This window comes from Triticum urartu, chromosome 7A (assembly GCF_056163025.1).
Source record: "Triticum urartu cultivar PI428250 chromosome 7A, HENAU_Tu73, whole genome shotgun sequence".
Taxonomy (NCBI): domain Eukaryota; kingdom Viridiplantae; phylum Streptophyta; class Magnoliopsida; order Poales; family Poaceae; genus Triticum; species Triticum urartu.
The window spans coordinates 580,087,715-580,159,803 of NC_141879.1; the positions used below are offsets into that span (position 1 = coordinate 580,087,715).

The following is a 72,089-nucleotide window of genomic DNA, read 5'->3' on the forward strand; positions in this document are numbered from 1 at the left end:
GTCCTACTCCCGCCCGACCTCCGCCCAATTGATGTCGATGTCATCGCCTTCCTTGTCGATGGGCTCCTCCTTGATGGATTGCGCGGTGGAAGACAAGGGGGCTAGCGAAGCGTAGCGTCGAGGCTGCGCAGGCGGGCGAGCATGTGGCAGTGATGTGTCTCTGTGCTGGCAGCGAGCGTCGGGCTCCTTGGTCGTCTTCGACCGGTCCAGCACCCAGGCTACATGAGCACTGGGTCTGTGAGAATGTGCACCAGCGCCATCTGCGTCTTCGAGGGTCGTAGCGGCCGGTCCCCTTCCCGTTTGAGCTCCGTCCAGCCGACGTCAATGCCATCAATGAGCTCCTCCTTGAAGACCGATGGCGCAAGCGTGATATAAAGGCTCGTCAAGCGAGCACATGATGGCGATGTATTTCCATGATGGCGTGGATTGGGCTCGAGCTTCCATCGAATCTGCCGCCGCGGCGAGGCAATGGCACATTGGACCGGTAGCCGCCAAGATACCGCATTATCTGGTTGCGGGCACTACTCCTCTGCCATCTTCCTGCCCATCGTGGCGGGGCGACGACTAGGGGTTTGGGAGGGAAGTGGACTATAAGAGAGTGAGGAAGGATGATTAAAAAGCGAGGTGGGGCCAAGTTGTCGGGCCAACATGGCAGACGTCTCGAATCCCCTACTTTGTCCTTCAATTTGAGACCGGCTTGATTTGCACACATCGGGCTCATAGTGTGGTTCGCATTCGAGGCCTAAACGTGACTTTGTCCTCTCAACTTCTAGTAACACTATAAATGATGGAATATCCCTATTTTTAAGAAAAGACACCTGAAGTGCATATCATATGTGATCTATCAAGTAAAATATCAATGGACAACACAAACCAAAAATTGTCTTTGGCTTTTGTTTGTTCTCATCTGCCCAAGCTTAAAGGTACATTCAACAAGTAGTAAGGTCTATGGACATTTGCAGACGTCATCACCATACAAAGCCTTTGAAGACCGCAATACATTAGCAAACGTCGGTTCAGATAATGCGGGTTTGCAATCGTTCACCATCAATCCAGAGTGTTGTAGAAACCGAACTTTGCCGCAGAACAAAACAAATGAAGAGGCCAAAGTCGTCACTCACATCAATAGCCAACCAGCTGCATGATTGGAAGAAAACCTATAGATCGGACAACATGTACGCTCACAGGCTCTTACGTTCACACCAAATTGGAATATATTTACTTTTTAGAGCATCCGGAGAGCCCAGAAAGCCTGCCAGCCCCTCCCCCCCCCCCCCCGGGGTTTCGAAAGCGAAAGCAGAAAAAAGAAAATTTTGTCTATGTTTATTACAGACCAGGGATAAGTTTCCTGCCTTTTTAAGCTCCAATCAAGTACTGCTAAAATGAGAACATAAGTTACATTTCCTAAGCTAGGAGAAAAGGGGATGGGCCCCCCAATGCCACGCCTTGCTCTAGTGCAGCTTCAACACCTGTCATGGCCTTGATTTTGAGCTTCTTCATCAGGGATGGAGTAGGAGAGGGTGGCAGCTCTGGTGGCGTAGACGGGCTAAGGGAGACTGTTTTCTTGATCCAAGCACCAGGGGGCGCAAGTGGGGGGAAGGGGGGCTTTCCAGTGGCCTTGATTCAGGTTCAGCTAGGGAGAGCTTGGTGAGGACACCAACAAGGTCCGGGTAGCCTACCCCAGCGTCACTTGGATTGGTGCTCGAAGCAGGGATTTTACCATCACTAGCACAGTGCCCATGCATTGCTACGGAGCTATTAAAAAGGAGAGACGTTAGGCCACCGACTTATAAGATGATCAAAAGATGGTAGTATATATCTTGCACGATTCACGATTAAAGAGAGCAAAAATACAGTAAGAGGGATGAGGTAGGTGTCAAAAGAATTTGATGTGGCCGTAGTAGGTCCTTTGAAAGATATATAGTGAGACAACATTTTTAATTTAGGAATATGGAAGAATGGGCATTACAATTTGTTCAATCTCCTATGATATGATACAGAACTTGGAAATTTTGTTAGGAGAAACTAAAACTAAAATCATGATCTTGAGTTGGAAGTCATATTGTTTGCAATTGTTATTTTGTCTTCTACATGAGTGTTGATTTCCCATTAAAGTAGTGATTATTTGTTTGTTTGTGCTAGGTCCCACACATGAGTAAAATACAATTGTTTAGATCTCTTGGAAGTTTGCTACTTCCACATGCGAATAAAAAGAGGGGTGTATTTGTTTATTGCGAAGGTTGTTGATCCCACATGTGAACTCAACACCAACTCCAACCTTTATAAGTAGAAAAGGATATCAAAGGCATCTATCTGTTGCAACTTGTAAGTGATCTTCCTTGAACAAGATTCTCCGTTTCCTGAGGTGGAGAGAACCAACCTCCAATCTCAGGTGACATGTATCTTCAGAATTTCAACGATCTATTTGAAAAGAAAATGTTCGATTTTCTGGTGACAGAATTCGAGGCATGGATCTGTGACTGTTTTAGTTTCCTGCTCCGGGGTAGTAAACTGTGGAGGGGGCACTGTAATGCCCCAGACACACCCATCGGTGGTCGTTACTCCTGGCGGGATCTAGACCGGCCCCACAGATCAATACTAGTCTTTTCTGCGCACTTTGTCCTCACTCGTGCGCACCCGAGAGCAACTTCCCGGTCGGTCACCCATCCTGAAACTACTCCAAGCTGGGCACGCTTAACTTTGAAGTTTTCCGAATGGGCTCCCAGAAAATAAGAAATTCCTTATTGATATGAGCAGTCTATCATCCCTAATAAGTCAGGCTATCACATACACCCCCACTCAGAGGAATCGACGTCCTCGTCGGGCCACAGGAACGTTCCCTCTTGGCACATACGTATGTGCTTCCAGTCCGGCACATGCGCCATGTCGTGTGCCACGACGGGTCACAAACATCATGCACAACATGACCGCGCACCTATCCGCAAACATCCATGTAACCGCGAGGGTCGGCTCTGATACCAACTTGTAACGCCCAGGACACACCCGCTGGTGGTCGTTACTCCTGACTGGATCTAGACTGGCCCCACAGATCAATACTAGTCTTTTCTGCGCACTTTGTCCTTACTCGTGCGCACACGGGAGCAACTTCCCTATTGGTCACCCATCCTGAAACTACTCCAAGCTGAGCACACTTAACTTTGGAGTTTTGTCTGAATGGGCTCCCAGAAAAGAAGGAATTCCTTATTGATATGAGTAGTCTATCATCCCTAATAAGTCGGGCCATCACATACACCCTCACTCAGAGGAACCGACGTCCTCGTCGGGCCACATGAACGTTCCCTCTTGGCACATGCGTTTGTGCTTCCAGTCCGGCACATGTGCCATGCCGTGTGCCACAACGGGTCACAAACGTCATGCACAACATGACCGCGCACCTGTCCGCAAACATCCGTGTAACCGCGAGGGTCGGCTCTGATACCAACTTGTAACGCCCCGGACACACCCGCCAGTGGTCGTTACTCCTGGCGGGATCTTGCCCCGGACACACCCGCCGGTGGTCGTTACTCCTGGCGAGATCTAGACTGGCCCCACAGATCAATACTAGTCTTTTCTGCACACTTTGTCCTCACTCGTGCGCACCCGGGAGCAACTTCCCGGTCGGTCACCCATCCTGAAACTACTCCAAACTGAGCACGCTTAACTTTGGAGTTCTGTCCGAATGGGCTCCCGGAAAAGAAGGAATTCCTTATTGATATGAGTAGTCTATCATCCCTTATAAGCTAGGCTATCACAAGCACCGCACACGTATATAAAGTAGGGAGGGAGGAGGAGACCGGCCCAAGGGGGGCGCGCCATGGGGGGGAGTCCTACTAGGACTCCGTTCCTAGTAGGATTTGCCCCCCTTTACTTCCAACGAAGAGGGGGAAAGGGGAAGGGAGAGAGGGGGAGAAGGAAAGATGGGGGCCACGCCCCCTCCCCTTGTCCAATTCGGATTGGGGCAAGGGGGGCGCGCGCGCCTCCTACCGTGGCCTGCCTCCTCTCCTCCACTATGGCCCATTAGGCCCGTTAACTTTCCCGGGGGGTTCCGGTAGCCTTCCAGTACTCTGAAAAATCCCCGAACCTTATCGGAACCATTCCAGTGTCCGTATATAACCTTCCAATATATCAATCTTTACCTATCGACCATTTCGAGACTCCTCGTCATGTCCGTGATCTCATCCGGGACTCCGAACAAACTTCGGTCACCAAAACACATAACTCATAAATACAAATCGTCATCGAACGTTAAGCGTGCAGACCCTACGGGTTCGAGCACTATGTAGACATGACCGAGACACATCTCCGGTCAATAACCAATAGCGGAACTTGGATGCTCATATTGGCTCCTACATATTCTACGAAGATCTTTATTGGTCAAACCGCATAACAACATACGTCATTCCCTTTGTCATTGGTATGTTACTTGCCCGAGATTCGATCGTCAGTATCATCATACCTAGTTCAATCTCGTTACCGGCAAGTCTCTTTATCGTTTAATAATGCATCATCCTGCAACTAACTCATTAGTTACATTGATTGCAAGGCTTATCATGATGTGCATTATCAAGAGGGCCCAGAGATACCTCTCCGATACTCGGAGTTACAAATCCTAATCTCGATCTATGCCAACCCAACAAACACCTTCGCAGACACCTGTAGAGCATCTTTATAATCACCCAGTTACGTTGTGACGTTTGCTAGCACACAAGGTGTTCCTCCGGTATTCGGGAGTTGCATAATCTCATGGTCAAAGGAATATGTATAAGTCATGAAGAAAGCAATAGAAATAAAACTGAACAATCAACATGCTAAGCTAACGTATGGGTCTTATCCATCACATCATTCTCCTAATGATGTGATCCCGCTCATCAAATGACAACACATGTCTATGGTCAGGAAACTTACCCATCCTTGATTAACGAGCTAGTCAAGTAGAGTCATACTAGGGACACTTTGTTTTGTCTATGTATTCACACATGTATCAAGTTTCAGGTTAATACAATTCTAGCATGAATAATAAACATTTATCATGATATAAGGAAATATAAATAACATCATTATTATTACCTCTAGGGCATATTTCCTTCATTCTCATATCCACATATGTCCCAAACCAAAAGTCAAACTCGGCCCCACCGATTTGATCTATCCGGTGCCATCGAGTTCATTTGACATAGCCATAGCCTGAAATCCTAATCAGGTCGGTCTCACCGACAGGGATCTCGTTCTCACCGAGATGGGATTGCAAACTCTCTGTTTCTCTTCGTAACATTTCGGTCTAACCGAGATGAGTGATTGGTCCCACCGAGTTCGCAATGCAAATTCTGTGTTTTCTTTTCATAACGTTTCGGTCTCACTGAAATGAGCGATCGGTCCCACCGAGTTTGCCTGACCAACTCTCTGTTTGCCTATTACAGAAATCGGTCTCACTAAGTTCATGTGATCGGTCTCACCGAGATTACGTTATGACCTAACCCTAACACAATCGGTCCCACCGAGTTGACATGTCAGTCCCCCCAAAAAGCCTAACGTTCACATTTTGAACTAAATCGGTCTGACCGAGTTTCACTATTCGGTCCCACCAAGTTTGGTAAATTGTGTGTAACGGTTAGATTTTGTGTGGAGGCTATATATACCCCTCCACCCGTTAGTGGGGAGAGCCATCAGAACGTGCCTACACTTCCAGCATTCATTTTCTGAGAGAGAACCACCTACTCATGTGTTGAGACCAAGATATTCCAATCCAACCACAAGAATCTTGATCTCTAGCCTTCCCCAAGTTGCTTTCCACTCAAATCATCTTTCCACCATATGCAAATCTGTGTGAGAGAGTTGAGTGTTGGGGAGACTATCATTTGAAGCACAAGAGCAAGGAGTTCATCATCAACACACCATCTATTACCTTTTGGATACTGGTGTCTCCTAGATTGGTTAGGTGTCACTTGGGAGTCTCCGTCAAGATTGTGGAGTTGAACCAAGGAATTTGTCAGGGCAAGGAGATCGCCTACTTCGTGAAGATCTACCCTAGTGAGGCAAGTCCTTCATGGGCGATGGCCATGGTGGGATAGACAAGGTTGCTTCTTCGTGGACCCCTCGTGGGTGGAGCCCTCCGTGGACTCGCGTAGCCGTTACCCTTCGTGGGTTGAAGTCTCCATCAACGTGGTTGTACGATAGCACCACCTATCGGAACCACGCCAAAAATCTCCGTGTCTACATTGTGTTTGCTCCCTCCAAACTCCTCCCCTTACCTTCATATGCAATGATTTACATTTCGCTGCTATACTCTTAGAATTGCATGTGTAGGTTGATTGCTTGACTTGTGATAAGTTGCTAAAATCTTCCAAGACTTAAATTGGGAAAAGGCTAGATTTTTATTTGGTCAAGCAGTCTAATCCCCCTCTAGACATACTTTCGATGCTATAGTGTCTGATATGGATGAGGCTTGCTGCGGACCTTGGACGAGCACCGAGTTCTAAAGCGCTAGTCAGAGTTGTTGCTCGAACTTGGATTTCGTCATCGGGGCCCGTAGCGACGAGTCCTACTCCCGCCCAACCTCCGCCAAGTTGATGTCGATATCTTCATCTTCCTTCTCGGTGGGCTCCTCCTTGATGGATTGCGCGGTGGAAGACAAGGGGGCCAGCGAAGCACATCATCGAGGATCTGCGAGCAGGCGAGCATGTGGCGGCGAAGTATCTCCGTGCTAGCAGTAGGCGTCAGACTCCTTGGTTGTCTTCGACCGGTCAGCACTGGGTCTGTGAGAACATGCAGCGTCGCCACCTGCATCTTTGAGGGCGTAGCGATGGGTCCCCTTCCCGTTTGAGCTCCGCCCAGGCAACGTCAATGCCATCAACGAGCTCCTCCTTGAAGACGGATGGCGCAAGCGTGATATCAAGGCTTGTCAAGCAAGCACATGATGGCAATGTGTCTCCATGGTGGCGTGGATTGGGCTCGAGCTTCCGTCGATCTGCCGTCGCGGCGAGGCGAGGACACATCTGATGAGGACATGACTATCTTGGATACGACCAAAAATATTGCATACATGTATATTTTTTAGGTGATTTCTAATGCAAACTATGCAATAATTTATCTATGTCATCCAGAACAAAAATAAAACGACGTGTTGCCCACAAGGAGAACAAGCGCATGGTGCACATTCCAAGTGTTGATACAAATGTTTCTGTTGGGGAACGCAGTAGTTTCAAAAAAATCCTATGCACACGCAAGATCCATATAGGTGATGCATAGCAACGAGGGGGGAAGAGTGTTGTCCACGTACCCTCGTAGACTGTAAGCGGAAGCGTTATGACAACGCGGTTGATGTAGTCGAACGTCTTCACGATCCGACCGATCCTAGCAACGAAGGTACGGCACCTCCGCGATCTGCACACGTTCAGCTTGGTGACGTCCCGCGAACTCTAGATCCAGCTGAGTGTCGAAGGAGAGTTTCGTCAGCACGACGACGTGATGACGGTGATGATGAAGCTACCGGAACAGGGCTTCGCCTAAGCACTGCAACGATATGACCGAGGTGGATTATGGTGGAGGGGGGCACCGCACACGGCTAAGACAATTGTCAACTTGTGTGTGTATGGGGTGCCCCCCTCTCCCGTATATAAAGGAGTGGAGGAGGGGGAGGGGCCGGCCCTCTATGGCGCGCCCAAGGGAGTCCTACTCTCACCGGGAGTAGGATTCCCCCCTTTCCAAAGTTGGATTAGGAGAGGAAGGAGGGGGGAGAGAGGGGGGAAGGAAAAGGGGGGCCGGTCCCCCCATCCAATTCGGATTGGGCTTGGGGGGCGTACCCCCTCCTAGGCTCCCTTCTCCTCTCTCCCACTATGGCCCAATAAGGCCCATATACTTCCCGGGGGGTTCCGGTAACCTCCTGGTACTCCGGTATATTCCCGAACTCACCCGGAACCATTCCAATGTCCAAACATAGGCTTCCAATATATCAATCTTTATGTATCGACCAATTCGAGACTCCTCGTCATGCCCGTGATCACATTCGGGACTTCGAACAACCTTCGATATATAAAAACACATAAACTCAAAATACCGATCATCACCGAACGTTAAGCGTGCGGACCCTACGGGTTCGAGAACTATGTAGACATGACCAAGACTCGTCTCCGGTCAATAACCAATAGCGGAACCTGGAGCTCATATTGGTTCCTACATATTATACGAAGATCTTTATCGGTCAAACCGCATAACAACATACGTTGTTCCCTTTGTCATCGGTATGTTACTTGCCCGAGATTCGATCGTCGGTATTCAATACCTAGTTCAATCTCGTTACCGGCAAATCTCTTTACTCGTTCCGTAATGCAAAATCCCGTAACTAACTCATTAGTCACATTGCTTGCAAGGCTTATAGTGATGTGCATTACCGAGAGGGCCTAGAGATACCTCTCCGATACACGAAGTGACAAATCCTAATCTCGATCTATGCCAACTCAACAAAAACCATCGGAAACACCTGTAGAGCATCTTTATAGTTACCCAGTTACATTGTGACGTTTGATAGCACACTAAGTGTTCCTCCGGTATTCAGGAGTTGCATAATCTCATAGTCATAGGAACATGTATAAGTTATGGAGAAAGCAATAGCAGTAAACTAAACGGTCATCGTGCTAAGCTAACGGATGGGTCAAGTCAATCACATCATTCTCTAATGATGTGACCCTTTCATCAAATGACAACTCTTTGTCCATGGCTAGGAAACTTAACCATCTTTGATTAACGAGCTAGTCAAGTAGAGGCATACTAGTGACACTCTGTTTGTCTATGTATTCACACATGTACTAAGTTTCCGGTTAGTACAATTCTAGAATGAATAATAAACATTTATCATGATATAAGGAAATATAAATAACAACTTTATTATTGCCTCTAGGGCATATTTCCTTCAGTCTCCCACTTGCACTAGAGTCAATAATCTAGATAACATTGTGATGGTTCTAACACCCATGGAGTCTTGGTGCTGATCATGTTTTGCTCGTGAGAGAGGCTTAGTCAACGGGTCTGCAACATTCAGATCCGTATGTATCTTGCAAATCTCTATGTCTCCCTCCTTGACTTGATCGCGGATGGAATTGAAGCGTCTCTTGATGTGCTTGGTTCTCTTGTGAAATCTGGATTCCTTTGCCAAGGCAATTGCACCAGTATTGTCACAAAATATTTTCATTGGACTCGATGCACTAGGTATGACACCTAGATCGGATATGAACTCCTTCATCCAGACTCCTTCATTTGCTGCTTCCGAAGCAGCTATGTACTCCGCTTCACATGTAGATCCCGCCACAACGCTCTGCTTGGAACTGCACCAACTGACAGCTCCACCATTTAATAAAAATATGTATCCGGTTTGTGACTTCGAGTCATCCGGATCAGTGTCAAAGCTTGCATCGACATAACCGTTTATGACGAGCTCTTTGTCACCTCCATAAATGAGAAACATATCCTTAGTCCTTTTCAGGTATTTCAGGATGTTCTTGACCGCTGTCCAGTGATCCACTCCTGGATTACTTTGGTACCTCACTGCCAAACTAATAGCAAGGCACACATCAGGTCTGGTACACAGCATTGCATACATGATAGAACCTATGGCTGAAGCATAGGGAATGACTTTCATTTTCTCTCTATCTTCTGTAGTGGTCGGGCATTGAGTCTGACTCAACTTCACACCTTGTAACACAGGCAATAACCCTTTCTTTGCTTGATCCATTTTGAACTTCTTCAAAACTTTATCAAGGTATGTGCTTTGTGAAAGTCCAATTAAGCGTCTTGATCTATCTCTATAGATCTTGATGCCCAATATATAAGCAGCTTCACCGAGGTCTTTCATTGAAAAATTCTTATTCAAGTATCCTTTTATGCTATTCAGAAATTTTGTATCATTTCCGATCAGCAATATGTCATCCACATATAATATCAGAAATGCTACAGAGCTCCCACTCACTTTCTTGTAAATACAGGCTTCTCCAAAAGTCTGTATAAAACCATATGCTTTGATCACACTAACAAAGCGTATATTTCAACTCCGAGAGGCTTGCACCAGTCCATAAATGGATCGCTAGAGCTTGCACACTTTGTTAGCACCTTTTGGATCGACAAAACCTTCTGGTTGCATCATATACAACTCTTCTTTAAGATATCCATTAAGGAATGCAGTTTTGACATCCATTTGCCTAATTTCATAATCATAAAATGCGGCAATTGCTAACATGATTCGTACGGACTTAAGCATCACTACGGGTGAGAAAGTCTCATCGTAGTCAACTCCTTGAACTTGCCGAAAACCTTTTGCAACAAGTCAAGCTTTGTTGACAGTAACATTACCATTAGTGTCAGTCTTCTTCTTGAAGATCCATTTATTCTCTATGGCTTGCCGATCATCGGGAAAGTCAACCAAAGTCCACACTTTGTTCTCATACATGGATCCCATGTCAGATTTCATGGCTTCAAGCCATTTTGCGGAATCTGGGCTCATCATCGCTTCATCATAGTTTGTAGGTTCGTCATGGTCAATTAACATGACCCCCAGAACAGGATTACCGTACCACTCTGGTGCGGATCTTACTCTGGTTGACCTATGAGGTTCGGTAGTAACTTGATCAGAAGTTTCATGCTCGTCATCATTAGCTTCCTCACTTACTTGTGTAGGAATCACTGGGACTGATTTCAGTGATGAACTACTTTCCAATAAGGGAGTAGGTACAATTACCTCATCAAGTTCTACTTTCCTCCCACTCACTTCTTTCGAGAGAAACTCCTTCTCTAGAAAGGATCCATTCTTAGCAACGAATATCTTGCCTTCGGATCTATGATAGAAGATGTGCCCAACAGTCTCCTTTGGGTATCCTATGAAGACACATTTCTTCGATTTGGGTTCGAGCTTATCAGGTTGAAGCTTTTTCACATAAGCATTGCAGCCCCAAACTTTAAGAAATGACAACTTGGGTTTCTTGCCAAACCACAGTTCATAAGGTGTCGTCTCAATGGATTTTGATGGTGCCCTATTTAATGCGAATGCAGCTGTCTCTAAAGCATAACCCCAAAACGATAGCGGTAAATCAGTGAGAGACATCATAGATCGCACCATATCTAATAAGGTGCAGTTACGACGTTCGGACACACCATTATGCTGTGGTGTTCCAGGTGGCGTGAGTTGCGAAACTATTCTGCATTGTTTCAAATGAAGACCAAACTCATAACTCAAATATTCACCTCCACGATCAGATCGTAGAAACTTAATTTTCTTGTTACGATGATTTTCCACTTCACTCTGAAATTCTTTGAACTTTTCAAATGTTTCAAAGTTATGTTTCATCAAGTAGATATACCCATATCTGCTCAAATCATCCGTGAAGGTAAGAAAATAACGATACCCACCGCGAGCATCAACACTCATCAGACCGCATACATCAGTATGTATTATTTCCAACAAGTCTTTTGCTTGCTCCATAGTTCCGGAGAACGGAGTCTTAGTCATCTTGCCCATGAGACATGGTTTGCAAGCATCAAGTGATTCCAAAAGCCCATCAGCATGGAGTTTCTTCATGCGCTTTACACCGATATGACCTAAACGGCAGTGCCACAAATAAGTTGCACTATCATTATTAAACTTATATCTTTTGGCTTCAATACTATGAATATGTGTATCACTACTATCAAGATTTAGTAAAAACAGACCACTCATCAAGGGTGCATGACCATAAAAGATATTATTCATATAAATAGAACAACCATTATTCTCTGATTTAAATGAATAACTGTCTCGCATCAAACAAGATCCAGATATAATGTTCATGCTCAACGCTGGCACCGAATAACAATTATTTAGGTCTAAAAGTAATCCCGAAGGTAGATGTAGAGGTAGAATGCCGATGGCGATCACGTCGACTTTGGAACCATTTCCCACACGCATCGTCACCTCGTCCTTAGCCAATCTTCGCTTAATCCGTGGTCCCTGTTTCGAGTTGCAAATATTAGCAACAAAACCAGCATCAAATACCCAGGCGCTACTGCGAGCATTAGTAAGGTACACATCAATAACATGTATATCAAATATACCTCTCATTTTGCCATCCTTCTTCTCCGCCAAATACTTGGCGCAGTTCCGCTTCTAGTGACCAGTCCCTTTGTAGTAGAAGCATTCAGTCTCAGGCTTAGGTCCAGACTTGGGCTTCTTCACTTGAGCAGCAACTTGCTTGTTGTTCTTCTTGAAGTTCCCCTTCTTCCCTTTATCCTTTTTCTTGAAACTGGTGGTCTTTTTGACCATCAACACTTTATGCTCCTTCTTGATTTCTACCTCCGCAGCCTTTAGCATTGCGAAGAGCTCGAGAATCGTCTTATCCATCCCTTGCATATTATAGTTCATCATGAAGCTCTTGTAGCTTGGTGGTAGTGATTGAAGAACTCTGTCAATGACACTATCATCAGGAAGATTAACTCCCAGCTGAGTCAAGTGGTTGTGGTACCCAGACATTCTGAGTATATGTTCACTGACAGAACTATTCTCCTCCATTTTGCAGCTGTAGAACTTATTGGAGACTTCATATCTCTCAATCCGGGCATTTGCTTGAAATATTAACTTCAACCCGTGGAACATCTCATATGCTCCATGAAGGTTCCGGTTCTAAGCCGTAAAGCATGGCACACTGAACTATTGAGTAGTCATCACCTTTGCTCTGCCAGGTGTTCACAACATCTGGTGTTGCTCCTGCAGCGGGTTTGTCACCTAGCGGTGCTTCCAGGACGTAATTCTTCTGTGCAGCAATGAGGATAATCCTCAAGTTACGGACCCAGTCCATGTAGTTTCTACCATCATCTTTCAACTTAGCTTTCTCTAGGAACGCATTAAAATTCAATGGAACAACAACACGGGCCATCTATCTACAACAACATAGACATGCAAAAATACTATCAGGTACTAAGTTCATGATAAATTAAAGTTCAATTAATCAAATTACTTAAGAACTCCCACTTAGATAGACATCTCTCTAATCATCTAAGTGATCACGTGATCCATATCAACTAAACCATGTCCGATCATCACATGAGATGGAGTAGTTTATGTTCATCATATCTACTATATGATTCACGCTCGACCTTTGGTCTCAGTGTTCCGAGGCCATATCTGCATATGCTAGGCTTGTCAAGTTTAACCTGAGTATTCTGCGTGTCAAAATGGGAATGGGCCGGGTCGGCCCGCTGGGTCACTGACCCGACCCGAAATCTCGAGGCCAATGGGCCAGGTGGGTTGGCCTCGAATCATAGAACGGGTCAATGGAGCTGGCACCGTGTGACCCGATGGACCAGATGGGTCGACCCAGCCGTCTGATCGCGCTGCCCTAGTCCATCTCTGTCGCTGCCCACCACGATCTCTGTAAACCGCTCTCAACAATTTCTACGGCCGCCAGCCATCTCTACCGCCCTCGTCCTCCCCCGACCTTCTCTATCGACCACCTCCGACCATCTCTGCCGCCGTCGGCTGCCCCTGAACATCTCTGCTGGCCTGCCGCCGCCGGCGTTCCTCCCGCCTCTTGTTCGTCGTCTTGGTCGCCGTCGAGCTCGCTGACCTGCGGTCTCGTCCACTGTCTACCTCGCGATTCCGGTCGCCGTCCTCAACGTTATCATCTCGCAGGTGAGACTCTAGCCGGCTTCCTCCCTATCACAGCGCAGCTGCAATGCAAGCACCGGTCTTATTTTTGTTCTTGGTCAGTGTTGTCTGCAATTGTTTCAGTATTGATTCTGCTACTTTCAGTCAGTGTACTCTGTAGCCATGGGATCAGTCATTCAGTCAGTGTTGGTCCCTGTCATTCATTCAGTCAGTGTACTCCCAGGTCATGCCTTACTTTCAATGTTGGTTCTGTAGTAGTTCTACAATGTTGGTCCTTGTCATTCAGTCAGTGTACATGAACAAGTACATGAACAACTAGATGATATTTGATTGGAAATGTTTTATAGTGGATCATTTTGCCCAGGGCAAGCAACAGATTTGGGGATCATGATTGTACCTTTGTTTATTTTGCTTGTCAAGGTACATGCCTAAACCAGATTGGTTTGTGATAGTACTATTTATCAAATTTGGAACATGTTATGACTTCTGATAACTAATTCGTAGCAGTTTGTTTCTGTAGTTGTGATCAATAAATGCGCAGAATTTTCTCGCCGATGAGGCAGTTTAGTAGTGTATGGCTCTGTCGATGTATGTTCGTGCATGTGTTCAGATATTATCAGTGCTTTGTAAATTTCTTCCCCCGAATCCTATTAATTGTTTTGATTCTCAAACCAAATTTTGTTAAGTTCATATACAAAATTTCTTGGTTGTCCTACACTAGTACAAGTAAATGAAATTTGGGTATTACATCTGCTGTTGATTTTGAAAGTTAATGCTCTCTAATGTTCATATATTTCCCTCTAATCAGAAAAATGGAAGAGGAAGAAGGGGACCATGAGGCATATCAAAGTGGTGGTTCATCGTTGATATCCGGTGCGACAATGAGAAGGACTCAACCACCCCTAGGGGTGTCTCCTTCTTCGATAAACATTTGTAGAGCTTATCATGGTGAGTATTGTTAATCTTTCTTTTTCTAGGGATGCAAATTACTGGTTGCTAAAATAAAAAATACTCGTAATTGTAATGTTAACACTCGTGTCCTTTGCTCAGCAGGATGTTCACAAGACACTCATATGGTTGATTTTGAAGAAGATGATGCTGATGAAGAAGATGTTGACTATGAAGAAGAAGAGGAAGGAGAATAAGATGAGGATGAAGAAGATGATGATGATGATGAATAAGAAGAGGGAGATAATGTGGATGAAGAGGGAGAGGTTGAGATCATTGACATGGGATCATTCTCTAAACCGGGAAGAAAGTTTTTGTCTAAAGTGTGGAAAGAATACGAGCCTATCCGTGTTGATGGATAGTTGTAGCTGCTGAGTGCAAACACTGTGCAAGGAATATTTGTGTTGAGCGTAAACATGGAACAAGTTCATTGCACAAACATTTGAAAAGATGCAGGGAAAGGAAGAAGGTTCTTAGAGTTTCTAGACAACTGAGTGCTTCTATCGTGAGTCCTGATGGAGTTGCAATGGGGCTTTGGACCTTTAATTAGGCATTAGCACGCCGAGAGCTGATGAGGATGATAGTGTTGCATGAATTGGCATTCTCATTGGTGGAGTACGATGGATTTAGAAGATTTGTCTCTAGTCTAAATCCTAGCTTCAAGATGATATGTAGAAAAACAGTAAAGGAGGACTGCATGAAAGCATTTAAGGAAGAGAAGATAATTCTGCAAAGGATGTTCCAAAACTCCAAATCCAAGATTTATTTGACTATGGACATGTGGACATCAAATCGGACAATGGGGTACATATGCATCACAACTCATTTCATTGATGAGGAGCGGAAGCAGCAGAAGAGGATAGTGAAATTTGCCACTATGGAGACGCCACACACAGGAGCTGCAATGTTCAACATCATGGTGAATTTCGTAAGAGAGTGGAACATTGAAGATAATCTCTTTGCTGTGACGCTAGACAATGCATCGAACAATGGTGCAATGATGAAGCTATTGAAGGCACATCTCCTGCTTAAGAAGATGTTACCTGGTGGTGGAAAGTTGTTTCACCAACGTTGTGCCGCCCATGTCATAAATCTGATATGTCAAGCAGGATTGAACTTCCTTGGTCTAGTGATCAACATGATATGTGAAACTGTGAAATACATTCGAAGCTCACCAAGTCAAAAGGAAAAATTTCAAGAAATCGTTGAGCAACATGGTGTATCATGTGGGAGAACTCCTAGTCTTGATGTTCCAACTCGCTGGAACTCAACCTACATGATGATTGATATAGCAAAAGAGTATCGCGGAGTGTTTGACTCTTTGGCCATTCAAGATAAACAACATACCTTCAAGCCATCTTTTGAGGATTGGGAAAATGCCGAAGATGTTTGCAGGCTACCGAAGGTATTTTATGAAGCCACTAATGTGATATCCGGCACAAAATATCCAACTGCTAACTTGTATTTCCATGAAATGTGGAAAGTGAAGCTGACCTTAGAGCAACAACATTATGAAGAGGATTCTGAGATGGGCACAACGGTCCAATATATGAAGAGAAAAATCAGAAGGTATTGGAAGATAGCATGGTTGAGCCTTTGTATTCCAGTGATTTTGAACCCACAATTCAAGTTGAAATATATTGAGTTTCGATTTGGCCTAGAGTTTGGGAACGAAGCTGCAGCAATGATTGCTAAAATAAAAAATGTGTTCCAAGGGTTGTTCAAGGAATACCTCCAATTGAATGACAATGGATCAGATCCCATGTCACAAGGAGGTGATGATGACATGGGTGTAAGTGGTGAAGATCCTATGGCTGATTGGGACCAACATGTCACCCTCACTGCTCGATCAACAAATTTGGATTCTACCGAACTTGATTCCTACTTGTCAAAGGTACCCATCCGTCGAAGTGATCAATTTAATATCCTTGCATGGTGGTAGACGAACTCAGGTGAATACCCAACACTGAGTCACATGGCAGCAGATATCTTGGCGGCTCCTGCCTCTGCGGTGGCATCCGAGTCTGCCTTCAGCACAGGAAAGAGAGTTCTATCAGATTTTCGAAGTCGAATGACCGTAACGACACTTGAAGCTCTTGTTTGCTTACAAGATTTGATAAGGGCCAACAGTAAAGCCATAAGACACAAGTTTCTTCTTTGTTTCTTGTTAATGCTTCAAGTTTACAAGTTTCTTCTTTTTTCTGCAGCTAATACTCAATGTAGCTTGGCTTCAGTTCATGACATTATAATGGACTTACAAGGTATGATGAACCTTCTAATGTATATAGTGCCATGTATATGAAAGTACGCTTAAAGTATGAAGTCTGCTTTTTAATGAGGGATTTCGTATCTATAGTTTTTTCCAGGGAAGTATTTGCAAGATGCAGCCCAAACATGTAGATGAATATATAGAGTGTTTTACACACATAACTAGTGCTTTTATTTTTGGTTTCCCCAAGTTATAGTTGATCTCTAATATATATTTCTTTTTTCTCTCAGATATGAATGTGTAGTTCAGATTCATTTTTTTCATCGCCAAACTATATTAAAAATATGCATTTCTAACTACAGTAACTTGATTAGAATATGTTACGGAGTGGATGGCGGGTAGTGTATAATGGATATTTAGAAGTGTATTTTCTTGCAAATCTGATCATGAATTGGTTTTCTGGAACACGCCTTTGCTACAAAGAATATTCCTATGTTCATAAATATATTATTTAGTTTTTTGAGGGATAAATATACTATTTAGTTGATGTGCACAGAGTTACTCTTGTAACATTTCTTTGTAAATACATATATCGAGGACTGATGCTTGTTGGAGCAATCGATGTTAAACCTCAAGCAAATGGTGAAGCAAAGACATGTCAGCTTTCTTTATAAACTACTGGATGTGAAAAGTTTAGCATGTTGAACCTGTAATATTTTGATCTTGTCTGCGTCTGTTGGATTGAGGTCATTAGCCTGACGTTCTTTGAAACTTGCAATCTTTTGATCTTGTTTGAATCTGTTGGATTGAGGTCTTTAGCTTGATGCTCTTTGAAACATGTAATCTCATGATCTCGCCATTTTACTAAATGTGAAAAGGTTAGACCTTGTCATTTTACTGTACTGTGTACATGTTTGCTGACATATCTAATCTTTTGGGGACTTATTAGTAATTTGGCGAGGCCACAATTGTTGGACTGTGCAAACATTTGGTTCAAAAAAACCTGTAATCCCCTGGGCTGTGTAAACATTTGCTAAATTCTAGGACGGCCTCATGTACCCAATGGGTCAATGGGGCCACAAAATTCTGATGAAATGGGCCGGCCCGTGGCCTCACATATTGACCTTGGGGCCATGGGGCCGGGGCCAGGGCCAGGGCCGGGTCGGCCCATTCCCATTTTGATTTGCGTGTGCAAAACTGGCCTGCACCCATTGTATGTGAACGTAGAGCTTATCACACCCGATCATCACGTGGTGTCTCGGCACGACGAACTGTAGCAACGGTGCATACTTAGGGAGAACACTTATACCTTGAAATTTAGTGAGAGATCATCTTATAATGCTACCGCCAAACTAAGCAAAATAAGATGCATAAAGGATAAACATCACATGTAATCAATATAAGTGATATGATATGGCCATCATCATCGTGTGCCTTTGATGTCCATCTCCAAAGCACCGTCATGATCACCATCGTCACCGGCTTGACACCTTGATCTCCATCAAAGCATCATTGTCGTCTCGCCAACTATTGCTTCTACGACTATCGCTACCGCTTAGTGATAAAGTAAAGCAATTACATGGCGATTGCATTTCATACAATAAAGCGACAACCATATGGCTCCTGCCAGTTGCAGATACCTCTGTTACAAAACATGATCATCTCATACAACAAAATTTAGCATCATGTCTTGACCATATCACATCACAACATGCCCTGCAAAAACAAGTTAGACGTCCTCTACTTTGTTGTTGCAAGTTTTACGTGGCTGCTACGGGCTGCGCAAGAACCGTTCTTACCTACACATCAAAAACCACAATGCGGTATAGTGATTGTTTTTGATCTTCAGAAAGAACCCTGTTCATTGAATCCGATTCAACTAAAGTTGGAGAAACTAACACCCACCAGCCACCTGTGTGCGAAGCACGTCGGTAGAACCAGTCTCGCGTAAGCGTATGCGTAATGTCGGTCTGAGCCGCTTCATCCAACAATACCGTTGAATCAAGAATCAACTAGTGACGACAAGCAATATGTATATACCCACGCCCACAACTCCTTTGTGTTCTACTCGTGCATATAACATCTACGCATAGACCTGGCTCGGATGCCGCTGTTGGGGAACGTAGTAATTTCAAAAAAAATCCTACGCACATGCAAGATCCATCTAGGTGATGCATAGCAACGAGGGGGAAATAGTGTTGTCCACGTACCCTCGTAGACCATAAGCGGAAGCGTTATGACAACGCGGTTGATGTAGTCGAACGTCTTCACGACCCGACCGATCCTAGCACCGAAGGTACGCACCTCCGTGATCTACACATGTTCAGCTTGGTGACGTCCTGCGAACTCTAGATCCAGCTGAGTGTCAAGGGAGTGTTTCATCAACACGATGACGTGATCACGGTGATGATGAAGCTACCGGAACAGGGCTTCGCCTAAGCACTGCAACAATATGACCGAGGTGGATTATGGTGGAGGGGGGCACCGCGCACGGCTAAGACAATTGTCAACTTGTGTGTGTATGGGGTGCCCCCTCCCCCATATATAAAGGAGTGGAGGAGGGGGAGGGGCCGGCCCTCTATGGCGCGCCCAAGAGAGTCCTACTCCCACCGGGAGTAGGATTTGATACGTCTCCAGCGTATCTATAATTTATGAAGTATTCAAGCTATTATATTATCTGTTTTGTATGTTTATGGGCTTTACTAAACACTTTTATATTATTTTTGGGACTAACCTATTACCCGGAGGCCCAGCCCAAATTGCTGTTTTCTTGCCTATTTCAGTGCTTCGAAGAAAAGGAATATCAAACGGAGTCCAAACGGAATGAAACCTTCGGGAGAGTTATTTTTGGAATGGAAGCAATTCAAGAGACTTGGAGTAGACGTCAAGGAAGCTTCGGTGAAGCCACGAGGCAGGGAGGCGCGCCCCCCACCCTCGTGGGCCCCCCTTGGCTCCCCTGACCAACTTCTTTCGCCTATATATGTCCATATACCCTAAAAACATCAGAGAGCAGAATAGATCGGGAGTTCCGCCGCCAGAACCCTCCATAGCCACCGAAAACCAATCTAGACCCATTTCAGCACCTTGCCGGAGGGGGGAATCCCTTTCCGGTGGCCATCTTCATCATCCCGGTGCTCTCCATGACGAGGAGGGAGTAGTTCACCCTCGGGGCTGAGGGTATGTACTGGTAGCTATGTGTTTGATCTCTCTCTCTCTCTCTCTCTCGTGTTCTTGAGGTAGTCCGATCTTGATGTATCGCGAGCTTTGCTATTATAGTTGGATCTTATGATGTTTCTCCCCCTCTCCTCTGGATTGAGTTTTCCCTTTGAAGTTATCTTATCGGATTGAGTCTTTAAGGATTTGAGAACACTTGATGTATGTCTTGCATGTGCTTATCTATGGTGACAATGGGATATCACGTGATCCACTTGATGTATGTTTTGGTGATCAACTTGCGAGTTCCGTGAACTTATGCATAGGGGTTGGAACACGTTTTCGTCTTGACTCTCCGGTAGAAACTTTGGGGTACTCTTTGAAGTTCTTTGTGTTGGTTGAATAGATGAATCTGAGATTGTGTGATGCATATCGTATAATCATACCCACGGATACTTGAGGTGACATTGGAGTATCTAGGTGACATTAGGGTTTTGGTTGATTTGTGTCTTAAGGTGTTATTCTACTATGAACTCTAGGGCTGTTTGTGACACTTATAGGAATAGCCCAACGGATTGACCGGAAAGAAGAACTTTGAGGTGGTTTCGTACCCTACAATAATCTCTTCGTTTGTTCTCCGCTATTAGTGACTTTGGAGAGACTCTTTGTTGCATGTTGAGGGATAGTTATATGATCCAATTATGTTATTATTGTTGAGAGAACTTGCACTAGCGAAAGTATGAACCCTAGCCTTTGTTTCCTAGCATTGCAATACCGTTTACGCTCACTTTTATTACTTGTTACCTTGCTGTTTTTATAATTTCAGATTACAAAAACCTATATCTACCAGCCATATTGCACTTGTATCACCATCTCTTCGCCGAACTAGTGCACCTATACAATTTACCATTGTATTGGGTGTCTTGGGGACACAAGAGACTCTTTGTTATTTGGTTGCAGGGTTGTTTGAGAGAGACCATCTTCAACCTATGCCTTCCATGGATTGATAAACCTTAGGTCATCCACTTGAGGGAAATTTGCTACTGTCCTACAAACCTCTGCACTTGGAGGCCCAACAACGTCTACAAGAAGAAGGTTGCGTAGTAGACATCAAGCTCTTTTCTGGCGCCGTTGCCGGGGAGGTTAGGGCTTGAAGGTATATCTTTAGATCTTGTAATCGAATCTTTTTGTTTCTTGTTTTATCACTAGTTTAGTCTATAAAAGAAAATTACAAAAAAATGGAATTGAGGGTACCTCATATGCTTCATCTTTTTAATGTCTTTCATGAAAATAAGGATTCCGATAATTGTGCCAAAGTGTTAGAAGAAGAATGCATTAGAATGTTTGGCACTAAATATTTGAATGATGAGCATGATTGCAATGTTGTTAGTATGAATTCCTTGAATATCCCTGGTACTAATGATGATTGCACTAGTCATGATGAAAATGTCTCTTATAAGCATGTCAATTTTTGTGGAGTGCATAGTGTTTGAAAGTAGACACCAAATAGGGAAGATAGATTTTCCAAGAGGCATAAGTATTTAGAAACCAAATGGTTGCAAGAGAGGCTAGATGTTTGTGCTGAAAATTTAAAATTTCTTTGCCATACTTGTGAACTTTGCAATGAACATGGTCATTGATACGTCTCCAACGTATCTATAATTTACGAAGTATTCATGCTATTATATTATCTGTTTTAGATGTTTATGGGCTTTACTAAACACTTTTGTATTATTTTTGGGACTAACCTATTAACCAGAGGGCCCAGCCCAAATTGCTGTTTTCTTGCCTATTTAAGTGTTTCGAAGAAAAGGAATATCAAACAGAGTCCAAACGGAATGAAACCTTCGGGAGAGTTATTTTTGGAACGAAAGCAATCCAGGAGACTTGGAGTAGACGTCAGGGAAGCTTCGAGGAAGCCACGAGGCAGGGAGGCGCGCCCTACCCCCTAGGCGTGCCCGCACCCTCGTGGGCCCCTCGTGGCTCCCCTGACCGACTTCTTTGACCTATATATGTCCATATACCCTAAAAACATCAGAGAACAGAATAGATCAGGAGTTTCGCCGCCAGAAGCCTCCGTAGACACCGAAAACCAATCTAGACCCGTTCCGGCACCCTGCCGGAGGGGGAATCCCTCTCATGTGACCATCTTCATCATCCCGGCGCTCTCCATGACAAGGAGGGAGTAGTTCACCCTCGGGGCTGAGGGTATGTACCAGTAGCTATGTGTTTGATCTCTCTCTCTCTCTCTTGTGTTCTTGAGGTGATACGATCTTAATATATCGCGAGCTTTGCTATTATAGTTGGATCCTATGATGTTTCTCCCCCTCTACTCACTTGTAATGGATTGAGTTTTCCCTTTGAAGTTATCTTATTAGATTGAGTCTTTAAGGATTTGAGAACACTTGATGTATGTCTTGCATGTGCTTATCTGTGGTGACAATGGGATATCACATGATCCATTTGATGTATGTTTTGGTGATCAACTTACGAGTTCCGTGACCTCGTGAACTTATGCATAGGGGTTGGCACACGTTTTCGTCTTGACTCTCCGGTAGAAACTTTGGGGCACTCTTTGAAGTTCTTTGTGTTGGTTGAATAGATGAGTCTGAGATTGTGTGATGCATATCGTATAATCATACCCACGGATACTTGAGGTGACATTGGAGTATCTAGGTAACATTAGGGTTTTGGTTGATTTGTGTCTTAAGGTGTTATTCTAGTACAAACTCTATGATAGATCGAACGGAAAGAATAGCTTCGTGTTATTTTTACTACGGACTCTTGAATAGATCGATCAGAAAGGATAACTTTGAGGTGGTTTCATACCCTACAATAATCTCTTCGTTTGTTCTCTGCTATTAGTGACTTTGGAGTGACTCTTTGTTGCATGTTGAGGGATAGTTATATGATCCAACTATGTTATTATTGTTGACAGAACTTGCACTAGTGAAAGTATGAACCCTAGGCCTTGTTTCCTAGCATTGCAATACAGTTTATGCTCACTTTTATCATTAGTTACCTTGCTGTTTTCATATTTTCATATTACAAAAACCTATATCTACCATCCATATTGCACTTGTATCATCATCTCTTCGCCGAACTAGTGCACCTATACATTTTACCATTGTATTGGGTGTGTTGGGGACACAAGAGACTCTTTGTTATTTGGTTGCAGGGTTGTTTGAGAGAGACCTTCTTCATCCTATGCCTCCCACGGATTGATAAACCTTAGGTCATCCACTTGAGGGAAATTTGCTACTGTCCTACAAACCTCTGCACTTGGAGGCCCAACAACGTCTACAAGAAGAAGGTTGCGTAGTAGACATCAAGCTCTTTTCTGGCGCCGTTGCCGGGGAGGTGAGTGCTTGAAGGTATATCTTTAGATCTTGCAATCGAATCTTTTAGTTTCTTGTTTTATCACTAGTTTAGTCTATAAAAGAAAATTACAAAAAAATGGAATTAAGGTTTCCTCATATGCTTCATCTATGTAATATCTTTCATGAGAATAAGGATTCCAATAATTGTGCTCAAGTGCTAGAAGAAGGATGCATTAGAATGTTTGGCACTAAATATTTGAATGATGAGCATGATTGCAATGTTGTTAGTATGAATTCTTTGAATATCCATGATGCTAATGATATGCAAAGCCACAAGCTTGGGGAAGCTATGTTTGATGAAGATGATATTTTTTTTCTCCCAAATTTTGATGAGCAAATTTATTATGATGATAGCATGCCTCCTATTTATGATGATTATATTGATGAAAGTGGGTTGGAGGAGTGTCAACTTTAGGAAGTGAAGCTCCCACTATTTTGGAGGATGTTGAATCTTATTGTGATAATTATAAAAGTGGATTTGGAGAGCTCATGACTTTATTTAGTAATGATTCCACTATCTCGGAAGAGGTTCCAATTGATTATGAGAATAAAGTTGCTATCTATGATGATTATTGTGATGACTTGTATGCTATTAAGGATAATGATAACCATGAAACTTGTCATCGTGATTTTAGTTTTCAATTGTATTATGCCTCATATGGTAATTATTTTGTTGAGTTTGCTCCCACTATTATTCATGAGAAGAAATTCGCTTATGTGGAGAGAAATAAAATTTATATGCTTGGGGATCATGAAAATAATGCTTTATGTGATAGTTATATTGTTGAATTCATTCATGATGCTACTGAAAATTATTATGAGGGAGGAATATGTGCTTGTAGGAATTGCAATAATACCAAGTTTCCTCTCTATGTGCTCAAAATCTTGAAGTTATGCTTGTTTTGCTTTCCTATGCTAGCTGATTATTGTTCCCATAAATTGTTTGCTCACAAAATCCCTATGCATATGAAGTGGGTTAGACTTAAATGTGCTAGTCATATTCTTCATGATGCTCTCTTTATATTTCAATTCTTATCTTTTATGTGAGCATCATTGAAATCATCATGCCTAGCTAGCAGCGTTAAACGATAGCGCTTGTTGGGAGGCAACCCAATTTTATTTTTGTTCTTTGCTTTTTGCTCCTGTTTAGTAATAAGTAATTCATCTAGCCTCTGTTTAGATGCGGTTTTATGTTTTAATTAGTGTTTGTGCCAAGTAGAACCTTTGGGAAGACTTGGGTGAAGTCTTTGCGATCTTGCTATAAAAAAACAGAAACTTTAGCGCTCACGAGTTTTTCTTCCATTTTTTTACTGGAGAGTGAGATTAGGTTGATTATTTTTGTAGATGATTAATAGACAAATTCCTCAGGTCCACCAATTTATTTGAGAATTTTATGAGTTCCAGAAGTATAAGTTTGAGACAGATTACTACAGACTATTCTGTTTTTGACAGATTTTGTTTTCTATGTGTTGTTTGCTTATTTTGATGAATCTATGAGTAGTATCGGAGGGTATGAACCATAGAGAAGTTGGAATATAGTAGATATTACACCAATATAAATAAATAATGAGTTCAAAAAAGTATCTAAGTGGTGATTTATTTTCTTATACTAACGGAGCTTACAAGTTTTCTGTGAAGTTTTGAAGTTTTGGGTAAAGATTCGATGGGCTATGGAATAAGGAGTGGCAAGAGCCTAAGTGTCGGTGTCAAAACCGGCGGATCTCTGGTAGGGGGTCCCGAACTGTGCGTCTAGGCCAGATGGTAACAGGAGACAAGGGACACGAAGTTTTACCCAGGTTCGGGCCCTCTCGATGGAGGTAAAACCCTACGTCCTGCTTGATTAATATTGATGATATGGGTAGTACAAGAGTAGATCTACCACGAGATTGAGGAGGCTAAACCCTAGAAGCTAGCCTATGATATGATTGTTGATGTGTATGTTGTCCTACGGACTAAAACCCTCCGGTTTATATAGACACCAGATAGGGTTAGGGTTACATAGAGTCGGTTACAATGGTAGGAGATCTACATATTTGTATCGCCAAGCTTGCCTTCCATGCCAAGGAAAGTCCCTCCCGGACACGGGACGAAGTCTTCAATCTTGTATCTTCATAGTCCAGGAGTCCGGCTGAAGGTATAGTCCGGCCACCCGGACACCCCCTAATCCAGGACTCCCTCAGTAGCCCCTGAACCAGGCTTCAATGAAGACGAGTCCGGCGCGCATATTGTCTTCGGCATTGCAAGGCGGGTTCCTCCTCCAAGTACTTCATAGAAGATTTTGAACACAAAGATAGTGTCCGGCTCTAAAAAATAAGTTTCCACATATTGCCATAGAGAGAATAATATTTACACAAATCTAATCTGCTGACGTATTTTGTAGCGTGACATCACACCACGGCCAAGCTTTTTCGAACCGTTTTACTGTCCCATCTTAGTGCGTTATGCGAGGCGGTTTCCTTGGCACGTCTTGTTAAAGCAGAGATCGTGTCCCCCTTATTCCGGGATTCTCATCAATACGGGCGTGGGTAACCCAACCGCTTCTAGGACTCCTAGATTATAGGCAAGTCCAAACGGACACGGAGAGGACGCTTGATATCCACCCTCTTTATAAAGGGACAAGGCTTTTATTTTTCCCTCCCGTGCTCAATCGAATCCTTCCCCCGCCTCAAGCTCAAACGCCCAAAGTTTAGGTCAGGTGCTTCGAACCTTCAATCATGTCCGGATCTAGCCTTCAAGGCCGATGGGTGCCCTCCTCCGTCACAGAAGAAGACATCAAAAAGTTGAGGGAGGCCAGATATCTGACCGCCGAGATCTTGCATCGGCTGCCTCCCTGGGGGCAGGCTGTTCCTTCCCCCAAACCCAACGAGAGCGTCGTGTTCGTCTCCCACTTCCTCCAAGGTCTAGGCCTTGCTCTGGATCCATTCATCAGGGGCTTGATGTCTTACTATGGGGTAGATTTCCATGATCTAGCTCCGGACTCCTTTCTTCATATCACGACATTTATCATCGTGTGCGAGGCCTTCCTCCGGGTCACCCCTCACTTTGGCCTGTGGCTCAAGACCTTTGAAGTAAAGTCGAAGATGATCGAGGGGCAACAGGCGGCGTGTGGAGGTGCCTCAATACGCAAGTTGACGGGAGCTCCGTGGCCCAAAGGTTCTATTCCAGAGGTGTCTGAATTGTGGCAACAGGAGTGGTTCTACATCACGGCTCCTAGAAGTGCCAAGTGGGCGGCCCCCTGTTTTCCACTCGGGCCCAGCACCACAACTGATGTCATGGATCAGCAGAGGTCTGAGCTGGGGGCCAGCCAAGGACGTGCCTATATTGCAAGGCCGCATTCGAGATCTCTTCAATGGAGATTTCAGTTTGGTTGCGGTGATACAGGTTATGCTGGTTCGTCAAGTCCAGCCTTGCAAACGCTGGCCTCTTCGTCTGTGGGAGTTCAATCCCGAGGGACCGCGTGCCATTCAAAATTTTCTTGGCCTGACGCACGAGGAGACGTACAAATTATTCTTCGGACCTCAGACGGAGTGTCCGGAAATCACCGAGGACGTGGGCCTGAGTAGCAACCGCACCGCCGAACAGGTAAGGCATCTTCCGGCCGAACATACTTTCTCTACTTTGTTACGAAGTTATCTCTGAGAGTTTGCTTTTTGACCAGGACTGGCTCATAAAGGCGAAGTTGATTCGGTGTTCGGCCCCCCTCCCTGAGGGTTTGGAAAATCCGGTATTGGAAAAGATGCTCCAGACCGCACCTTGCCCGGAGCCCTTGAAGGAAGATACTGTGGAGGATAATGCGGGCGGACGCAGGCCCCCAACGCTGCCCATTCTAGCCGAGGGAGCGAGCGTCTCCATGAGGGAAGGCGACCAGAAGAGAAAAAGGACTGCGCCCGGGGATTCAGAAGCCGAAGCTTCCAAACGGGAGAAGAAGTCTCCCACAGAGGGTCCCACCCTGGGGGGCGTTGTTGCCGCACAAAGTCCGCGGGGGGATCAATCCTCCCACGAGTCGTAAGTGACCCGAAATACCTTTGATAGTACAGATATGCCATCTTTTTCTTCTGAGAAGATAACCACCGCATATATTTTTGCACTTCGGGCCTTAGCCCCCCTCAAATGAGCTCATCTTCGGGGGATCTTCTTCCAGAGATGATGGAGAGCGAAACGCCTCCTCCGGACTCCTCCGCACCGGGAGTGGGCGACCCTGAAGTGTCGTCGCGGAGGGCCTCTCCGAGTCCGGCGAGGCCAGAAGATAATCCCGTTGACCCCCGAAGCTCCCAATGTCCGGCTCCCGAAGAGAGTAGACAAAAGAGTTCGGCACCGTCTAGTGTGCGATCGGATGTTCTGAGGGAATTGGTGGGGCGAGCGGCCATCTCAGATGAACACCGTGTGCTGATGAATACGGTGATGGAGAGAATATCATCCGCCGAAAGCGGATTGCATGAAGCTTTTATGAGTCTACTGACAGGCTTTGAGGTATGTAAAAGAATGTATGATAGTCCTGCACATGCTAGGTGTGCCCTGTGTAGATAGTAGCCCCTGAGACTCTGGTTGTCGTCGGAAACGATGACGAACAGAGGATCATATTCCCAGGTAATAACCATACTGCCTCTATGTGCAGGTGATGGAAGCTCCGGTGGATAGCCGGACTAGCGAGTTTGCCCATTTAGAACGGCGGTTGGATGCGGCAGACGCCGACATCGAGCTTGTTAACAAAAGGCTTGACGAGGCACAGGGTAAGTGTCAATATCTGGTAAACGCCACATAGGAAGAGCAGCATGATGCCAGTATCTTAAATATGTTGTGACTGCAGATGGAGCTGCCACTGTTGAAGCCTTGCGGGCAGAACTTGCCCGAGCCAAGGAACAAGCGAGGTTAGGTAATGCGGCTGCTGTGAAGGCGGCCGAAGAGTTGCAAGCCGAGAAGGCCACGCATGGCGAGACCCGAGACAAGATGGCCAAGATGGCTGTGGAATTAAAAGCCGCCGCCGACCGTTGCCGGGTTCTCGAAAAGGAAAACCAAGCGAAGGCATCGGACCTTGAGAAGGCTGCTGTGACAAAAAAGGATCTCCGCTCTGCTATGAGGGCAAAGAAGGAGGAGCTGCGGGAAGCCGGGGATATTGTAGCTGGGAAATCCTTTATGTTGCGGAGGAAATTCGGAGATCCACGGTATGCCCCTCTGGATCGGCTGTGGAGTTCGGAGGATGTGTATATGGATTTGGCGGCGAGTGCTGCCGATGCGGCCAAGTACTTCCAGGGTCAGACAGACCATGGAGTAGACCAGCTGTTTTGGAGACAATTCCATTCTCCCGAGCGTCCACTTACATTGACTGACCAATTAGCCGAATGGGCCGAACTAAACAGGTTGTCCGGACTCTCTATGAGGTTTGTTGTGGATCAGCTGTGGCCAGGAAGGTCAAAACCGAACAGCTATTTCAGCTTGGTGCAGCAGTTCCTTGACGTGGTGCCGCGCATTAATGCGATGAAGAGGTCGGCGTGCATAGAGGGCGCACGGATGGCCTTTGCCCGTGTTAAGGTATACTGGGCGGAGATGGATGCTACCAATGTTGCAGCGCGGGATTCGGCTATAGGTCAAAAGGCTGCTGAGCACTATTTTGAAGAAGTTCTTGAGGGTGCCCGTTTGATAGAGACTCAGTGCTCAAAAAATATTATGTTTGAGTGATATGTAATCTCATTGTAAGCGAAATGCTTTTATAAATTTTTATAAGGCTATTTTTATACTTTTGCCTGAAAGTAATATGATGCCTCCTGGGCGGCCGTTTATGTATACATGTGTATAACCTGAAAGATTGCAGTCGTTGGCTTCAGCCCCCACGCATATAATGCGGAGGTGCTCGCAAAAACACGCGTTCACACTTAACCCAATGTCTTGGTCCTATTAAGGAGGTGATAGCGGAGCGAGCGAGGCAACCGGACTATAATGCTTTAGCACTTTCACTTAGCCATAGGAGTTTGACAGTGGGGCTATTAGATAGCCCCTGGTGGCTCCGCACTCTCCCGGTTCCGGGGTGCGTACATGCCTGGCCGGAAAATAGCCCTTCGTTAAGGGGAGGAATTCTAACATTCCCACAGGTCCTCGAGTGGTTGACCAGTCTCACGCTATATCATGACAGTCACTTTTCGGCTTTCTCTACTGAGGTGCTCGTCCGGATGAACCAGGGCACAATCGCAGTAGTTCTCCTGGTGCTACCTTAGCCGGTAAAGCGGAACGTAAGGCACCAAAACACAGGAGCCGGGCTAACCCAACATTTGACCAAAGACAATGATTCGGAGCTGATGCATATAGGGCCAAACTCGCGACGCCGAACACTCCCTAAGGTATTCGGTCTTTGTGGTATAAATCGGGCCTAAATAATGGCCTTTGTAAGAAGCCCCTTGTGTCCAGGTACTGCATTATTCTGGCGTGGCCACATGCCAAGACGTCAGCATCCTTCTCAACGGTGGATATGTATCAACAAGAGACAGTAAAAAAAGTTTACGCAGGGTCTTAATCTAAAAAGAATCCTTGGAACGGGTCCCTGCTGCACATCTGCGCCTGTGTCTCCGTTGTGCCATATCTTGGACGGGTGTAGCACAATGATCGTCTGTAAAAGAGAGGAAGTTAAGTGAAAAAGTTGTCGTGCAAAAAGATAGTTTTTTTAAAGAAACCATGTGTAATTCAAGATGATAAGAAATTGCCACTTGTCTGCGCGCGTTGAGCCCCTTGTATTGACAAATAGGGGTGTGACCACTTATTTCTGTATAAATAGAGGCGCCGGACTTGATTAGTTGTATCTGAGGTCTTGACGACCTATTGGATGCTTTCGTTTGTCCGGGCGCCTTTAGTGTGCGGCGGCCAAGGCAGCCTCACTCTCTTCGGCGCGCAGAGATCGCTTGATATTTTCGTGCACTGTAATGATGCCACGTGGACCGGGCATCTTGAGTGTGAGGGAGGCGTAGTGCGGTATTGCATTAAAGCGAGCGAAAGCTTCACGTCCGAGCAGTGCTTGATAGCCACTTTGAAATGGAGCGATGTGGAAAGTTAGATGCTCGCGACGGAAGTTATCGAGGGAGAAGAATATAACTTATAGTAAGAGGGAGCCCGTACAACGAGCCCCTGGGCCTGGCGTTACTCCTTTAAAGGTAGTATTGCTATGGCGAATTTGTGTTGGGTCTAACCCCATCCTGCGGATTGTATCCTGATATATTAGGTTTAGGCTACTGCCGCCGTCCATCAAGACCCTTGTGAAGTGATATCCACCAATTACTGGGTCTAATACCAGGGCAGCCCATCCTGCGTGTTGGATACTTGCTGAGTAATCGCGATGATCGAAAGTGATCGGTTGAGATGACCAGTGGCAGGACTTCGTAGTGATAGGCACTTGGGTATACTTTCCTGGGAGTGCCGTATTGTTTTTTCCCTTGATTATGTGTAACACGTTTGCTGTTTTGACTTTTGGTGGAAATTTCTTTTGTTCCGCTGTGTCTTGCTTGGGAGGCTCGTCCTCGTCTTCACTTGGTGTATCCTCCCCCTTATGTACGGCGTTGAGCTTGCCGAACTGCTTTTTCAGGCTCCTCGCGGTGGCAACAAGCCTTTTACGGGCAGTCTATTGCTCCGGGTGTCTGTCCGGCGTTATGTCGTCCGGACCATTATCCTTGATAGGATTTGTTTGTTCGGTTTGATTATCCGGATTGCCGTTGTCCGGCAGCGGTTCGCCCTGCTCCAGCGCTGGGTCTGTGTGATCGCTATTTCTGTCGAGGCGGGATTTGGGGCGGCGCTTGCGTCGCCGCTTTGACTGCTTTTCGAGGGAACAAGCCTTCGGTGTGTCCTTCTGCTCCTCGTCGTCATATTTTGGTGCGTCCACCATGTATACGTCATATGACGAGGTGGCGTTCCAGGGCCCAATAGGCGCTGGTTCTTCATCGTCTCCTTCATCGGCGTCCATACCGTCGATGTCTCCGGAGTCGAAGTCGAGCATGTCGGTTAAATCATCGACAGTGGCTACAAAGTGGGTGGTGGGTGGGCTTTGAATTTCTTCATCGTCCGTACCCCAACCTTGCTGACCCATAGTCCGGTCAGGGCTCTCCTGATAAAGAGAGAGACTTCAGTGACTTCAGGATGTCGCCGAAAGGCGAGTGCTGAAAGATGTCCGCGGCAGTGAACTCCATGATCGGCGCCCAATCGGATTCGATCAGTAGGGGCGCGGTGGGCTCGGAGTCCGGAGAGGAGTCCGGCTCCTTGGAGTCACGGGTCTCGCAGAGTACGGGGCTAGTGCTTGGCTCAATCGCCGTTGGGGTTGCAGCCCCCGAGGTGGCGTCCAACCGCCCATCCTCGATCAGCGCAGTTGGCTCCGAATTAAGGGTCGGAGCCGATGCAGATGCGGCCTCCAGGGCACTGTTCGGCGGTAGAGCTAGATCATGCTCGTCGTGACAGTGCGGCGCGCTCAGCAGTGGCTCGAATCCGTCGAAGATCAAGTCCCCGCGGATGTCAGCCGTGTAGTTTAAATTTCCGAATCTGACCCGACGGCCAGGGGCGTAGCTTTTGATCTGCTCCAGACGGCCAAGCGAATTGGCCCGCCGAGCGAAGCCACCGACGGCGAAGATCTGTCCGGGGAGGAACACTACTGGATTCTGGCACTTTGCCATCTGCCATGGCAGATGGCAAAGGCATGGTCGGCGGATGGCAAAGGCTTTGCCATCTGCCAGCAGATGGCAAACAGTTTATCTGAAACCCTGCCGGCAAAGGCTTCTTTGCCGTCTGCTGGCTGATGGCAAAGAGCCTGTGGCTTTGCCATCAGCTAGCAGATGGCAAAGAGCCTGTGGCTTTGCCATCAGCTAGCAGATGGCAAAGCCTATTAACGGGGTTAGCCCCGTTAGAAGGCTAACGGCATACTTTGCCGTCAGCCAGCAGATGGCAAAGGCTGCAGGCTCTTTGCCGTCTGCCAGCAGATGGCAAAGTATGCAGGCTCTTTGCTGTGTGCCAGCAGATGGCAAAGGCTGCATGCTTTGTCGTCTGCCAGCACATGGCAAAGAGCTTTGCCATCTGTTGGCAGATGGCAAAGAGCCCAAATAGGCCAGCCCAAATGTTACATGTAGATGGCAGTGGCCTCTTTGCCATCTGCCAGCTGATGGCAAAGCTCTTTGCCATCTGCCAGCAGATGGCAAAGTGACTATATTGCCCCATTTAATTTTGTTTTTTCTTATATCAATTCATTTTCACAGAAAATCAAACACAAATATATTTATATGACCAATATAGCATATTCAACACATATTACCAATAGTCATGAACACATATATCCAATACATGTTACCAATAGTAGCAAGTTTCATCCGTACATATACATAGTTTCATCAATATTACACAATTTCATCCATAGGTAGCAAGTTTCACAAGGTCAAAACAAAAACTAAATACATGCACTCCATCAACCCAACCTTCCGTGATCTTAAGCAAATCTGTAAAATGGGAAAGAAGAAAGTTAGAAGAAGAAGACTAGAAGAAGAAGATTATTACGATGCAACTAAAATGTGAAGATTATTATGATGCAACTTATATCTGTAAAATAGGTCATTTTGGAGCTAAGTATGGTTATTATGTCATTTTTGAGCTAGCTAAGCATAATAAGTCATTTTGGTGTAAACCATGCTAAGGTCATTCTAGAGCTAAGTAAGGTTATTATGTCATTTTGGAGCTAGCTAAGCATGTGAAGTCATTTAGGAGCTAAAATATGTCATTTCTTAAGCATATTATGTCATTTTAGAGTTAGCTAAGCATATTAAGTCATTTTGGAGGAAAAGATGCTAAGTATAGGTCATTTTAGAGCTAGCCTAGGTTAAATAGGTCATTTTGGAGCGAAGTAAGGTTATTATGTCATTTTGGAGCTAGCTAAGCATATGAAGTCATTTAGGACCTAAAATATGTCATTTCTTAAGCATATTATATCATTTTAGAGCTAGCTAAGCATATTAAGTCATTTTGGAGGAAAAGATGCTAAGCATAGGTCATTTTAGAGCTATCCTAGGTTAAATATGTCATTTTAAGCTAGCTAAGCATATTAAGTCATTTTGGAGGAAAAATGCTAAGTATAGGCCATTTTAGAGCTATCCTAGGTTAAATATGTCATTTTGGAGCTAATTAAGCTTATTATGTCATTTTTGAGCTAGCTAAGCATATTGAGTCATTTTGGAGGAAAAAATGCTAAGTATATGATTATGTTGCTAGTATCCATATGGCAGAGAACCCGGGCCGACATGACTAGTCATAGAACCAAGGTGGCACAAACATACGGGGACAGGCATACATGACCTAGCAATGCACGTGTCGGTCATCAGCGAGTGCAACCAAGTCGTAGCAAGCTACAAGGACTTCGGTGATACACCGCGTGACATTTCCCCGTAGGGACAGACACAGGAGCAAAGAAGGACACATGCCGGACAATCCATGTGTTCCGGAGCAGTAGCGAACTACCATGGCTCAGTGGAAGCACTAGGAGGCATTTCCCTGTATGGAAGGCTACCAAAGGCACACGACTAGGTGTCGAATCCCACACATACAATGCATTTCAAACATACACACATTATGCACGATATGTGTAGATACAACATGGCATCACAACAGAACTCTATTAAGCAAAACACTTGGGAAACTTACCGTCATCACGGAGGTGTAGGTGTAGGTGTAGGACCGGTCGCGCCAGTGGCAGACGAAGAAGGATCGGTCGATGCTTGTCGGGAGTTACGCTGCACCAAAGATTATTTTCAATGTATCGTTAGCATGATGCAACTCAAATGTGAAGACTAGTAACTAATGACCGTTCAAATGAAACTCACCGTGCCCGCCAGAGCAATGACTGGCATTGGCGGAGGGGTCTAGCCGTTCTTCTCGCACATGGACTGCACATTTGGTTTTGACGAGTCAGTCATATCTATTATATAATTAAAACAGAAGACAAATAAGACACCATGTTCATCCACATATATTAAATTATATCAACCGTTAGTTTTAGAGATTAAAGGCTAAGATTTAAAGATGTAAACGTTACATACAAATATTGTATGGATGTCGTTTTTGGAACATCAGATGTTGCCACGTACATGTCTTTTTTTATTTAGAATTCAAGTAGCAAAGAACAAACATGTATAGGACAAGGAGACGTAAAAGACATATACATGTACAAAAAAGAATAGGCCAACACGTCTTACATCAAAGTCGTAATCTTTTCCTTAAAAAAAAGAATAGGCATACATGAGTACTGCAAATACGTCAACCTACTAATACTATATGGAAGAGTCGGAGCACGTACCCAGAAAAAAGGAGTCCGGGCACACCAAAAAGAAAAAGGAGTCCGGCCAGAATACGGATCATCAACTTAATGAAGTTGGACCCCTTTTTTCTGTGTTCCCAAAATCATCACATACTCCTGCTTTAGATAGTGCTTCACGTTGGAACAAAAAACATCCCCTACTAAGATTAATATAAAGAAGAAAATATGTGTGCTGTCAAAAAAATAATAAGAAAAGATGCGTACGTACGCAACAAAGAGTGTGGGAGAAAAAGTTGGCAAACCACCTTTTGTTAAAAAATATTAAAAATAAGGAATATGCTAACGGTAATAAATCATTCCCCTAGAAATACGTGGGCATCTGTAGGTGCAAATAATTTATATTTTCATTCTCTCAAATTTATGTATGTTCTATTTATTTTGCAATGGATGATGATTTATGTTCTGATTACAATGGTTGAAATTCTACATATGGATCAAAAAAACGTGGCATGGAAATTCTTCAATGTAAAATAAGTATTTGTCATGACAGAAAGTCATGAATAAGACCACATCAAAGCAACACAGTGTACATCCTAAGATAAGACACATAAGTAAACATGCTATTAATTTATTTTGAACTTTGACCAGTAAGATATGCTAAGGTATAGGAATTGAACAAGTAAAAATTACTTTATGCCGTACACCATTTTGCTATTTTCCTGGCATATCATAAATGAAAAATCATAGTAAAAATCATGAACTGTAAACTGCAAATACTCGATTGTAAAATATATTTTGGAGCAGATGGAACATTATATAATAATATTAGGAGAAGGACATGTAAACCATCATTGAAAAGTCAGCACCTCAAGACAAATCTATGAATATGCCAATCATTTATGCACGATGAGTTCAAATTTGTAGTAGTAATTGCGTTGAAGGATACTGATTGATTTACGAGTGAATAACCGAGTCAAATTTTAATTCTGGAAAGAAATGAGGGAGATGAGAGAGAAACATGCAACTATTATGGAAAGGTGGATGATTCTCAAGTACATATGGACATCTCAGTCATCTATGCTCCATAAGTTTAATTTGCAATAGTAACTGTGATGACGGAGACCATTGGAGTGGCGAGCAAACAAATCGAGTTAAATTTTATTTCTTAGAAGAAATGAGGGAGGTGACAGAACGCACTAAAAGAGGGTTGAGTAAAAAGTCAGGATAAAGGAAATTATGTTAATTCGAGGTAGAGTGACCTCATGAGATATGATGCTAAGGGGCTCACAGAGTCGATGACCAAGGGATGAAGAGAATATCGAAAAAGAGAATTCACCACATTTTTCCAGGTGGACTAAACACAACTGCCTTCGACAATATACTTCTAGCAATGGAAATAAATAAATGGTTGTGCCAAGCAAAAAAAAATCTTTACATATATATAAATGATAGATAGCCATAAAAAATAGATCAAATTAAAAAAAATTACTTATATATGAATATGATTTTTCCCAGAAAAAAAAGTTCGTCGAATTAGCCGAGTCGTTTCGGTTCCTCTCAGCCCACAAATTAGTGTATTCATGCAATGTAAACTTTCAAATAAGTCCATACAATTTCTATCCTAAAAATACTATTAATCTTGGTACCACACAAATCACATAGTGAAAAGTGTGCAAGTGTCTCTCGGCCAGCCTACAAACGATTGTACCCTTATAAACCATCACAAATAACCTTAACAGAAATTAAAACAATTAATTTGCAAAATAGCAGAAGTCATGATCTGGAAAGGACAGAACTAAATTCATTGTAGTGTTCTTCCATGTGAATCTAACAGTGTGAAACAGTGAACCAAAAATCATAGGTTACTTCTTACATGCTCATGCAAAGACTGGAAACTAGTCCATCTATGGTGGCATTACATAACACAAGGTATTTACCAGACCTGGCTTAGATGGCATAGCAGAATTACCTGATGATTTCTAAAAAAGTTCGGAACATGTCTGTGATGAGATCATTGCATTCAAGGTCCAACATCACAACACATGCCCGGTATCTTGCAACTGTTTCCAAGATAGCAACTCTCCTGCTAAAGTAATGGCTATTAACATCAGCGAGTCCACCAAATGTACCAACAATCAGACAAAATATGGTCTGCAAGAAAGAAAAAAAGAATACTCAAATACTTGAACAAACACTGTAAGCTCAGTCAAAGTAATTTATTCAGCATTTTTTGTGAGCACAGGGTTACCCTTAAAACATCATCACTATATGGAGCTTCAGGTGCAGTTATTCTTGTAATTTCACAGAAGCAGGTTGCCAAGAGAACTTTAACATCTTGATCCTGATGTTTCAGCAATTCTTTTCTGACAACTGCTGTTAGACATGGTTGGATAGCTTCCATCACCGAGGACCCTGGTGACTGTTCTATTCCATGTAGGCACTAGAACATAAGGGCGCACGTTGCCGCGCCCATCCAACTTCCAGAAAAGCAATAGAAATAGGTAAGAAAATCTTATTGGTATAAGCTAAGTAAATTTGAACACTTTGTATTGTCCCTTAACATAGGTGACATGTCATATTTATTCAGGGATACTCATTAATGAATCCACATTCTACAAGTTTCAGTTTCTGTACGAAAATATGTTTATATACACATTAGTACAACAATTGTTTGCTACTTCCAGCAAAGGATTATAAAATTCAATTGCAAAGAGATTTGCATTGCAAATACTACGATATAGTTTCACGGCACGGTACGAAGATCAACACTATATCGGGATGAGCACGTTAATTTGTGAAGAATTTGTGAAGAATGAATTTTGACAAACTACCAGAAAATGAAAGAAAGGGGTCCAGAAGCAGTAAAAAAACAAATATAAATAGCTTAATCTATCTTAGATAGAACCCTGTCTAAACCTTGGTTGCTCGCTAAATTCTATGATGCCAAATAGTAACGGACATCATTGCACATATTCAAGAAGCATACCAGAGCAGCATAATCTGAACACGAAATCTGAAATGAAGGAAAATGATAAAAGATAAATATCCTGCTGAATTTGAGCTAGTTTATCTATTCTACATCAGTGGTAGGCTGGTAGCAGAAACAAAAAGAGCATTGAGCTGCAGCATATGAGCCAAACAAAAGGGAATAAGCACAAACCCGCGGGGCAGGGCAGGGGCGCCAGGAGGTCGGGGAAGGGGCGCAGCCAAGCCCGCGCAGAGCAGGGGCGCACGCAGGGGAGCACGTCCGCGCGGCTGGATCCAGGAGGGCGGGAAGGAGGGGCGGGGCGGCTGGGCTCCGGTCGGCGAGAAACGGCAAGCTCGAGGGTGGTGGGGTGGTGGGTGGCGGGGTGCTGGGTGGGGCGGCGGGGTGGTGGGGCGGCGGGTGGTGCGGGCGCGGGCGGCGGGGTGGTGGGGTGGTGGGGCGGCGACGGGGTGGTGGGGGTGCTTGGGCGGCGGCGGGTGAGATGCGTGGGAAGGAGGGAGAGGAGGGAAGAGAGGGAGAGGAGGGGAGAGAGGGAGAGGATAACCCCACGGTTTTTTTTATCTGGAAAAAAATAACCCCATCTCTTTGCCATCTCCCAGTAGATGGCAAAAAAATCTTTGCCGTCTGCTGGCAGATGGCAAAGAGGTGGGGCTGGTACGCCGTTACACGTTTGATGGCCACAGTATTTGCCAACCTCTTTGCCATCTGCTGGCAGATGGCAAAGATTATTTGCCATCCACTAGCATATGGCAAAGATTTGGCTGATGGCAACCATGTTCTTTGCCGTCTGTCAGTTCTTTGCCATCTGTTTTTTATAAGCAGATGGCAAAGACATTCTTTGCCATCAGCTGGCAGATGGCAAAGAGCTGGCTGATGGCAAATTCCCTGTTTCCAGTAGTGGAAGGTCTCACCCTGGACTGCATCGCTATCGATGATCGTAGGAGCCATCGAGCCTGACGGCGACGACACAGAGGAATTCTCAATGAAAGCACCAATGTCGATGTCAAAACCGGCGGATCTCGGGTAGGGGGTCCCGAACTGTGCGTCTAGGCCGGATGGTAACAGGAGACAAGGGACACAGAGTTTTACCCAGGTTCGGGCCCTCTCGATGGAGGTAAAACCCTATGTCCTGCTTGATTAATATTGATGATATGGGTAGTACAAGAGTAGATCTACCACGAGATCGAGGAGGCTAAACCCTAGAAGCTAGCCTATGGTATGATTGTTGATGTGTATGTTGTCCTACGGAGTAAAACCCTCCGGTTTATATAGACACCGGATAGGGTTAGGGTTACATAGAGTCGGTTACAATGGTAGGAGATCTGCATATTCGTATCGCCAAGCTTGCCTTCCACGCCAAGGAAAGTCCCTCCCAGACATGGGACGAAGTCTTCACTCTTGTATCTTCATAGTCCAGGAGTCCGGCTGAAGGTATAGTCCGGCCACCCAGACACCCCCTAATCCAGGACTCCCTCACTAAGCTTGGGTATGACCAAGGCACCCCAAGGTAATATTCAAGGACAACCAAGAGCCTAAGCTTGGGGATGCCCCGGATGGCATCCCCTCTTTCGTCTTCGTTCATCGGTAACTTTACTTGGAGCTATATTTTTATTCACCACATGATATGTGTTTTGCTTGGAGCGTTAATTTATTTTGTTAGGATTTTCTTGCTGTTATTTAGGACAATTTTTTGCATCTTTTATTTCAATAAAATTGGCATTGATAGCCTTTACTATGCCTATTTTACAAGTATACATGTTGCTGTTTGAAAACAGAAAGTTTACCGCTGTTGCAAAAATTCCCTAGAAAAGTCAGAATGTGATAAAATGTTGAAACCTTTTGAGTTTTAAGCTCTGATAAATTTACTACAGTGGGATTTTTTTTCATAATTTTTGGAGCTAGGGAAGTATGGATGTTGCAGCATTCTTTACAGACTATCCTGTTTAGGCAGATTGCTGTTTTGTTTGCATTGTTTGCATATGTTTGCTTCTTTAATGATTCTATTTGAGGATAGGACTATTAAATATGCAGAGGCATTTAGTATGCAATGTTGAATAATAGTTTTAGTAATTTGCTACAGTAGAGTATGATAAGGTTTTTGCAGTGGTTTATACTAACTTATCTCACGAGTCCTTGTTGAGTTTTGTGTGGATGAAGCTTTTGAGATTTAGGGAGACCGTGATATGAGAGGAATTAAGGAGACAAAAAAGCTCAAGCTTGGGGATTCCCAAGGCACCCCAAGATAATATTTCAAGAAGTCTCAAGCGTCTAAGCTTGGGGATGCCCCGGTTGGCATCCCACCTTTCTTCTTCAACAACTATCGGTTAGTATCGGTTGATCCTAAGTTTTTGCTTCTTCACATGATGTTTTTCTTAGATGTCATTTTATTTTGCTTTGCTTTTTGTTTGAATAGAGTACCAAGATCTGAAATTATTAAATGTTAGAGAGTCTTCATATAGTTGCATAATTATTCGACTACTCATTGATCTTCACTTATATCATTCGGAGTAGTTTGTCGTTTGCTCTAGTGCTTCACTTATATCCTTTTAGAGCACGGTGGTGGTTTTATTTTATAGAAATAGATGAACTCTCATGCTTCACCTAGATTATTTTGAGAGTCTTAAATAGCATGGTAACTTGCTAAAAATCCTAATATGCTAGGTATTCAAGAATAATAAAATTCTCTTATGAGTGTGTTGAATACTATGAGAAGTTTGATACTTGATAATTGTTTTGAGATATGAGGATGGTAATATTAGGGTCATGCTAGTTGAGTAGTTGTGAATTTGAGAAATACTTGTGTTGAAGTTTGTGATTCCCGTAGCATGCATGTATGGTGACCCGTTATGTGATGAAGTCAGAGCATGATTTATTTATTGATTGCCTTCCTTATGAGTGGCGGTCGGGGACGAGCGATGGTCTTTTCCTACCAATCTATCCCCCTAGGAGCATGCGCGTAGTACTTTGTTTTGATAACTAATAGATTTTTGCAATAAGTATGTGAGTTCTTTATGACTAATGTTGAGTCCATGGATTATACGCACTCTCACCCTTCCACCATTGCTAGCCTCTCTAGTACCGCGCAACTTTCGCCGGTACCATAAACCCACCATACACCTTCCTCAAAACAGCCACCATACCTACCTATTATGGCATTTCCATAGCCATTCCGAGATATATTGCCATGCAACTTTCCACCGTTCCATTTATTATGACACACTTCATCATTGTCATATTGCTTAGCATGATCATGTAGTTGACATCGTATTTGTGGCAAAGCCACCATTGATAATTCTTTCATACATGTCACTCATGCATCATTGCACATCCCGGTACACCGCCGGAGGCATTCATATAGAGTCATATCTTATTCTAAGTATCGAGTTGTAATTCTTGAGTTGTAAGTAAATAAAAGTGTGATGATCATCATTATTAGAGCATTGTACCAGTGAGGAAAGGATGATGGAAACTATGATTCCCCCCCAAGTCGGGATGAGACTCCGGACGAAAAAAAAGAGGCCAAAGAAGCCCAAATGAAAAAAGAGGCCATAAAAAAGAGAAGGCCCAAATAAAAAAATAAAAAAAATAAAAAAATGAGAGAAAAAGAGAGAAGGGGCAATGCTACTATCCTTTTACCACACTTGCGCTTCAAAGTAGCACCATGATCTTCATGATAAAGAGTCTCCTATGTTGTCACTTTCATATACTAGTGGGAATCTTTCATTATAGAACTTGTCTTGTATATTCCAATGATAGGCTTCCTCAAAATGCCCTAGGTCTTCGTGAGCAAGCGAGTTGGATGCACACCCACTAGTTTCTTTTGTTGAGCTTTCATACACTTATAGCTCTAGTGCATCCGTTGCATGGCAATCCCTGCTCACTCACATTGATATCTATTGATGGGCATTTCCATAGCCCGTTGATACGCCTAGTTGATGTGAGACTATGTTCTCCCTTTTTGTCTTCTCCACAACCACCATTCTATTCCACCTATAGTGCTATGTCCATGGATCACGCTCATGTATTGCGTGAAGATTGAAAAAGTTTGAGAACATTAAAAGTATGAAACAATTGCTTGGCTTGTCATCGGGGTTGTGCATGATTTAAATATTTTGTGTGGTGAAGATAGAGCATAGCCAGACTATATGATTTTGTAGGGATAGCTTTCTTTGGCCATGTTATTTTGAGAAGACATAATTGCTTAGTTAGTATGCTTGAAGTATTGGGAATTTACTATATTGGGAATTTTCTTTCATAATTTTTGGAGCTAGGGAAGTATGGATCTTGCTGCATTCTTTACAGACTGTCTTGTTTAGGCAGATTGTTGTTATGTTTGCATTGTTTGCATATGTTTGCTTCTTTAATGATACTATTTGAGGATAGGACTATTAAATATGCAGAGGCATTTAGTATGAAATGTTGAATAATAATTTTAGTGATTTGCTACAGTAGATTATGATAAGGTTTTTGCATTGGTTTATACTAACTTATCTCACGAATCCTTGTTGAGTTTTGTGTGGATGAAGCTTTTGAGATTTAGGGAGATCGTGATATGAGAGGAATTAAGGAGACACAAAAGCTCAAGCGTGGGGATTCCCAAGGCATCCCAAGATAATATTTCAAGAAGTCTCAAGCATCTAAGTTTGGGGATGCCCCGGTTGCCATCCCACCTTTCTTCTTCGACAACTATCGGTTAGTATTGGTTGATCCTAAGTTTTTGCTTCTTCACGTCATGTTTGCTATTCTTAGAATTTTATTTTCTTTTGTTTTGCTTGCTGTTTGAATAAAATACCAAGATATGAAATTATTAAATGGGAGAGTCTTCACAGAGCTAAACAATTATTTAACTACTCATTGATCTTCACTTATATCTTTCGGAGTAGTTTGTTATTCATTCACGTGCTTCACATATATCCTATGAGTAAATGGTCGAATGAATTGAATATAATAAATATGAAATTTTATATGTTTCATATGCTTATCCCATGGGGAGTAATGACTTCACATATAAGAAGTAGAGGTGGTAAATTTATTGAAGGTTAGCAAACATTGTATTGGTCACTTGAGTAATTCATGAAAGAATATTGAGGGAAGAGAGATTTCACATATAAATATACTATCTTGGACATCTTTTGTAATTGTGAGCACTCATTAAAATATGACATGTTAAAAGGTTGTTGTTGGACAAGGAAGACAGCGTAATGGGTTATGTTTTCTTATATCTGAAATAAAGTATATTGTCATGGATCATTCAACATGCTGAGCTTGCCTCCCCCCCATGCTAGCCAAATTCTTTGCACCAAGTAGAGATAGTACTTGTGCTTCCAAACATCCCTTAAACCAGTATTGCCATGAGAGTCCACCATACCTACCTATGGATTGAGTAAGATCCTACAAGTAAGTTGTCATCGGTGCATGCAATAAAAATTGCTCTCTAAATATGGATGATCTATTAGTGTGGAGAAAATAAGCTTTATACGATCTTGTGATGTGGAAGTAATAAAAGCGACAGACTGCATAATAAAGGTCCCTATCACAAGGGGCAATATAAAGTGACGTTCTTTCGCATTAAGATTTTGTGCATCCAACTATAAAAGTGCATGACAACCTCTACTTCCCTCTGCGAAGGGCCTATCTTTTATTCTTGTCTTATACCTTATGCAAGAGTCATGGTGATCTTCACCTTTCCTTTTTACATTTTATCCTTTGGCAAGCACATTGTGTTGGAAAGATCCTGATATATATATCCAATTGGATGTAAGGCATCATGAACTATTATTGTTGACATTACCCTTGAGGTAAAAGGTTGGGAGGTGAATCTATAAGCCCCTATCTTTCTCTGTGTCTAATTAAAACTTTGAACCCATAAATATCGTGTTAGCAATTGTGAAAGACTAAATGATAGTTGAGTATGTGAAGTTTGCTGAATTAAAGCTCTGACATAGACCCTTCCTGAAAATAAGATGAATTGTAATTGTTTGATGACTAATAACACGGTTTGTTAGTTTTCAAGAAAGTTTATGATATATACTTTAACATATGAATAGTTTGTTACTTGATCATGAGAAGTCCTATGAGTTGAGCTACTGTTATGATATACAATGATGCTAGAAAAGGTGATTGAAATTATCATTGATCAAACTTGTGCACCTGCTAGCATTCACACTTCATAAATTATTTCTTTTATCATTTACCTACTTGAGGACGAGCAGGAATTAAGCTTGGGGATGCTGATACGTCTCCAACGTATCTATAATTTCTGAAGTATTCATACTATTATATTATCTATTTTAGATGTTTATGGGCTTTACTAAACACTTTTATATTATTTTTGGGACTAACCTATTAACCGGAGGCCCAACCCAAATTGTTGTTTTCTTGCCTATTTCAGTGTTTCGAAGAAAATGAATATCAAACGGAGTCCAAACGGAATGAAACCTTCGGGAGAGTTATTTTTCAAACGGAAGCAATCCAGGAGACTTGGAGTAGACGTTAGGGAAGCTTCGAGGAAGCCACGAGGCAGGGAGGCGCGCCCCCACCCTCGTGGGCCCCTCGTGGCTCCCCTGACCGACTTCTTTCGCCTATATATGTCCATATACCCTAAAAACATCAAAGAACATAATAGATCGGGAATTCCGCCGCCAGAAGCCTCTGTAGCCATGGAAAACCAATCTAGACCCATTCCGGCACCCTGCTAGAGGGGGGAATCCCTCTCCGGTGGCCATCTTCATCATCCCGGCACGCTCCATGACGGGGAGGGAGTAGTTCACCCTCGGGGCTGAGGGTGTTGGGGAACGTAGTAATTTCAAAAAAAATCCTACGCACACGCAAGATCATGGTGATGCATAGCAACGAGAGGGGAGAGTGTTGTCCACGTACCCTTGTAGACCGAAAGCGGAAGCGTTAGCACAACGCGGTTGATGTAGTCGTACGTCTTCACGGCCCGACCGATCAAGCACCGAAACTACAACACCTCTGAGTTCTAGCACACGTTCAGCTTGATGACGATCCCCGGACTCCGATCCAGCAGAATGTCGGGGAAGAGTTCCGTCAGCACAACGGTGTGATGACAATCTTGATGTTCTACTATCGCAGGGCTTCGCCTAAGCACCACTACAATATTATTGAGGACTATGGTGAAGGGGGGCACCGCACACGGCTAAGAGATCAATGCTCAACTGTTGTGTCTATGGGGTGCCCCCTGCCCCCGTATATGAAGGAACAAGGGAGGGTGGCGGCCGGCCTAGGAGATGGGCGCGCCAAGGGGGGAGTCCTACTCCCACTGGGAGTAGGACTCCTCCTTCCCTTGTTGGAGTAGGAGAGAAGGAAAGAGGGAGAGAGAAACAAGGAAAAGTGGGCTGCACCCCTTGTCCAATTCGGACCAGAGGGGGGGGCGCGCGCCTCCTTCCTTTTGGCCTCTCTCCTCTATTCCCGTATGGCCCAATAAGGCCCATATACTCCCCGGCAAATTCCCATAACTCTCCGGTACTCCGAAAAATACCCGAATCACTTGGAACCTTTCCGATGTCCGAATATAGTCGTCCAATATATTGATCTTTACGTCTTGACCATTTCGAGACTCCTCGTCATGTCCCCGATCTCATCCAGGACTCAGAACTCCTTCGGTACATCAAAACTCATAAACTCATAATATAACTGTCATCGAAACCTTAAGCGTGTGGACCCTACGTGTTCGAGAACTATGTAGACATGACCGAGACACGTCTCCGGTCAATAACCAATAGCGGAACCTGGATGCTCATATTGGCTCCCACATATACTACGAAGATCTTTATCGGTCACACCGCATAACAACATACGTTGTTCCCTTTGTCATTGGTATGTTACTTGCCCGAGATTCGATCGTCGGTATCTCAATACCTAGTTCAATCTCGTTACCGGCAAGTCTCTTCTACTCGTTCCATAATACATCATCCCGCAACTAACTTATTAGTTGCAATGCTTGCAAGGCTTAAGTGATGTGCATTACCAAGAGGGCCCAGAGATACCTCTCCGACAATCGGAGTGACAAATCCTAATCTCGAAATACGCCAACCCAACAAGTACCTTCGGGGACACCTGTAGAGAACCTTTATAATCACCCAGTCACGTTGTGACGTTTGGTAGCACACAAAGTGTTCCTCCGGTAAACGGGAGTTGCATAATCTCATAGTCATAGGAACATGTATAAGTTATGAAGAAAGCAATAGCAACAAACTAAACAATCAAGTGCTAAGCTAATGGAATGGGTCAAGTCAATCACATCATTCTCCTAATGATGTGATCTTGTTAATCAAATGACAACTCATGTCTATGGCTAGGAAACATAACCATCTTCTATCAACGAGCTAGTCAAGTAGAGGCATACTAGTGACACTCTGTTTGTCTATGTATTCACACATATATTATGTTTCTGGTTAATACAATTCTAGCATGAATAATAAACATTTATCATGAAATAAGGAAATAAATAATAACTTTATTATTGCCTCTAGGGCATATTTCCTTCAGAGGGTATGTACCAGTAGCTATGTGTTTGATCTCTCTCTCCCTCTCTCTCTCTCTTGTGTTCTTGAGGTGATACGATCTTGATGTATCGCGAGCTTTGCTATTATAGTTGGATCTTATGATATTTCTCCCCCTCTACTCTCTTGTAATCACTACAAAAAAAAGACACATCCGTGCATTTTGGGCCGAACGAAAAAAATTTCTGTCATACATATGACACTTCTATGACGATAATTGTGACAAAACCCGATATCATCACAGATGTGGTGGGCTCCTACTTCTATGACAAAAAATCATGACCGAAAATGGGCTTTTCGTCCTGGGCGGGCCGGAGACGCAGCTACATGATATTCTTTGGGCCATCCATGACGGAAAAAACCATGGTAGAAGCAAGGGGGAGGAAAAATTCGGGGAGTTCCCAGTTACGGTGGGAGGTCGGGGGCCGAGCAATGCGCGTTTCTCTCGTACATGTACGCGCGTGTGTGCGAGGCGTTGGCTCTAACTGAACCCGAGCGAGGCGTTGGGCTCTAACTGAACCCGAGCGATTGCACTGCAGTCTACGCGTTACTGAACCCGAGCGATCGATCGATGGCTGTTAGCTGAACCCGATCGAGTGATTCCTTGGCTACTGCTGCTAACTGAAGCTGATCGATGGGATGAACAGTGAGCGTTGCGGGGGGGGGGGGGTGGATGAACAGTGAGCGGTGGCGTTGCCTTTGGATGAACAGGACCCCATGGTGTGCTGGAGGGCTGGATGAACAGTAGACGGTGGAGGGGTGCCCGTGGAGGGGTGGATGAACAGGACCCCGTGGTGTGGAGGGCAGGATGAATAGTAGACGATGGAGGGGTGCCCGTGGAGGGGTGGTTGAACAGGACCCCGTGGTGTGGAGGGCTGGATGAACAGTAGACGGTGGAGGGGTGGTTGAACAGGACCCCGTGGTGTGGAGGGCTGGATGAACAGTAGACGATGGAGGGGTGGTTGAACAGTAGCCGGTGGAGTAGCGCGCGGTGGAGGCTGGATGAACAGGAGCCCGTGGAGGCTGGAGGAGGTCGACGGTGGATGAACAGTAGCTCGTGGAGGCTGGAAGGGGTCGACGGTGGAGATGAACAGTATCCTGTGGAGTCCCGTTTTGCGGTACGCCACACCCCTCCCGATGAACAGGACCCCCGTTTCGACCATAGCGCTCCAACACAAGTCCGTTTCCTCCGTTTTGCGGTACGCCACACCCCTCCCGATCAACAGGACCCCCGTTTTGACCGTAGGAGGTCCGTTTCCTCCGTTTTGCGGTACGCCACACCCCTCCCGATCAACAGGACCCCCGTTTCGACCGTAGGAGGTCCGTTTCCTCCGTTTTGCGGTACGCCACACCCCTCCCAATCAACAGGACCCCCGTTTCGACCGTAGGAGGTCCGTTTCCTCCGTTGTGTGGTACGCCAGGCCTCGTTTCCATCGCCTCTTCCGTCCAAGCCCTCCCGATGAACATGACCACGCATTCTGTTCTGACCCATGAACACGACGACGATGTTCCTCTGTTCCGACCCAGCCATGTACACGAGCCCTTGCCATACGTATGCGCGAGTAGGCGTTCGAGACCCCGCCCGTATGTACACATACGTGGACGTATTTTCTTTCTTGCACCCTGGCCGCTGTACGTACGTGTACATGCTACGTGCGCGCCTCTACTACGACACGTGCGCGCCTCTACATCGACCAGTATGTACGTACACGTTCGCGACCAGAATGTCAACGCTATGTACGCTTCGACCAGGTGGGTCCCGATTGTCAGGCACTTCCTTGCCTGTGAAGATGTAGCTGGTGGGTCCCAGCAGTCAGGGGCGAATCATTTTTTTTGCCCGGACGCACTTCCTTGTGTGCGAAGATGTAGCTGGTGGGTCCCAGCAGTCTGGGGGCTGGTAGGTCCCAGCAGTCAGGGGGCGAATCGTTTTGTTTTTTTGCCCGGACGCACTTCCTTGCGTGCGAAGATGTAGCTGGTGGATCCCAGCAGTCAGGGGGGCGAATCATTTTTTTTGCCCGGACACACTTCCTTGCATGCGAAGGTGTAGCTGGTGGGTCCCAGCAGTCAGAGGGGAAACATTTTTTTCGCGAAATACGGTGGCCCGTCCGGTGGGTCCCTACTATCAGGTGGAGGAATCATTATTTTCCGCGTAATAAGGAGGCACTTCCTTGCTGCCTCCGTGGACCCAGCTGTCAGCCTCTCCACGTACAGTCCATGTCCGATGGAAGTCGTTCCTTGACCACGTTGACCATGCCGCGCCTAGAGCACCAGGGCGGTGGACGACGGCGAGGCCTAGGAAGTGGACGACATGAAGGCAGGGAAGACTCGGCAGTTGTTTCCCATGCGGAGGGGAGTACGACTGTACGAGGGTTTACTGTTTCGTCTGCCGTCGCCGGAGAATAACAGCAGGTGTGGGTGAGTAGAGGGATGGCTAGGCCAGCGACGGGAGTACGGTCGGGCGGTGAGGCCTGCGTGGCAGCACAGCCGGCCGCGCGGAGGAGGGAGCAGGCAGTCCCGCCAGCGCTTGTTTGAGCGGCTGGAGCAGAAAGAGCAGAGATTGAAGAAGCACGACGGGCATTGGATGGACATCCAACAATCAGTGCTTGTGCGTCAACCTTTTTTTAGCAAAGCCTCAAATCTGTGGAAAACAGCATATAGCCCATCTGCCATTATTTCTAATAATTTACAGCCCATTTGCTAATTCTTAAGGTTTTCTTTGGAGCCCATATTCTTTTTGTTAGCATTACAGCCCATATTGTGGCAACGGTTAAAAAGTTATACGAAATTTTTCATATTTCGGTGCGGTCCGAACTGTTTTTAATCCCGAAATTTCGACTCACATTCAAACTGATTTTAAAAATAAATGTCTATCAATATAAAATCCAACAAATTCTCCACGCATAAAAATTAATGTCATTTAAAATCTTGAAATGAAAAAAAGATATTTGAAACTAATTGCCGGTTTGATGTGTTTTAAAAATGTACAACCCATTTCTCATTACTGATGGGCCATTTTCTCGACCAGCCGAATGAAAGCTCTCCTCGTCTTGAAAGATTTGCAGCCCAACAGGCCTGATAAAGCGACTTACTTGGCAAATCACAAAAAAACTGGGTTGTGGCCGTGGACCCAGTTGTCAGCCTCTCCACGTACAGTACTCTTCCGATGGAAGTCGTTCCTTGACCACGTCACACGGAGAGCACCACGGCGGTGGACGACGATGAGGCCTAGGAAGGGGACGACGCGGCAGTGGAAGCCCGCGCGGAGAGGACTACAAGGGTTCACTGGTTCGGCTGCGGTGTGAGGCTGCCGTCGCCGCAGGGCCTGGCCGGCGGTGGGAATAGTAGGGGCGGTGAGGCCTCTGCGGTAGCACAGCCGGCCACGGGAGGCAGGAGCATGCGGCATGACCGGCGCTGCTTTGGGCGGCTGGAGCAAGAAGACCAGAGGTTGAAGAAGCACTACGACCGTTGGATGGACATCGTACGGTCACTGGAGCTAGAATCGTTCATATTGACTAAGTTGACAAACCCTTCGTCCCCGTCAACTTAGTAGGCCCACAAGTCAGCCTCCCAGCAAGGTGGGTCCCAGCTTGCTGGGGGAGTATTCATCTTTTTCTGCGTAATAAGGAGGCACTTCCGGTGGGTCCGAGCTGACAGCAGGGGGAATGTTTTTTTCGCGAAATACGGTGTCCCGTCCGGTGGGTCCCAGCAGTCAGGGGGAAACGATTTTTTCGCAAAATAATGGTGGCCCGTCCGGTGGGTCCCCGCTATCAGGTGGAGGAATAATTATTTTCCGCGTAATAAGGAGGCACTTCCTTGCGGCTGCCGTGGACCCGGCTGTCAGCCTCTCCACATACAGTACTCTTCCGATGGAAGTCGATCGTTGACCACATTGACCACGCCGCGCCGAGAGCACCACGGCGGTGGACGACGGTGAGGCCTAGGAAGGGGATGACGCGGAGCCGTGCAAGACGCGGCAGTGGATGCCCACGCGGAGAGGAGTACGAGCGTTCACTGGTTCGGCTGCGGTGTGAGGCTGCCGTCGCCGTAGAATAACAGGGCGTGTGGGTGAGTGGAGGGATGGCCTGGCCAGTGGTGGGAGTAGTATGGGGGTGGTGAGGCCTCCATGGTAGCACAGCCGGCCACGGGAGGCAGGAGCAGGCGGCACGACCGGCGCTGCTTTGGGCGGCTGGAGCAAGAAGACCAGAGGTTGAAGAAGCACTATGGCCGTTGGATGGACATCATACGGTCACTGGAGTATTGACTAAGTTGACAAAGCTCTCCGTCCCTGTCAACTTAGTAGGCCCACAAGTCAGCCCAACAATATGGTGGGTCCCAGCTAGCAGGGGGTATTCATTTTTTTGGGCATAATAAGGAGGCACTTCCTTGCGTGCGAAGATATAGCTGGTGGGTCCGACCTGTCAGCGGGGGAACGTTTTTTTCGTGAAATACAGAGGCCCTTCCTGTGGGTCCTAGCTGTCAGGTGGAGGAATCATTATTTTGCGCGTAATAAGGAGGCATTTCCTTGCGTGCGGCCGTGAACCCAGCTGTCAGCCTCTCCACGAACAGTCCACTTCCGATGGATGTCGTTCATTGACCACGTTGACCAGGCCGCGCCGAGAGCACCAGGGCGGTGGACGACGGCGAGGCCTAGGAAGGGAATGACATGGACCCAGGGAATACTTGGCAATTGTTTCCCACGCGGAGGGGAGTACGACTGTACGAGGGTTTACTGGTTTGTCTGCCGTCGCCGGAGAATAACAACAGGTGTGGGTGAGTAGAGGGATGGCTAGGCCAGCGATGAGAGTACGATCGGGTGGTGAGGCCTACGCGACAGCACAGCCGGCCGCGCGGAGGAGGGAGCAGGAAGTCCCGCCGGCGCTTGTTTGAGCGGCTTGAGCATGAAGAGCAGAGATTGAAGAAGCACGACAGCCGTTGGATGGACATCCAACAGTCACTGCTCTCGTGTGTTGACTAAGTTGACAGGGCGCTGCGTGTGCATCAACCTTTTTTTATGAAAGCATACGCGTCAACCTGTAGTAGGCGCACAAGTCAGCCTCAAATCTGTGGAAAATAGCATACAGCCCATCTGCCATTATTTCTAATAATGTACAGCCCATTTGCTAATTCTTAAGAATTTTTTTGGAGCCCATCTTCTTTTTGTTAGCATCACACCCCATATTGTTGCCACGGTTAAAAAGTATACGAAATTTTGCATATTTCGGTGAGGTCAACTATTTTTAATCCAGAAATATCGATTCACATTCAAACTATTTTGAAAAATAATTTATATAAATATAAAATCCAAATAATTGTCCACGCATAAAAATCAATGGAATTTAAGATCTTGTAATGAAAAAAAATTGAAACTAATTCCCGGTTTGATGTGTTTCAAAAAGGTACAGCCCATTTTTGGGCAAACCGAATGAAACTCTCCTCGTCTTGAAAGATTTGCAGCCCAGCAGGGCCGATAAAGCAAGTAGGCCTTGTTTGGGTATTTCTTTAAAAAAATAGAACTAGGCTAGCCATTTTCAGCAAGAAAAAAACACAACTGGGCTCATGATGTGGTAAACATAAATAAAACCCTGGCTAGATGGGCCACAGCCCCCGCACAGCCCTGTTGTTACCCTGATCCATCGCTAAAACTAGTATAAATAACAACTGCTTGTTCCTCAAAAAAAAACTGCACGACTTGCTGGGTCCCTGGTGTCAGCCGCTCGTAGTGTAATTCTCTCATTTATTGACTACATTGACAATGGCGTGAGCCCCAGATGTCCAGCCTTTCCTATGAAAATTTAGAGCCCATTTGAGGTGCTAGTTTGAAATAAGTTTGTGGGTGCTGGTGGGGGCTAATCACTTGGCTTCTGTAATGCACAGTGAGCTCAAGCAGCCGGCGAGAGTGATGTTATTTCCCTTGGTTTGGATTTGTTACAATATTTCACTCTAAATTAAACGAATGGCAAGCCATTTGCCTTGTTTCAAAGAAAATATGACAGTCACAGCCGAGTTGAAAAGGGCAGGAACATCTAACTCCAGCTTACAAACTGTACAAAAGCACGAGGGTTAATTTTTCATCAGGTTTACAAAAAAAACCAGATTGAAAAGGGCAACAACATCTAACTCCAGCACTGTTTTCGGCAGTCATAGTCAAATGCATCAGTCAGGTCCATAGAATGAACATCTTGGGTCATAAAATTTACTGGATTATGATCACAATATGTTGTAAATAGAAGCCCGACACGTTCAGAAGATCTTTTGCCCACCCGAAACTCCTTTTTTTGCTCTTCGACATACCCATCCATCAAAATCATGCTGCTGATAAACTTAAGCCTGATGGACAATAGTAACCTCGCATTCAGCAGGAAGAATGTGACAAATATTGTGTTTGCACGGTTGGCTACATATCGTTCTAGCGTTATTGTCTTCAATCGAATCTCATGAGAAGTGAAAAAATCCCGATGCTTACGAATCCACCGATTGGTTATAACTTTCTTACCCTGTCCTGTTGCCTAAATAGACATGAAGATTGAAAACAGTTAAGGTCTAAAAGAAGAGTGTTGAAAGAGAAACAGCTGAACGGTTAATTCTAGTACACTATATGCGGGCTTCCAATGTGCGTGAAATTATCACCTTTATATACAACTTCTCCAGACATGGAAAGCATTGCAGCAAGCCTATAATCTTGTTCAGATCAAAACTATTCATTTGGATATATAAGATCTTGACAGAATCCAGCACCATTGATAGGCCATCCATGGAGAAACTCTTCATTGAGCATAGAACATAATATTAGTACAAAATGTGTACTCCAAGATGATATATAAATTATGCACGGAAATTTAAAATGCAGCTTATGGTTACAAGTGTAGATGATAATATAAAGTACCTGAAGAACTGTGGAGCCAAACACCATATTGAAATGAGCACAGAGATCATGTATTACACCCAAGGTCTCTAGTTTAGGCGCAGAGAGGACGGTTATTTGCAACTGTGAATAACTAGAATCAAGGATCAACCTTTGAAGTGAAGGGGCATCTTGGATGATGAGCTGCCATCCGTCAAAAGAAATTCCAATTCTTACAAGGTTAGGCTACTTTATTTGGAGACAACCGATTCTAACTGTGAAAACAAGCACCAAGCACTCCAGTGCAGGGCAACTGGAGTGGATGATGCTGTGCAATGAGGCCTCCAATATACGAACCCGCACAAGTGAAAGTTTCTTGAGAAATGGGAGTCAAAGGTTTAGTACCAGATTGTCTGGTAGGTAGCACTGCGCAAAGGTGGCGGTGTGGAGAGAGGACGAAAACCCCGAGATGGACATCGGTGCTGAGGGCACAAGTTCATGGCGTTCGGCATGTGGTATGTGATTTCCAGGGGAATAGTAGAACTCAAGCAGCTGTAGTTCTGTGAATTCAGGGGATTCCAGCCAGGCGTCCACCGTGAAGGGCATGGTATGCTTGCTTAGGTAGCATGACGGGATGTAGAGGCTTTGAACGGAGCCCTGGTGGGAGGAGATGATGGCTCTGGGGATTTCAAAATCATTGAAGAGAGATAGCTAACAACAGTCGAGATTAAGGGGAACGGCGCACCATAGAGGGCGCCACTGAATTGAGAGGATTTGGGTGCGGCAGCGATCCTTGGTGGGGAGAAGCGAGATGATCTCCCCAAGGATGGCGTCCGGGAGATCGCTGATGCGGTCTACCTGAGATTCTACGGGTTCCTGGGATCCGGTGGGGGCGGGGTTGCCGCTTCTCCCCGCGCTCTCGGGTGCGGGATCTACAACAGGCGTCACCGCTGGCGGGAGCCTCATCTTCTTGGTGCTGGGGTCAGCCGACTCCATTTTCCTTGAGGGCGTCGCGCTCACGGATTTGAGCAGAGTAACGAATGACGAGCCTAGTTGTAGTGCGAGCAAAGAAGAAGGGGAGCTGGGGATTTTCTGTAGGAGTGAGGAAGAAGGGGAGCTGGGGTTTTCTGTAGGAGCGAGGAGGAAGAAGAGCACCCAGGTTTTTTTGGGGGGGGGGGTGGTGTGCTGGGTGTGGGTAGCGCATCTCATTCAGTAAATATATGGGCTTTTGAATTGATTTTACTATTTACTAGTGTGGATGGGCTGTTTTGTCTTGGGACCCGAGAAACAATTACTGCTAGTATAGTGGAGACACTCTACAGCTACCCAGAAAAACAATTACTACTAGTACAATGGAGACACTCTACCGCTTCTGGCTCCTCCTAGGTCATTGAAACGTCTCCCTCTACTGAATGTCGTTATACTTTTGTTCACCGACATGCGGGCCGTGCAGCGCGCGGGCCCAAATGCCATCCACCAAATTAGAAGGCAGTATGCAGGCGGAGAGTTACCCCGGTCGTAGCGCGGCAGTAACGAGCCGTCGTATCACAAAACCCCACCTCCCCGCAGTCTAAGTTTGACGGACGAAGCAACCATCATTTCACTCTTTGCTGAATCCCCTTCTCCCTCACCGTCTTCAAGAAAGGCAACACTTGCATCTGCCACTATTCTTCTCTCCGAACGAAGGGAAGGTAAGCGGATCTGTGATGTTGGTATATTTTCGTTCATAGGAAAAAAAAGAACTTTTGCAAAGCAGTAACCGATCCTCACTCTCTTTTTTCTTTCATTGTCGTTGCGATTGTGTTTTCCTTTTAGTGGTCTCCTAGTATCCGTCAATTTCATGATGGACCAAGGAGAACCAGGCAAAGATCTGCCGATATTGGAGCAGACGCGGGAGGCTGATCCCCACGAGACAGAGAGCTCCAAGAAGATGGAGGCAACCACCGAGGCGACCCCAGATACTAAGATGGACAACGCCCCGTTTGAAGTTACAGCCCCCGTGGCACTGCAGGAGCAGTTTTCCCCCTTCGTGGATGTGTCCCCCCCCGCTGAGCTGCCCAAGGTGATTTCCTTCTTTGCCGATCTCGATTGTGGTTTTTCATCTAAGTATGTGGTGATTTTTTTAGAAAAGGAAGTATGTGGTGATTAATAATGCAAAATTTTATTAGCTTCGATGCCATGGTATACGTAGTGGTTTAAATAACTTGTGTTTCTTATACTGAAAAGTAATTCAGAATTTGTTTCTGTTTCAATTAGAGCCCTGATGCAGACAAGGATTGTGTGGTTGTACATGTCACTCGCTATGAGGCGGACGACCTGAATATACGCACTGGGAAAGAAGAGTTCTTAGGCTGTTGGATCCTGGAAGCCATTTGCGGTTATACCAATGAAGAGTTGTATTCCAGCCTCACTGTTGTCAGGCGTGTTGTCCAGGGTGTACTGAAGCACAAGAAGTTCAAAGCTACTCCTTCGTTTGTGAGGAATACTGTTCTTGTCAAGCTTACGCAGGAAGATGACGTGGCATGCCTCCACAAACAAGTTTATCAGTGGCAAGGCCACAAGGTTGTCTTCATGAAGGTTCACAGGATTGAGCTGCTGCGGGACGTCCTCGATGATGTTCATGGCAAGGTCCGTCTTGTGTCAAGCCCAAATTAGATCGAGGCATGAAATAGTTGCCCCAGCTAGTGTTTAATAGTAGTTTGGATTGTGTCTAATTATCCGAACCTTGCCTGTTATCGACCCCTCTGGGGCTAGTACTCTGTTTGAATCCGTCTATGGGAACTGCTGCTACTTTTGTGTGCCTGTGAATCATGTGAGAACCATCATAATTGTTGCCGAAACAGATGCGTCCTCACTAGTTTTTTCATGAATATGGCATGGTAAGACATAAGTTGTCACGGTTTATCATACGAGCAGTGTGTGTGTTTTGATGAAATAGAGCACTCGTTCGAGAATCGTGCGACGACGTATACATAAGTACTTGTAAACACTGTTGGTGCTACCCCACTTGTAAGCAGTTGTGCAAAACATGGCACATTGGCTCAGCTCGCTTCAACACTAGGCTATCGACCAGCTAACAATCAACAATCTGCTGTCTGACATATAAGCAACTATGTATCTTGTTACAGTGGTTCATGCAGTTAATTGAGGCCACAATGTAATAAATTCCAAACGTTCACACGCTAGTCCAACGCTCATGTGGAACACACACATTAAACTCGTCTTCATAAAAAACTTGAAAAGCATAAGTTTAGCAATTTTATACATCTCAATGATTCATAGAACATATCAAACATATACTAGTTCACAGCAAAAGACAAAGTTGTGAGAAGGTTTACAAATCAGGAAAAAAAACAAGCAAGGCTTCTCTCTGAGCAAAGGGCCTCCCGGCAGGCTTAAATTTCCTGGAGTTCACTCTGGTTTTTTCTTGTTGCCACCATTCAGGGTTAGGTTCTCTCATTCCAGAATAACCAATTATAATTGTGGTCTCAGCTGGAATGCTGAACTGAACCATGCAGTGTACTGACCAGGTGAAATTCTTGTGCATTCCACTAAATTTAAGCACCGCTATTTGCAGAAATAAGCAGACCACAATGCCTCTTGTCCGCGCACCTGTCCAAAAAACCGCCGTGCAGCCGTGCCAGCTAGTCCTCAGTCCATGGATGAACTGGTAGAAAGTGCATTCCGGACTAGGATGCAGTTGTTTTCGCTCGTCCCTGCACTGCAATCAGGAAGTAAAACGTACGAATCAGCTTCTTTTAGATTGCGTTGGTCATTCTACCTTAGTTACTACCAATGTAGGGATACCTTGAAGACAGGAGGTTAGACGACGACAACGAGGGATAGCCATCTCATTTTGCACAGTTGTACTAAAACTAAGGTGTGTGCTTTTGATTGCGCGGATAGAAACGATACGGAGACAGACATCCCGAAACGATATGGAGACAGACATCCCTATTTGTGCAAATAAGAACTACGGTTATTTAAACAGTGATAGATATTACTACTTTCCCCCATTTCCTCTTAGAACCAAGTCCTAGATTCATGCTACAACTTTCCCACTTTCTTCCCTGTTTGAACCAACGCTTTGAGTCGACTGTATGAAATAGCTTTACTTCTAATAATAGTAGAAGTCTAGGTGGCTTTGGAACAGCGGACGGAAGTAGAAAAGGATCCACACGAAGGGAGCTGTGGCAGTAGAGCAAGGCAGGTTTCGAAGGAATATATACCTGAGGGTCGTCGGCATGTCGCAAATACGGCGTCAGGAGGCTGCATCTTGGCCACAATATCGCGGGAAGGAAGAAGGGGTTGGAGGCCCTCCTGAGCCGGCGCTCTCTTGGAGAGAACGGCACGGCCGCCGATCGGGACGCGCGGGCAGCCGTTGGTCTCCTCCCTCGCCGCCGACGATAGTGTGAACGATGCACCTACACCCCTGCCCCGGTCGAGGTTGTCCGGCCGGATTTGTGACCAGCCGTGAGCTGAGAGAGAGTGTGGCCACCTATGTGTTGCTTAGATCTGGAGAGCATGAGAGAGTGAACGAGAGGAACCCTAGTAAAGCAAGCGCTAAGGCTCCTACTTTTATATATAGTGGAGTGATTTTGTTGTACCAGCTTCAAAAAAATGCGCTCCTACGTGTACCTGCCAGTGGGTGTGAGAGAAATAGTACATATACTATGCCCAAAGAACGTTCGCCGCAAGAGTAATAGTACAAGTGTGTGACGTGTGAGCTAAAATAAAATGTGCGCGCCATCTTTTGTTTTTTAGAAGTTCTGAGGGTAGGGTGTGAAGAGCACATATGTGCGTGACGTCTACCTGCAGATAGACGGTGGGTGCGACGTGCGAGTCCGCGAGAGGACTCGGGAGAGTCGTGACTCGTGAGGGTGCATGTGCGTGAGAGAGAGGGGCGCATATCAATGCAATGCATGCGTCCGTAAATCATTATCCGACAAACGTTCACCACAAGCCTTTTCTTGACGAACGCCGTAAGAACCGTTAGATCGGCATCCGACAATGTCAGTTTTGCCATGTCATTTAACAGAACAGCCACTCCTCCTACACACAAATCTTCCACGTGAGTGTTAGCAACTGTCGTATGCTCCATCCGTTCCGAAATGCAGTGCATATAGCTTTATTGAAAATTCGAACCTCGCAAACTTTTACCGAGTTTTCGTGTACCAAATTGCACATGTAGAATACCATGTATATGTCATTTCATTCATCTTCGAGAGGTAACTATAAAGTTGGGTGAGGAGTCTACAAAGAAAGACCATCGTATCACCCGCAGCAATTTCAAGCATCCTTTAGTGTTGTGGAATATCATAGGAACTCTATATGATATGATTTTTATAGGATGTTTTTCCTTTAGAGCCAATTGGTTCATAGGAATATATTCATATACTCCACATTTCAAAGGAAATAAACATGATATCATTTCTATAGCTTTAGAGCCACTTGGTTCATATGAATGGATTCCTATACTCCCTTAATTTCAAAGGAAAATAAACATTAGCGTATATTCAATAGAAAAGTTCCTATGATATGAACCAAATTACATCTCTTTTCTAATCCCTCCTCATAGGAATTGAGATACATGTCATCTCTAGATTCAAGAGAAAAGTTCCTATGATGTGAACCAAATGACATCTCTTTTCCAATCCCTATTCATAGGAATTGAGATGCTCCATGTCATCTCTTTCCCTACAAGTTCCATGTATACATCTTCTATTCCTAAATAGATAGTACAACCCACTAGTAGCTTTTTTTCCAAAACATGCAACTATGGCACAAGAACTATATAGTGTGCCAATAACTTTGAAAGATGGTCGCTGGATGAAGCTAACCCGACAGTGCAGAGATAGGCAAATCCGAGCACTACTGGCCGTTGGATATCATCAACATTCCACCAGATCTGCCACATGTACAATTTAGAAGACTCCATGGTTGAACTTAAGCATAATGCACAAACCTCAAAACACAAGCACTTCTCCTTTGTTCTAGAATCTTCTGTATCATAATTGATTTTTTTCTAAATGAATTGCCATTATTTGTTTTTTACTTTATGATTTACTCCCTCCGTTCCAAAATAGATGACCCAACTTTGCACTAACTCAAAGTTAGTGCAAAGTTGGGTCATCTATTTTGGAACAGAGGGAGTACAATGCACAACCCCATGAATCTTAACATTTTTATAAAACTTATTGATTTTGAATGAGATGAACTATAAGAACTAAACCAACATCTACATTATGCATATATGACTCAAAGCTTTACATGCTATAGTGTGTATTTATTCATAATTTGGTTTCGAAATCTCATGCGTTTAATACATGTGTACTCCCTCCGTCCGCGAATAAGTGTACTTCTAGCCTTTGTTCTAAGTCAAAGTTTTAAAATTTTGACCAAATATATACAAAAGAGTAGTAACATATATGACATAAAATTGATATATTATGAAATTACAATTCAAAACGAATCTAGTGATACTAATTTAGTGTCATAAATGCTGCTACTTTTCCCTATAAAGTTGGTCAAAGTTTTAAAACTTTGACTTAAGACAAAAGCTAGAAGTACACTTATTCATGGACAGAGGGAGTACCTTACTAGTAGTTTTGAGTAGAGTAGCAAATTTCACGCGGCTCCGGGTATATCAAAATGCAGGGCCCATGCATCATTGCCTTTCGGTCGAACCTACGTCCACAATTTTTTGTACGTACTATATCTCCACTGGTCCCCGAACCCAAAATGTTGCCTCGTTCCCGTAAAACCGAGCGGCCCACACATATTTAAGGCATCGGCTCGAACCCGTTTACTACGACGTGGCCCTGCACGCCGTAGTACTCCTACAAACCCTACCGCCGCACTCATCATTAATTTTATTCAAGAGGACAAGGGAGAAGCCGATTTGTAGTGGAGGCGCTTTCAAAAAAAAGGATCTGCAGTGGAGACCCCTACCCTAGGGTGCCCTAGGTAGCTGCCGCACGCATCATTGTTTTTTCTTTTCTTTATGCTCTTGCACCCTAGAGTGAAATGATGGTTGCTTCGTCCATCCAGCTTAATGCGGGAAAGGTGGGGCTTTGTGATTTGACCCCTCGTCGCTCATTTTCTACTACTGCGGTGCTATGACCGGGGTGCCTCCAATTCCAACCGCTGCTCCGAACTGTAATTTGGTGCATCGCACGTGGAACAAGACAGTGGATGAGCCACATGTCGGCCAAAGGGGTCCTGTTAAGTGTGTTGCCATTTCGTGTACGGACTGACCCTGCTTGAGCTGCTACGCCAACACGACAGGAGCAGCCTACCACTTGGTTTTGCTCCTTGGTGAATTCCGACTATATTGATCTAAAAAGATATGTGCTGAACTACCCTCTCTATCTCGGTTTTTTTATTTTTAGGCGTCTCGGTTTATAGGGCCTGCACGTAGTTCTAGGTCATCCATTTGACTAACTAAATAGGAGTTACTATGTCACAAAAAGTATATCATTGGATTCTTAAGCGGATGTAGTTGTATTTAAAAGTCGAGGGCGGGGTTTTTCCTGCGCGGTAGGCGGCGGGGTAGTTCCGCCTAGTCGGTTCGACAGAGACGCGAGAAGACGAGGGAGTAGCTGCTGCAAACGTAGGGCTGTGTGATTTGACAGCGAGTTACTACTGGCAGGTGGGGCCCCGTGATTTGACTTTCCATTATCATTTTAACTGCGGCGCTACGACCGGCGTGAGTCTCCCAGATTCCTGACCACCTCCATACAGGTGCTTCTCCCAATGCTCCACCATGTAGTAGAGGCTGGCTCTTGCATGAGAGCCCACTTCTCCACTTTTTCCTTGCCTCTCTTTCCTCCACATATGCAAAAATGCCATGTAAAGTGCACTATTGTACTTACTTTTACTTGCTCCTATAGGTGCTTAAGCTTGCCACATAGGCATAAGTCTGATGTGGCAAGTTAATCAAGAAGAGAGAGACTAGTTTGGTGACCCAAGGAAGAAACGGTGCTAAGAGCGTGTACCTAGGTGAAAAGACAATTTTGAGTCTATAGCTAATTAAATGAAGCAAACTTAGCAACACCAGTTCATTGGAAGAGGCCACTCCTTGGCAAATGCAATAAATACACGTGCTTACTAGCACCGTTTCTTCCTTGAGTACGAAGAAAGAGATAGAGAGGAGTAACAAAAAATACACTTATAGCCAACCTTGTTGTAGTATGAGTGACTAAGTGATGACTATGTATGATATGCCAACATCAGATAGCCTAATGCACCGTGTTAAATCTCCAAGGGCGCGACCGTGCGAGCGACGCGTCGGTCGTGGTAGGCGCGACCATGATACGGGCTGCTGGCAGCCCTTGGTTCTGAGATCAAACGGTCGCATGCTAAGTTGTTGAAAATTTGCAGAATAACCCTCCAAGATAGGATATTCACCCATAGGTCTAGAATCACGCCATGCAACCGTTCGATCTCAGATCCAAGGGCTCTCGGAAGCCCGTATCATGGTAGAATGGAAAGCCAATACCCTGCCATTCGCACGCTGACAGTTCGCTCCTACTCGTCCACACACGTCCTTCAATACTACGGTGGTTCGCTCCTAGTCGTCCCATCCATTCACATTACGGCAGTTCCACTAATCCTAACCCTCCTCCCAAATCTCCATGATCGGCGGTGAGTACAAGGTTAGAACCATCACCGGCGATGAGTTCGACGTCATCTACACCCGTTCTTCCGCGATGGTGAAAGGATGCCTTTCTCGCTTCAGACACATGTTCGAAAACTCAGATGATGAGTGGGTCGCTGAGCTAGATGTTGAGTACAACACAGTACTGGGACGAGAGAAGGATCTAAGGGACGAAGAGAGGAAGAAGCCCATCGTGATCCAGGTTTGTGTGCATGACTTATGCTTGGTCTACCACATATGCCATGCCGACGTTGAGTGCCAGGATTTTAAGGACTTCCTCGGGAGCAACCTAGTCAAATTCGTTACTGTAGACTTTGGTAACGATAAAGAAATCCTGGGTTGGATAGTCCTCGTTGTAGGCAACCCCTTCGACCTCCAGAAGAATCGGCTGGTGCCCTCTCGTTAGCCTTCAATGCTGACCCTGGCAGGAGCCATGGTTCATCCTTCGTACGGTAAACTGGTGAAACCTCCATACACGTTTCATCGTCATGCATGGCAGCAGAATTTACTAGATATAGCCCACATCCACTACGCTGCAATGGATGGCTACCTTTGCTTCAGTATCTACAAGGGTTGGATGAAGAGCAACAGCCAAGTGTGCGGTTCAAGTAAAGAAGTATCGGCCAAGAGGAATAGGGACAAGGACGAAGTCGAGGACGTGGACGAGGACTCCGAGTAAGGTGGTAGTGTCGTTGCTCATGGTGGTTCTAAACTTCTAATGCAGTGTCTACCGAATTAGTTGCATAGTTTAATTTCAGGTGTGCTTAGTTTAATTTGAGGGGTGTGTTGTGCTGAGCCCCCAGCAGAACTATGTTATGTTTCTTCTCGTTACTTTAACTCTTCAGTATGTACATACTACTAGTATTTATTTAATTGAATTTAGCACCCCAATTAAGCACGTACTAGCTTTTTTAATAGTACTATATGCATAATTTGGCGACGAGCGCTCTCTATATGTACCACTTTTTTTTAATTTCAAGTTTTGCTCCATGGCGCAATCCATCGATAGTACTACTGTACAAAAGTATACATTTTTTAAAAGGCTAGAGTACTGTTCATCACATATATAGCCAGTTAAATTCTCAACCTAGAACAACGTGCATGCCATGTAGTAAACCGATGCGGAGGAAGTATAGTAAATGAGGTGATTTTACCGAGCGATCGGCGGGGGAGCATGGCCTGTCATGCGGTCCCACGTGTCATGATGTACCAAGGCGATGTGTGTGTCCCTCTTGAGGCAGAAGCGATACTAGTACGTGGTTTGAGATGATGGCGAACCGAAGGCCCTGTTTGGATCAATGGGTTAGAGTTAGTTTGGGTTAGTTTGGACTCAACTAACTCAAAAAGATCCAAACAGGAGGGTTAGTTTGGGTTAGATGCATCTAACCCATCCAAAAGCACTAACCCATACAAGATGTGTTTATTTGGGTTAGTTCTTCTCAAGGCCATTAAAAAAATATTTTTTTCTCTCGCTCTCCCCGCAGCAGATCCCTCCCCACTTCCTCGAAGCTTATCCTCCTCTCCCTCCCTCCCTCTCGCACCGTCCGTGAAGGCGCCTCGCTGTATCCGTGCTCCATTTAACCCTGCCATCCAAACACCTCTTTGGTTAGAGTTAGTTCAGGGTTAGTTCAGGGTTAGAATCTAAATCTAACCTCTAACTGAGTTAGAGTATCCAAACAGGGCCGAAGTGTGAAATAAGGGTTGCTTCGTCCGTCTGGGAAAGTGCGGCATTGTGATTTGACGTCTCATTGCTCATTACTACTACTGGGCCGGTACGAGTGGGGTGCGTCCCCCTGCTGTTCTGCACTGTTATTTGGTGCTTCACACGTCGACCCGGTTGCCATATGTCCCACATGTCGGTGACAGGAAGTACAGAATTCATGAAAGGGAGCGTCGACGGAGGATTATACTACTACAGAATTCATGAAAGGGAGCGACTTAGTTTTGGAAAAATCTATTTTTACGGAGTACCTACCCACTAGGGTTTATAGGGCTCATCTAAAAAACATTCGTTTTTCTGTTTGATAAGTCTCAATTCTACTCCACTATACTACTAGTAGTACCATTACATGTTGGATTTCGAGGTGTGTTAGATCACCCGACGCAAGCAGTGTCAAGAGGAAACTAACCAATGCATGTACAAGTTCATGGAAATTGAGTGGTCATTCATGCATTCGTTCTAATTAATGCCTCGGTAAACACAACTTCTTGAGAGAAATGAGCATATTAATTACTTGTGCAAACTACGAAATTAATTCGACCACTCACCGTCTACCTTGGTTGGAGAGATTTTGAAATTGAGCCATAAACTGGAAAGGAGGGAGTAGTAACTTTTGTCTCGATTACTATTTGTGGCGTTGTATAGATGCAAAATGTATTTTTTTATAGTGGCCTTGTATAAGTAAATGGAGGGAGTACTAACCAAAGTACGTAGTAGGGACGAGGAGTAAACGGAGGGAGTAGTAAAATTTTCTCCTCGGGCTGCGAGCCACCGCGCGCATGGGCGAGGGAGCGGGCATAAGGCGTGGTAAGCAAGCTTCACCTCATCCTGCGAGCCACCGCACCCGTGGGAGGGGGAGACGGCGTACTAAGCAAGCTTCTCCTCGTTCTGCGAGTTGACGGGACACATCAAAAGTACTCCAGTGTATAGAGCCTTGCCTCTAAGGTAGGCCCCACATGGTTTGCCTCTTTTTTTAATTTAACATAACACGTCAAGTCGCAATTTGTTTGTTCACCCGTGGTAGACGATCCTCCCTCCACCAAGTGGACAACCAGTACACGTGCCAAATTACCACGTGGGCTGCCTTTTTCGTACAGAAATGAGCTCCATCGTGTACCCGCGTGGGTGTGGTTGGGAAAGAGACGGGAGTATGTGCGCCATGCGTGCACCTCTTCTCTTCGTGCACGCCCCCCACCTACGTGGGTGTGTGTGAGAGAGATACAAACCTAGACATAATGCGCCGTCCATCCCCATGCCTCCGCCCAGTCCGACCACCAGTCACCACCACGCCCCACTCCTCCTCGCCTTATCTCTCATCTTTCTCCCTCCATTTTCATATACAGGGGCCACTATCAAAATTACAATTTGCAGATATACAAGGCCACTAACACTAATCGATGCAATATTAATGGTGTTTGCCTCATGGTACTAGCAAAGGAGAACATTAATTATCCCTTGCATGCATGCGGGAGTTTGTAAAAAATGCATCTTGATGTTCTGTGGAATGCACGGGCATATTTAGTCCATGAAAACAACACATGGCAAAATTCCACGGCGAACGAGGGATTTATATCTGTTGGGAGGGGCTGTTTGGATCTTGCCCGGGGTAGCCAAAATATTGGCGACTACTTCGCCATGTCCGGCACCGGCTCGAGTTCATCCTAACATTGCCCTCTTCTGTGGAGCCCATGCGGGGTCGACGAAGGTCCTCGCAACAAAAGGATCCGGCAAGACACCTGCTGTGTACGCCAGCGTCGCCTCCGCAGTGGCCTTCATGGGACCCAAGCAGCGGCGGCCTCCCGTGTTCTACTTCTCCTCGATGATGGCGGCAGACGCGGAGGCGCTGGCCACCGACTCACCGCTCTCCGCGCACCCGGCTTCTATCGTCGCTTGCATGGCGCGGCCGCCGGCATGGGAGTCTCGGCCACAGAAATGGGAGACGCGGTACGAGGCGGCGGCGTGGACGGCAGCAACGACACCCGTGTGCCGCTCTCGTCGAGCTGGCCTGGAGCGGCGAGTTGCTGAACCGCGCGCCGGCTTGGGGCGGCAACTGGCTCCGTCGGGCGAGGGGAGGGAGGTGGATCAGCGAGCTACATAGCTCATATCCGGCGGGCTACGCAGCCGGCTTGGATGCGGAATAACCACTCTTCGTAAGCCATTGTAAGAGTGGACAAAATGGTGGAGGAGATAGGTGTCAGGGATATACCCCACGGCGTAAACCGGCCGGAAGTATAACCCGGCCGGACTTGGCGGTTTACTTGAGGCCCGGCTGAGACTTGACGGTTCACTGGTGACCCGTTTGGACCTGGCGGTTTATGATTCATTGGTAATCCGGCAGGCGGGTCAGAGGAGCGACAAGACCCGGTGGCCCAACGGGCGGTTCATGAAGGCCGGTTCATATTATGGTGGGCCGGTTTAAGAGGAAAGGCATGAGAAATATTTGTCTTACAAAGAGTTAAGACCTGGACTTGTATCCAGTTTGTATTAGAGATAGACTAGTCCTAATCCTAATAGGACTCCACATGTAAACCGCCTCTTCAACATATATAAGGAGGGGCAGGGCACCTCAAAGGGGGACAAGATTCACAAGTTCCACAAGTTGGACAAGTTAGGTTTAGACAATAGCTCTCGAGATAGAGCACTCTTGTAACCGTGATCATCATCATCAATATCAATGAAGCAGGATGTAGGCTTTTACCTCCACCGTGAGGGGCTGAACCTGGGTAAAACATCGCGTCTCTCGTCCCGCTCAACCCCTCTCAAGCTACCACATAGATGCGTTGGCCTCACGACTAAGTCCTGACACTAAGGACATCTGTCGTGACAATTCCACGACAGTTGGCGCCCACCGTGGGGCTCGCGCACGGATGGTGTTGAGTTCTTGGAGGGATCTTTTCTAGGGTTCAAGAGGTTTGCAATTTTCCGGCTCAACAATAGCCGGTGTGGAAAAATTTATATCAACTATGAGCTCATTGGTCAAGATTGACGAAGCGTTTTGCTGCGATGGGCTTGAGATTGAGATTATTTTAGGGTTACTTGTGCGGCTGCCTCATGCGCCGTGGTGATTCCGCCGGGTCCGAGTCAGCCTGGGCGATTCATCAGGATGCAAGTTGATGGATAAGGAGTTTTTTGACTATGGCATTGCAAGTCCAGGGGCCGTCAATCGAGGCTACAGTTTATTCCAGGAAGACACACTGCAACGCTCAAGTGGACAAATCGATCAAGGTCACATCTGGCCGGAATGTTGCTGCAGCTTTTAATAGATTTCTAGACGTGTTAAGGAAAGCACTATCAAAGAAAAACGAGTTGAATCATCAAAACCAAGATAGACTCGGACGGGTGTAACAGCTTATCCATGATGAATACTACTCTGACTCAAATAGGGATCTAATGAAAAAGGCAAAGAGTCAATGGCTACTTACTAGTACCTACATGGAAGCCAAATCCGAGTGGCCATGGCTCATCACGTGAGGCGTGCCGGCCATAAGTAGCAGGTAAAAGAAAAAAAATCAATCAGTATACTACTCTGCGTGGGGTCAACGCAACGCTGAGCCGACGCACACACCCAGCGCTGCCTCCACCTGTTGAGAGCTCTAGCTGGCCTCCCTGCGCCTTGAAGTGCCGCTTCTGCTGCTACCCCGCGGGCGTATATGAGTGCAGGGTCATCCGGTTCGCCTCTACGTATGCGCGTATGGCGGCTTACGGACGAGCAGAATCCAGGATTGAACTGGAGGTACAACCAAAAAAGGAAGACAATCATGACCGGGAGCATACATCCGTGACCCAGATTCGCCGCGATGAATCGCCACGTTGAGCTATTTCTGCTGTGATTGAGCCGTCGAGGTCACGATGAGCCGCCTCTGTCGCGTTGAACGGATCATTCGTTGTCTGAACGAATCAGGTGATATCTCTCTAAATATGTCTTATTAAACACATGATGTTTTGTCAAAGAACAATTACCTTGGTCTATGTATTTTTATATATAGGATAATTATTCACTACAATTGTGGTTTATACCACGGGCATGGAGCACGGGCTGGTAACGGTTCGCCCGGCGATAGCCCATGACATATTAATCGATGAATGGAACGCGCGCAAGTCGCCGCCCCTGCGGCCTAGGCTACATCGACTCACCGGGACGCGCCTGCGATTGACTCGCCCGAGTGCACCGGATTATAATATCACGGCTGGTTCATTGGTCCGCTCCCGCGGCCGACTCACCTTTTATCTTTGCCTTGGTCTGCAATATTGTTGATGCAGGATAATTGTTCGCTACATCAACACGACGCCGCTGCCTCGCCCATCCACGCGGCTTACCACGTCTGCGATTGATTCTCCCATTCGCATCGGCGTACAATGCCACGGCCGACTTATCTGTCTGAGCCACCTCTGATGCTGCGGTCATCTTTGTCGTCCGTCTCTCGTGGCCTGGTCTACATCAACTTACCGGGCCGCACTTGTCTGGATGAACTGTTTATTGACTATGAGCAAGTCACTACTTGGGAAGCTTGGTTTTTTTCCAACAAATTGGAGGTAAATTATCATATATTATCAGCAGCCGTCTGCACTGGATGGTTCAATGGGTAGGTGCACAAGTCGCCGCCACTACAGTTTGGTTAATTTCAAATCGCCAGTTGGAAGGAACCATTGGCCAAGTTGCTGACACGGCTCATACGTGACCATGTATAACCCGCCGCAGTCACCTCAACCTTCTGTGGATTCACATCGTGCTATCAGCGCCAATGATATACAAGTTATGCCGGTTTATATCACGGTCAAATACGGAGAGTGTCAAGCCAACTCCTCGAGTCACCTTTGAGACTCGGGGGCTATGATGACATGACTCAGCAAATCTTGCCAGTTTTAGCCGGTTTAAGAACCCCAGGACGATGGAGGGAAAGATAACCCAGTCCTGGAGGCTACTGTTATATTGATGAAAATTTAAGGGCCGTCAGAAAATTTCCGGTTTAGAAAGTATATGACAGTTACAAAATCCCGGCTCAATGAAGAAGATCCGGGTCATCAGAAAGGATTCCAGTTTAAAATCCGGTTCAAGGGAAGTCAGTCTGACTGAAGCTCTCAAATATCCGGTTTACAGTTCGGTTCAAGGGAAATCTGTTCTCCCACAAAGCTCTGAAGTGCTCAAATCCGGTTTAACAATGTCCGGTTCAAAAGGAAATTAACTTCTCGCAAGTTCGAGGTTAAAGGCCGTCAGAAAATTTCTGGCTGAAAATGAAGATTCCGGTTTAAAATCCGGTTCAAGGGAAAGATGTCTCCCACAAAGCTTTGAAGCTCTCAATATCCGGTTTAACATCCGGTTCAAGAAGGATTTATTTCTTGCAAAAAGTTAAAAGGTGCCAAATAGGACCTGCTGCCATGATGCGCGGTTCAAACATGGGTATCATGCCTAATTGGCTTATCGTATTATTGATCACTTGGGGACTGTGGTCACGTATGAACCATAGTCACGCCTCTTGATCGGCCTAGTGCCACAATATCACTTGGGGCTTGGTCGTGTCCGAACCAATGCAATACCTCTTGATAGGCGAGAGCCACCAGATCACTTGGGGACTTGGTCATGTCTGAACCAGTCATGCCTCTTGATCAGCCTAAGGCCACAGAATCACTTGGGGGCTTGGTCGAACCCCAACCATTGCCATGCCACTTGATCGGCATAAATGCCACGGTTTCATTTGGGGACCTGTCTGACTTGAACCATAGCTACACCTATCGGGAGCTTGGTCGTGTCCGACCATGGTAACGCCATCTGATCAGCTCAAATAAGCCTCTTTTTGCAAATGGTTTTGTCATTGCCTTTTCTTCACATTTTTCTTTGAAAGATATTTCTTTCTTTTTATTGCGTTTTTTAAACCGACAAAGTTTAAGCCGGTTCAAACTGTCAATTGACGGAACACGGTCCATTTTAATCCGGAGACTATCTGCCCGGTTTGATTTTCTGTTACCATCCTATTATGGAGTAAACCGGTGTTTATCACAACCCGGCACGGTTTTATCATAAACCGACACAATATGGAAGGAGTTATCAGTACTCAAGATTTGGGTTATCACCCTTACTACAAAAAGTTGGTAAAACCAACAATGTGATTCAATGTCACAGGTATGATATATTTCATATTTGATTATTCTTAAGTGCAGCCTTGGTTATAAACCCGGGTTATATGTTGGGCATTATGACCCGTCCGGCGGTAAACCGCCAGGACACTTTAAACTTGTTGTATGCAGAAGCAGGTTTGTTAAACCGGCCTGGCTTTGGACTATAAGTCACCAGTATATATATTTGGATTGCGCCATTGGAATCATGCGCTTATAAATCATTGGGTCATATTATTCAAATAGCCAAACTTGGCTGAATTTTCATTATGATATTGAATGAATAAGGTTTTCATATCGGATTATATTATCTTGAATAGCCAACATGGCTGGATTTTTATGGTTATTAATAACCGGTATTATTAAGTTTTCAAAGTCGCTTTAGCGCAATGGCTATTATTTTATCAAAGGATATGATTTATTCTACAATGAAAGGAATAGTCCCGAGTCGTTGCAGGCTGACAACCCGGCACTTGGGGGCTACATTATTCAAATTGAGATTACATGCAAGTCTCATGTCGCTGCAAGCATGCACCATGACACTTGGGGGCTAATGCAAAGTCATTTTTACTAGTCTTATTGAAGACCCGACTCATCATATTATAATGAGCCGGCCCTTGGGGGCTACCAATTGCTCCTGTCAACAATTCAAGGTACACAAGTTTTCTTCCATAATATTGAAGAATCCATTGCTCAGTTGGTAAAGCACAAAGCTCTTAACCTTGTGGACGTGGGTTCAAGCCCTACGATGGAAGCTACATTATAATATGTTATTTTCATTAAAGTATATATATCAAGTCCCGGTTCAGTATTATCTTACTAAGTCGGCCCTTGGGGGCTACACGTTGCTGTTCAAAGTTTACAAGATTATATTTACAAAGTCCCTGCTCATTATTGCATAATGACCCGGCCCTTGGGGGCTACACTGGTTGAAGTTTTTATGAGCATCAAGCAATTACAAGTCCCAGGTTGCTGCAAACATGACAACCCGGCACTTGGGGGCTACATATATGGAGTATTCAGTTTTGAGATGAACAAACCAGATTTCTTCAAGGTTGAAACACTTATTGGAGCAAGTCTTAAGTTATCACTATGTTCTCCTCTTAAGACTTGGGGGCTACAGGTATTATGCATATAAATGAGGAACATCTTCATTTTATCAGTTTTGAGCAAATCAGGAAGATCAATTACATGACCCGGTGTCGACAACAATTATGACCCGGCGCCATCAATGTTTATAAACCGGCCATTTTGGTAATACTAAACCGGCAAGTTTTACATCTTCAAACCGGCTGAATATCAGATAAGTATTTTCAGACCCATATTTCTTAAACCGGCACTTTGGGAGCCGAGTCAAAGGAGCTATTCTTCACTATATTTCTCGATGACAAACCAATGTCGGCAAATTGATTATGAAGCTGGTCTGTTGACTCGGATTTCCCAGAAGGAGGAAATAACAAGAACTTAAGGATGATCAGGTACCGGTTTACAAAGAATTCTTAACCTGGAGCATAACCTGTCAAATTTGTTCTTGTGTTTATTTTGCAGCATAAGTTTACCTTGGATAAATCCAAGCTAAACTTGGGGGCTAATGTCGGGGATATACCCCGCGGTGTAAACCGGCCGGAAGTATAACCCGGCCGGACTTGGCGGTTTACTTGAGGCCCGGCTGGGACTTGATGATTCACTGGTGACCCTTTTGGACCTGGCGATTTATGATTCATTGGTAATTCGGCAGGCGGGTCAGAGGAGCGACAAGACCCGGTGGCCGAACGGGCGGTTCATGAAGGCCGGTTCATACTATGGTGGGCCGGTTTAAGAGGAAAGGCATGAGGAATATTTGTCTTATAAAGAGTTAAGACCTGGACTTGTATCCGGTTTGTATTAGAGATAGACTAGTCCTAATCCTAATAGGACTCCACATGTAAACCGCCCCTTCAACATATAAGGAGGGGCAAGGCTCCTCAAAGGGGGACAAGATTCACAAGTTCCACAAGTTGGACAATTTAGGTTTAGACAATAGCTCTCGAGATAGAGCACTCTTGTAATCGTGATCATCATCATCAATATCAATGAAGCAGGATGTAGGCTTTTACCTCCACCGTGAGGGGCCGAACCTGGGTAAAACATCGCGTCTCTCATCCCGCTCAACCCCTCTCAAGCTACCACATAGATGCGTTGGCCTCACGACTAAGTCCTGACACTAAGGACATCTGCCGTGACAATTCCACGACAATAGGGGAGCGGCGGAGGTGTGCGATTCTTGGTCGGCGTTTGTCCTTGTTTAAATAGGAGATTAAATAGACGACGGACGGGAGGAGCTCGGCCGACGTTGCATTTAACGCCGGCCCGGTCATGAACGGACGTGTGTCCAGAGTGGGTTTCTCGGCTTCCACACGGGCGGATTTCATGGAGGCATTTGAATGCTGCACGGAGGCGTGTTCAGCCGGGCGTGCCGCGAGTGGCGCCCTTGACTCTGACCGAGGACACCACGCCATTCTTCCACTAACGTGTGGGCTCTTTGGGTGCATGGCCTGCGTGTCAGTGACCCAACGCAGGCAGCGCATAGCAGAGGAACCTTTGGTGGGACAGGGCGGTCAGAAGCGGGCATTTCATAAACCGATGATTGTTCATTGAGTGTGACGTCATCTTTTTCATGTAGATAAGCCTACTATG

General features: G+C 45.2%; 1 pseudogene; it reads left to right on the forward strand.

The window, feature by feature from the left end:
- Positions 1-14,433: 14,433 nt before the first annotated feature.
- LOC147960515 (zinc finger BED domain-containing protein RICESLEEPER 2-like) lies at positions 14,434-16,511 on the forward strand (annotated as a pseudogene).
- Positions 16,512-72,089: the final 55,578 nt, after the last annotated feature.